The sequence below is a fragment of the Schistocerca gregaria genome, chromosome 3 (genome assembly GCF_023897955.1).
Source record: "Schistocerca gregaria isolate iqSchGreg1 chromosome 3, iqSchGreg1.2, whole genome shotgun sequence".
NCBI lineage: Eukaryota > Metazoa > Arthropoda > Insecta > Orthoptera > Acrididae > Schistocerca > Schistocerca gregaria.
This window is the reverse complement of record NC_064922.1, coordinates 918,595,970-918,668,058: the sequence shown is the minus strand read 5'-3', so window position 1 is coordinate 918,668,058 and position 72,089 is coordinate 918,595,970. Positions and strand designations below refer to the sequence as shown.

The window sequence follows — 72,089 nt, the reverse complement described above, 5'->3', positions numbered from 1 at the left end:
ACATGGGGAGAAACTATCATCGTAATGAAACAAGAGGCTCAAATAGCTCTGAACACTATGATACTCAACATCTGAGGTCATCAGTCCCCTAGAACTTAGAACTACTTGAACCTAACTAACCTAAGGACATCACACACATCCATGCCCGAGGCAGGATTCGAACCTGCGACCATAGCGGTCGCAGGGTGTTAGACTGAAGCGCCTAGATCAGCTCGGCCACTGCGGCCGGCAATGAAACAAGAGGAATCAGAGCTCGTACAGAAAGATCTAAGTGTTCATTTTTCTCGCGCGCTTCTCGAGAGTGGAACGGTAAAGAAACCTCCGTCAAGCACTCAAGCGTGAACTGCAGAGCAGTCACGTAGATGTAGATGTAAATATAGATGTGCCACTGGCCGTGCTCTCCAGCTCTTCACGACACATGTGAAGCCTCTAAGCGACGTGAACTGAGCCACCAAATGTAACGCGGAAGTTAGGCTCGTTTGAAGACGTGCGGTGTATGACGCCCTAATTTTGCGTATAGATGCACCTTATGATGTGAGCGTAGACACAATGTCTGAGCGGTCTGTTACCGGCAACAATATGGCAGCACGTCGCAAGTTAACCAGCTTCGAACGTTAGATGATAATCGGTGCAAGACGCATGGTCACGGAATATCGGAGGTTACACGAGAATTCGATTTGTCAAGGTCAACAGTATCTAGGGCGGAGATTCAATATCGCCAGTACACTGTTTCCAAACGCGTAAACCGCAGCACAGAACGACCCTCAGCGTTTGACGAACGGAGGTCACGTCACCTACGAGTAAATAGAGCCGTGCTGGGCGACGGATCGACGGTCTGCTGCAAGTCAGGTCGTTGGTGATAACATATGCCCTTCCTATTCTACTTATCCTTTCCACTATATCAAGTTTTCCAAACAGTTTTCTTATATTTAAATTTTTTAACCTTCTGTATTTGGCCAATATCTTTTTTTTCAGAAACTTGAGTGCATTTTTAATGCTCGTGAAAATTTTTATCTGCAGAAATTCTGGCAAATTTTTCTGAGAGATTAATTTATATTACGGCAGATGTGTTATTTTGAGAAACATAGCGAAGTCATCGACAAATGTGAGACAATTTTTCCTTTATTTTTGTTTGGTGTTTGCAACCGTATTACCGTATTGTTGAAATTCTATATTCATTGAGTTTTTCGTTCCAGTTTCTCGCCGGTTTTCTTAGGATATAGTTAAAAAGAATTGGGGATAAGTTATCGCTTTGCCATACACCTCCGTCACTTTGAAGGGCTGAGATACTTCTCCAATAAATTTGACTTTCATTGGAAAAGTATCTCAGCGTTTCACGAATTACATTTGCTATTTTAGACTTTACAGCAAATTTTCGTGTTATTTTATCTATATTTTCTCAGTTACCAGAATTAAAGGTCTTTTTGAAATCAAAAAACATTACCAAGACATCATTTGAATTCAGTAATCTGTGGATGGCGAATGATTGATTTCATGTTAAATATTTGTTCAGAACATGCTCTGCACTCCCTAAAATCAACCTGATATTCAGCTAAATCTCCAACGTTGTTTCTACTCTGTTTAGTAGAATCTTAGAAAATATTTCATATGCAACTGGTAACAAAGAAATTGCACTTCTTGCTCATTTCATTTCGGCCGTCTGTGAACCACGTGAAGTAACTTCCACCTGATTTTGTCTTCTCTCCTGATTTTGGAGCTTTCCATTATTTTTTCGTGCTTTCACTGTGTTCTTTTCTTCTTTTGTGTTCCATAACATGATGTAGTTCTTGGTCTTTTCCTGAACAACTCCGAACTTCCTAATCACGTTTCGAAGAGTCTAAAACTTCTGCATTTGCAACGATAATTTCTGTTAAGCGCTTTTTCGCTTCACTGACCGAAATAACTTGCTTATTGGGATTTTAATCGAAATGTTCAAAATTTTTTTAGTGGGTCTTTCCGGGTTCGTTCGAAACAAGTGGTCATAAGACGAAGTTATCCTTTTCCTGAGAGCAACATATAATTATTCAGTTTGGGTGTTGACTTTCCCATTACTTCTTCTCATCAACGTACTCCCAAACTCTCCTGGACCGAATGCTTTCGTTTCCGCTTCGTAAAGGCCCTCCTGTTTTTTACAGCGTTGAAATGATGGATTTTTGTTTTTAGTGAGTGATTTTTTATTGTAAATCTTCTTCACTAAGTGATAAGCCATTTCCATTTTCTCGGCTCTATTTTTGTTTTCATCTTTTCCTAGACCTTGTAAGTAGGCTGTTTAGGTTTTCTTATTGGTAACGCCACGTAGCGCTCTGTAAGAAAATCACTGGCTGTGCTGTGTGCAGTCTGTGGCTGGTTTGCATTGTTGTCTGCCATTGTAGTGTTGGGCAGCGGCAGCTGGATGCTAACAGCGCGTAGCGTTGCGCAGTTGGAGGTGAGCCGCCAGCAGTGGTGGACGTGGGGAGAGAGATGGCGGAGTTTTGAAATTTGTAAGAATTGGTGTCATGAACTGCTATATATATTATGACTAGTGAGGTAAATACATTGTTTGTTCTCTATTAAAATCTTTCATTTGCTAACTATGCCTATCAGTAGTTAGTGACTTCCGTAGTTTGAATCTTTTAGTTAGCTGGCAGTAGTGGCGCTCGCTGTATTGCAGTAGTTCGAGTAACGAAGATTTTTGTGAGGTAAGTGACTTGTGAAACATATAGATTAATGTTAGTCAGGGCCATTCTTTCGTAGGGATTTTTGGAAGTCAGATTGCGTTGCGCTAAAGATATTGTGTGTCAGTTTAAGCACATTCGTGTATAATTGTTCAAAGAGGACGTTTCACATAGACCAGTCGTGTACAATTTTTCTAAGGGGACGTTTCAACCTTTTTGCTGTAATATTTCCCATACAAAGGTAAATTTACTTATTCTGTTTTATTTTACTGTATCTGGCGCTAAGGAATTTTGGACGCTGCTACGACACTGCTATGGCGCTGTCGTAGCTGGGGGAGAGAGCTGATACTTCCACGGGGCGTATCCCAGGGGTCCTCTATGGCTCGTTAGCGGAGTTCAATGAAATAAAAGATCTTCTGTTGCCCGTACACACCTTGAAACTCTGAAACTTACCATTCCAGATTTAAGATTGTAACGAAGAAATTCATTTCAAGTAACGTGTGAATATGTGATGGAAACGCTTCAGGAATGAAGTTGGACTAATTATTATTATATTTAACAATTTATCTATTTTACTGTTGCTACCATTATAATCATAGGCATTTGTGTCACTTTAAAGGTTGGGGAGACGACAAGTTAAATATGCGGGGGAAGAGGGGCTGCGAGAGACTAACAAATTGCAGAGCGTGACCCTCCGGCACTCACCATACAGCAGCCTTGCGCAGTACAGATGTAGGCGGGACTTAAGACAGTCTCCAGCAACTTATTGATAGTTTGGGCAGTCCTCCATTGTCGGACAAATTTCGCAATGTGTAGATTATGTAAATGCCGACGGCCTTGCCCGCTGTCGGACTGGGCTAGCACTTGGTTGGGTGACCATCCGGTCTGCCGAGCGCTGTTGGCAAACGGGGTGCGCCCAGCCCTTGTGAGGAAAACCGAGGAGCTACTTGGTTGAGAAGCAGTAGCTCCGGTCTTGTAAACTGACATAAACTGAAGTTTAGGTATAGCGTGCTGTTTTTTAACTCCAAATGATATATAATTGTGCAGAAACAATAACGAAATTTAATCGTGCAAAGGTTGGATGGTTGTCCATACCAGCATCCAGTGACGTCTGCGGACTGAGGATGACACGGTGGCCGGTCGGTACCGTTGGGCCTTACAATGCCTATTCGGACGGAGCTTAGTTTTAGTAGGTTATTTGAAACAGTCACTAACAATTAAGGCGCAGAGACAACTGTAAGTTCTTTGCTTAGCTAATGATAATACACTGACATTGGGAGCCCGTAAAATTATGATGTTGCGACTAAGCATGTGAAAATGACACATCGCCGGCATTAGCTGCTAGCGTAAACTAATGGGGAAGGAACAGCCAAGACAGAAAACGGAATCGTCTTTTAATAAATTTGCAGCTGTGGTGCCCGATATGAAAAAAAAGCTTAGTGTAACAACTTAAATTTATGAAAAACTTATTCTTTACTACTCTTGCGAATACGTACCTCCGGCAGTGAGGAATGTTAAGCACCGGGAAGTAAATCCCTAAACCTCGTGACAACCATCCATCCTTTGCACGATTAAATTTCGTTATTGTTTATGCACAATTATATATCATTTGGAGTTAAAAAGCAGCACGCTATACGTAAATTTGTTTTCCACTATTTAATATTTTTATTATTTTTAAATTTATATTTATAGGTTCTTAGATCTTTTTATGTCTCAGTACAAACTATAGAAAAGTCCTCAATAAACAGTGTTATATACAGGGCGATTCACCTAAAACTAGCACCGGAAATTTTATAAAAGACATCATATTTACGCCAGTGACTGTAACACTTTCTCTATTTTACGATTGCAATTTCGGCCTTAGGCCACTATCAAGCGAAGATATTATGGCTGTTAGGCCAGGTCAACCTAAAATGAGAACACACACACACACACACACACACACACACACACACACATATATATATATATATATATATATATATATATATATATATATATCGTTGTCATTACTATTAAATACGTTGGTGACGCTGTTACATAGTGCGAGCACACAATATCCATATGTCATAAAACAACATAGTCTGTAGACACTCACGTTCGTTAGCGTATTTTGAAAGTTGCCGCACCGACACTTGTACAGTACCTGTGTTAGCTCACACTAAAGATGACAACAAGTGCATACACTTGTTATGTGGATTCTGGCCAGTAACGAGACAACTGGCCATCACAGGTTGTGTTCAAAATGACCACCGGCAGCGACAATACACGCTTCTAGTCTGGGATGGAGAGACTGCTGCACACATGGTAGCATCTCAGCGGAGACGTCCGAGCACGCTACAGTAATGCGTGGTTGCATATCATCAGGTATAGTTGATGTCTTTCAGGTTTCCTCACAGAAAAAAAATCTGCAGGCGCTAAATCCGGGGAATGGGCAGGCCGAGGTACAGACCCTGTTTGTCCAATCCAGCGATTTGGAAAAATTCGTCAAGACGTTCTGTAGCACGTTGCAGGACAGCGCTGGACTTTTCATATGATTTGAAAGGCTACAGGGGGCTATGAGTTTAGGCTCTGACAGTAACTATTTTAATTAGTAAACCTTCCACTTGACTACTTGGCCCATGGATCTGCTAAATTCATTTTGCTCTTTGACTGAGTTTGTTGTTGTTAGTCTATATTAGAGGCTATCGCTCTTATCAGAATTTAAGTGAACATGAATGCTGAAATAATTTTAATGAAATGGTGGCCCTGTCATTATTGTAGTCGATTCTTGTTGGGTCATTAATGTATCTACAGGGGACTTTTATGCAATTTATGGCATAAGTTTATTGATTCTAAAACAGAACAAGTAATACATGTTAAGGGTAATGACAAATAAATTATGAACTGTTGGCAACACAAATAGACGCAATAAATAGTTAACACTCCACTGGTTGGCGACTGGTTGGCGAAGACTAATATTTGTCCGATTAAGCTATTCAATCAGACTCAAAACATGGATAAGACAATCTGAAATTATATAACGGTGAACAGACTTTGATGGACCTATACTACGCAGAAGCTATACTACGTTGGTGTAGCTGAGAACAGGTGGCGAGACTGTGACTCTGTTTTCCCTAACAAGCCGGAGCAACAATACTATACCCCTGCGTCAATGTGTAGCACTGTCTCAGGGGACGGTCGTGGTTCAAGCTTCTGCAGAGCAGCACTGTGCAACGCATGTAATTCGTTATTGCGGGCCCGAAATATAGAAAGTAGCTGCTGGCGATGTGTTAAGATAGATCGCAATTACTCTCTAAGGGAGATTACAAGGTGCTCCCGTTCGCTAGTCATACCATGAACAAGTCTGACTCACTTATATGGCACTGCGCACAAGGAATCAAACGTGAAGGCGTCAGAACTGTCACAAATAAGCTTGCTCTCTGCACAGCAAGTTGTTCGAGAAGGCTGAGGTCTAAACTGTTGGTACAGCTAAGTTCTCAGGAGTGGAAAGCTGCGGCTCAGGACTAGTGTGCCAAGTGCACCCCCTCCCCCCCCCCCCCTCATAACAAAAGTCAACACGAGAATCCTCTCCAGAGTGGAGTGTGAACCAGAAGACCACTTCAGACCGGAGTCTGGACTGGAAGGCCCCTCCACACTGGAGTCTGAATCGGAAGACCAAGTTTGTCCTCTCGTCACTTCCCATCAAACCTCGGTAAACTCCCACCAAAGCATTCAATAAACCGCTCCCACAAGGGTTTCGTGCCAATCATCAGACTCCACAGGCACCATGTGTCCCCTTTAATTCATCTGCTCTACCCATCTGGCATTCCTATCAAAGTTAACAATATTCTTCTCTTTTGTGGAGTAGTAGCCAATCCTCATCCGCTAATTCCCTGACAGAGAGGAGAAAACGTGCTTCCGACTTGTTTTTTTCCCGTGGTCACTTAAGCAGTTTTGAGTTTCCATTTAGCTCTACAGCGAACAACCCATCATTATCTAAACAACCTGAACGTTATAGCATGTCTGACTAAGGGCCTTGGTTAAAATAAGAGAAGTGCTTTAGTGTCCCAACATAGACCACTGCAGAGCCGCCACAAGTTTTGTGTTGCTTCTAAAATTATTTCAGACGCCTGAGATTTTTCCAAAGAACTATGGAGGCAGAGGGACGGCATCGTCCGACGGCTCCCTTAACAGGTCCTGGCCATGGAGAACATGGAAACTCGCGAATTTTTATGACCATAGTCCCTATTCACAAAAGGCATTTACGACATTGTCGAAACGCATTGGACGGGAGACCTAGACATCTCTTGCGCCCCTGCCGTTGCCGTGGTTAGAGGTATCTAACAGGTGGTCCAGGTAGGCAGTTTTCCCATCTCGTCTGCCGAACACATTGTCTGCACGCCGTGAGAGAAATTTTTGGGAGCATCATTCCGACCCCTCTAAGTGTTTCGAGATGTTCCTTTCCCTAATAGCTGCATGTGGCTTCCTAGGCCCAAACATTCATTTCAAGGATTACTATTAAGTGACCAAACTACCTGCTTGTTCTCAACTCCAGAAAAATGTTATTTGAAGGGTAGCCACATAAAGATCCTGCATGCATTAATAACGTACAGGCACCCATCAGTGGCTGCTCATTCTGGTAGCTTCCTGTAGTCACACAAAATGACGTCTTGGGTGTAAAAACAACGTCAAAGAGCAGCTTTGAATATGGGAAACAGCGAGGGGATGACTCGTTCTCTTTCAACTTTGTGCATTATGGGCTGGACAGCCAACATATTGCTACCACAGGTTCCTCCTAGTGTGGAGAGGGACGCCTTTTAGTATCCATGGATGATGATCTAGAAGGTTGTGATACTTGTTCGCATTCATTGTTCCTTCTATGAAAAACGGACCTATGAGCTGATGGCTCACTATCCCACACCACACGTTTACACTCCTTGGACACTGACGTTCCACCTGACAAAGCCAACAGGGATTATAAAATTATAAAAAAAGAATGTAGCAAACAGACGCGGAAACATAATTTATTTATCTTGTTGCAAATAGATTCCGAGTGATATCAGGCATCTTCGGTACTTTAGTCTAACTTATACATGCCATAAGTAGAAGTACTGTCTTTGGCAGATTTCTATCATGAAATCAACAAGGATTGTCAACAGACCAACAGCGCATGTTCCTGCTGTTTACCTGGCCGTGATTGGTAAATGTGCCTTCATCACTATACAAGATACGTGATACTTCTGGAGTATACTGTCTTAATGCCCATCTACAGAAGTTAACACGAGTCTCATAATCGTTTCCATGCAGATCTCGATGAGGTGTGGTAGGAATGGAAACTACGTCGATGGAGAATGCTAATGTGCAGATCAAATGCAACAGCAGCAAGAACATAAATTTCCCCCTTTTTTTGTCGTCACTTGTTACCTTCTGTTAGGTTTTCTAGGTGTTACACCATCACTTCTACGTGACTGGTTGAAGATGTTGATAAATGACTGCCGAGATGGTTGACGTCTATTGGAGTATCTTACCACATACAACGTACAAGAACGAACAGCATTCTTCCTATATTCTCAATACACCATGACCATGTCGGCTTTCCTCCATTCGTAAATCCCATCGTTCACTCACGACCTACCGTTTGGACTGTCACACACTAACTGATTAACAAATCGCAGTACACTCAGGGAACACGTAAGAACGCGGTAAGGAAATATACACTCCTGGAAATGGAAAAAAGAACACATTGACACCAGTGTGTCAGACCCACCATACTTGCTCCGGACACTGCGAGTGGCTGTACAAGCAATGATCACACGCACGGCACAGCGGACACACCAGGAACCGCGGTGTTGGCAGTCGAATGGCGCTAGCTGCGCAGCATTTGTGCACCGCCGCCGTCAGTGTCAGCCAGTTTGCCGTGGCATACGGAGCTCCATCGCAGTCTTTAACACTGGTAGCATGCCGCGACAGCGTGGACGTGAACCGTATGTGCAGTTGACGGACTTTGAGCGAGGGCGTATAGTGGGCATGCGGGAGGCTGGGTGGACGTACCACCGAATTGCTCAACACGTGGGGCGTGAGGTCTCCACAGTACATCGATGTTGTCGCCAGTGGTCGGCGGAAGGTGCACGTGCCCGTCGACCTGGGACCGGATCGCAGCGACGCACGGATGCACGCCAAGACCGTAGGATCCTACGCAGTGCCGTAGGGGACCGCACCGCCACTTCCCAGCAAATTAGGGACACTGTTGCTCCTGGGGTATCGGCGAGGACCATTCGCAACCGTCCCCATGAAGCTGGGCTACGGTCCCACACACCGTCAGGCCGTCTTCTGCTCACGCCCCAACATCGTGCAGCCCGTCTGCAGTGGTGTCGCGACAGGCGTGAATGGAGGGACGAATGGAGACGTGTCGTCTTCAGCGATGAGAGTCGCTTCCGCCTTGGTGCCAATGATGGTCGTATGCGTGTTTGGCGCCGTGCAGGTGAGCACCACAATCAGGACTGCATGCGTCCGAGGCACACAGGGCCAACACGCGGCATCATGGTGTGGGGAGCGATCTGCTACACTGGCCGTACACCTCTGGTGATAGTCGAGGGGACACTGAATAGTGCACGGTACATCCAAGCCGTCATCGAACCCATCGTTCTACCATTCCTAGACCGGCAAGGGAACTTGCTGTTCCAACAGGACAATGCACGTCCGCATGTATCCCGTGCCACCCAACGTGCTCTAGAAGGTGTAAGTCAACTACCCTGGCCAGCAAGATCTCCGGATCTGTCCCCCATTGAGCATGTATGGGACTGGATGAAGCGTCGCCTCACGCGGTCTGCACGTCCAGCACGAACGCTGGTCCAACTGAGGCGCCAGGTGGAAATGGCATAGCAAGCCGTTCCACAGGACTACATCCAGCATCTCTACGATCGTCTCCATGGGAGAATAGCAGCCTGCGTTGCTGCGAAAGGTGGATATACACTGTACTAGTGCCGAAATTGTGCATGCTCTGTTGCCTGTGTCTATGTGCCTGTGGTTCTGTCAGTGTGATCATGTGATGTATCTGACCCCAGGAATGTGTCAATAAAGTTTCCCCTTCCTGGGACAATGAATTCACAGTGTTCTTATTTCAATTTCCAGGAGTGTAACAACATTGTACCTAGAAACCATGAAGGTTCAATGGATCAATCAAGTGTCGGTGCGGAAACTTTCAAAATGTGATATCTCGTAAATGACAAGCACTAGATTCCTGCAACAAAAGTCCACTGACATTATAATTTACTCTACTTTTAAGTTCTTAATGCCAATAGGCATTGTTTCATTTAAAACGTAAATGTTTGCACAAACAGTACGCTTTTTAAGGATTATTACAATATGTTTATTGGCTAACAGTAAGAGTCCCTGACTACCAATCCATTCTGTGAAAACCGCACATCAACAGCACTTTTAATTTCCACAACATCTGCGGTGCGATATTGACCTTGTATTTTGAAATACCTATCTTACACTACAAATTTTATCCCCTGCCTTTGCCTCCATCACAATTTTTCCTGTTTCCTAATAACTTAAGACGTGTTTCATAGAGGCAATTCTTCATCTAGTAAGTATTCTTTGCAGACTTCTATGTAATTTATTATACCTTCAGCTCTTCGCTTTCTACTTCTGTACATTTAATCACACCAATTCCGGATTTATCCATTTTTTTACTTTATGTAAGTAACATTATTGTATGGAAGTGGAACTTAATTAATGAAGTATACGGTGAAAACACTGCGTAGATCAGAAAATAGGGCGATAAAAAATGAATTCGACGAAAATTAGAAAGCGAAAAAGTGAAGGTATAATAAATTGCTACAGAAGCCTGCGAAGAATCCTTGCTACACGAATAACTGCCTCCATGAAATACTTTTTACGTCATTAGGAGCTAGTCAAAATTATGGTGGAAGCAAATGCGGTGGACGGAGTTTGTAGAAGAAGAACGATATTTGCATATTCAGCATTATTTTGATAATTGCTCTTCACACCACTACGACGGAGCTAGTTCTTAGTTATTATAGAACGTTGTAGCAACACGGAAGCTCCACATTGCTCTAATGGCTAAGTAGCCTGCCACTGACCTTTTCTGAGCTTTTTGTATGACAAGCGAAGGCTTAATCATATACTCCGGACAACGGTAATCAGTAAGCCGTATACATAATGCTATGTTACGCTTGTGTGCTGTGTTTGGAAGTGAAAGGAAGAGAGAGCAGGTGACGAAACGTACCTTACTAACCTTGAGCACAATCAAACTGAGCGCAGCTTGGTGTTTGCATTGGCGACGGATCGCCCGTGTTCCTTTCTGAAGACACCGCGGAAGAATATCCAGACAGATCATGTCTAGAGCCCTTTACACGCTCCGCCACGTTAATTGATGGGTATCCTCTGTTTCACGACCCAATACATTGTCAGTATACGTTGAAGAGCCAAAGAAACTGGAACACCTCTCTAATATCGTGTAGGGCCACCGCTAGCACGCAGAGGTGTCGTAACACGATGTGGTATGGACTCGAATAATGTCTGAAGTAGTGATGAAGGGGATTGACACCATGAATCCTGCAGGGCTGTCGATAAATCCGTAAGAGTACGGCGGGTGGAGATTTCTGAATATCACGTTGCAAAGCATCCCAGATATGCTCAATAATGTTATGTTTGGGGAGTCTGGCGGCTAGCGGAAGTGTTTAAACTCAAAAGAGTGTTCTTGAAGCCACTCTGTAACTGTTCTGCCAGTGTTCGTCGGAATGCACAATGGACATGAATGGATGCAGTTGATCATACAGGACGCTGACGTACGTGTCACCTGTGATAGTCTTATCTAGACGTATCAGAGGTCCCACGTCACTCCAACTGCACAGGCCCCACACCGTTACAGAGCCAGCTTGAACAGTCCCCCGATGACATGCAGGGTCCAAGGATTGATGAGGTTATCATCATGCCCGTACACGTCCATCCACTCGATACAATTTGAAGCGTGACTCATCTTACCAGGTAACATGTTTCCAGTCATCATTAGTGTAATATCAGTGTTGACAGGCCCATGTTAGGCGTCAAGCTTTGTGTCGTGCAGTCATCAAGGGTGCACGAGTGGGCCTTCGTCTGCGATAGTCCATGTCGATGATGTTTCGTTGAATGGATCACACGCTGACACTTGTTAATGGCCCGTCATTGAAATCTGCAGCAGTTTGCGGAAGGGTTACACTACTGTCACGTTGAACGATTCTCTTCCATTGTCGTTGGTCCCGGTCTTGCAGGACCTTTTTCCGACCGCAGTGATATCGGAGATTCCTGATATTCACGGTACACACGAGAAATAGTCGTACAGGAAAATCCTCATCATTACCTCGGAGAGGCTGTGTTCTATTACTATAACACCAGTTCAAACTATCTTGAATCTTGATAAACTGCCATTGTAGTAGCAGTAACAGATCTAACAACTGCGCCAGACACTTGTCATGTTATATAGGCGTTGCCGATAGCAGATCTATGTTTTGCCTCTTTACATATTTCTGTATTTGAATAGGCATACCTACAGTAGTTTCTTTGGTACTTGAGTGTATAAGAACTGTGCATCCGCCTTTGACTGGGTATGTATTTGTTCCGATCATGTATTGGTCCATCTCCTCTTTCCCCCTCTTTCCCCCCTGTCTATCTGCACCTCCCGTCTCCCTCCCTCCTCCCCCTTCTCGCTGTCCATCTCCTTCTCTTGCTCCTCCTCCTTCTCTCTCTGCCTTGTCTCCTAATTTTCCCTTCCACTGTCCATTTCTTCCTATCAACCTGTCCATCTCCTCCTGTCTCCTCTCTCTGTTCATCTCTTCTTCGTCTGTCTCTTCATTTTCTTCTCTTTCCCTTCTCCATCCATACCCTCCTTCTGCTCCTCCTCCTCCCGCTCTCCATATCATTTTCTCCTCTTCCCTTTCTGTCCATTTCCATCTCCCTCTATTCCTTTCCATATCAACTTCGCCCCTACATTCGTATCTGTGTCCATCTGCTCTTACCCTCTTCTCTCTCCTCATTACCAACCCTACCCCAAAAGGAGGTTGCTGATTACTTCTTTCCAGGTGTGTAGTAAGTAATATGTCTGCCAAGTTTGGCTGAAACCGATTCAGGGGTTTAAGATGATTTTTTGATCTTTGGATTTTCCCTTTTTCTCACATGTCACACATATTTCACATACATTTAATATATTTCACACGCTTGTACAGATGATTCTACAGTATCTCAAGCGAATTTCATCCTGCAGCTTCCTCTGCATGCAGCTCACTGTTTATGATGTCATACGAGGGTGAGTCAAATGAAAACCTGAAATATTTTTTTAAAATATTATTTATTGTGAAGGAGTGGTACAAAGCTGTATCACTTTTCAACATAATCTCCCCAACGCTCAATGCAAGTCCTCCAGCATTTACGAAGTGCATAAATTCCTTTATAAAAAAATTCTTTTGGTAGTCCGCGCAACCACTCACGCACCGTGTGACGTACCTCTTCATCAGAACAGAACTTCATTCCTTCTATTGCGTCTTTGAGTGCTCCAAACATATGGAAATCACCTGGGGCAAGGTCTGGTGAGTATGGTGGATGAGGAAGACACTCAAAATGCAGGTCTTTGATTGTTACAACTGTTGTCGGGCCTTGCATTGTAATGTTGCAAAAGGACACCTGCTGACAGCAATCCACGTCGTTTGATTTGACTGCAGGCCGCAGGTGATTTTTTAGGAGATCTGTGTATGATGCACTGTTGACAGTGGTCCCTCTAGGCATGTAATGCTCCAAAATGACGCCTTTTTCGTCCCAAAAGAGAGTCAGCATAACCTTCCCTGCTGATGGTTCTGTTCGAAACTTCTTTGCATTTGGTGATGAGGAATGGCGATATTCCTTACACGCTCTCTTCGTTTCCAGTTGGTGGAAGTGGACCCAAGTGTCGTCCCCAGTAACGATTATTGCAAGGAAGCTATCACGTTCTCGTTCAAAGCGCCGAAGAAGTTCCTCAGAAGCATGAACACGTCGTTCTCTCATTTCAGGAGTCAGCTGCCGTGGCACCTATCTTGCAGACACTTTGTGAAACTGGAGCACATCATGCACAATGTGGTGTGCTGACCCATGAGTAATCTGTAAACACGCTGCAATGTCATTCAGTGTCATTCGGTGGTTTTCCTTCACTATGCTTTCAACTGCTGCAATGTTCTGTGGAGTCACAACTCGTTGTGCCTGATCTGGACGAGGAGCATCTTCCACAGAAGTCACACCCTTTGCGAACTTCTTACTTCATTCGTAGACTTGAGACTTGCTGCATCACCGTACTGAACCTTCATTCGTCGATGAATTTCATTAGGTTTCACACCTTCACTATGCAAAAACCGAATAGCAAAAAAAAAAAAAAAAAAAAAAAAAAAAAAAAAAAAAAAAAAAAAAAAAATCATCAGTCCCCTAGAACTTAGAACTGCTTAAACCTAACTAACCTAAGGACAACACACAACACCCAGCCGTCACGAGACAGAGAAAATCCCTGACCCCGCCAGGAATCGAACCAGGGAACCCGGGCGCGGGAAGCGAGAACGCTACCGCACGAGCACGAGATGCGGGCACCGAACAGCAGAACGCTGTTCTTCCCTGGTGCAAGTCGCAAGTGGGGCAGCCATCTTTATAATGATACTGCGACGGTATGTGTGCGTGTGCACCAAGCTGCCACCTACAAGCCATTTTGAACGCTGTTTGTAGTACGCTTACCGACTTACAGGATAACGGCGCGAAATTTCGATTTGTTATTACAAATTTAAGGTTTTCATTTGACTCACCCTCATATCTCCTGATCTGTGTGTCGCATAATGATATAATTTGTAGGTACATTCAGCAGCGTATGGGGATACTGTCTGCGAAATGTGTTGCGAATACAATAAGTAGCAAAGAAGAAATAAATGTAAGCATCATGCATGATGCGGTAGTTTTTCAAGCATCTCACTGTTTATGACGTCATATTTCCTTAACTATATGTCATATAATAGTACAATTCTGCAGGTACATTCAGGGGTATACGTGAATAATGTCTGCAAAATGTTTCCCGAATATAGTGAGTACGAATGACTGATGCAGCGGTTTTACTGCATGAACTTGGAAAATGTAGTAATTGACAACCTTTTTCCTGTCTTCATTTTGTAGGTGTCCTCAGGAAAAAAAGTTGTCGAAACATTTGTAATTGCGTGTAAAGTTCTTTGAAAGTTAGTCTCTAATTCTCAAATACTGGATGAATGAAGTCTGGGTACTTGCACATGGTGGGCTCTACTTTTCATCCCTGCCCCTTTGATTGGTAGGTTGTTCTTTCCGCAACAGCAATTCTTTCCAGACAGCGAGTGATATGTGAAGCAAGTTCGGTCGAAATCAGTCCAGTGTTTTAGGAGGAGATGTGTAGCATACATCATACATTTGTATAATATGTGTGGGTGGTGACCACGATGCTTGGTTTCCGTCGTGCTACATGATGTAATTACGCGCAGGCGATGATTTACCTTCGAATGGTGCACGACGGGCTTTGACTAATTCCGTGTGTCAAAAATAAATCTCCTCCACGCAACCGTAAGTGCGAGCAACTTCATCTTTCATTCCTAATGACGACGTGTTACAAGAAAACAAGAACACACGCGGGGCCGAATATGGCCGTGCTGCTTATGGTACGAGACGGAACTTAATCAATTATGTTCACACAGTAAACTAATAGTTGTAGTATATCTCTCTACAACACCTCAAAGGGGCTTCTGATCAATAAAGGTTGTTGCAGCGATCCATGTTTCACGATTAGTATTCTGATGAAGGAGTTCATGAGATGTTTGCCTTCGTATCAGGTACACTACCCTCCATAAGTTTGGAAACACCTGGTAATTATAGACAATGGAAGGGAAATATAGTACAAAAATGCATTTTGTTGTTTTCCAAATGTTTATTAAGCTCAAGTAATACACAGTAAGATGCAACTATTAAATTTTCGATTCCTTACAATAGCCATCCTTTGCTTTCACCACTGCCTTGCACTCTCTCAGCATGCGCTGCGTCAGTTTTGCCAAGGTTTCAGTTGGAATTAATCTCCATTCTTGCTGCAGGACCTCCCACAAGTGTGACCCACTCGTGATTTCTCGTTTTCGGATCCTCCTGTCCAATTCATCCCATAGCAGCTCGGCTGGGTTACAATCAGGGGATTGGGGCTGACATTTCATGTTTTTCAATATTATACGAACCTCTAGAGACTTCACATAGTTCTGACACAAGCGAGACGTATGTTTCGGGTCGTTGTCTTGCTCCAAGACAAACCCTTTCCCAAACAGACGCAAACCAGATGTCTTAGCATGTGGCTGGAGAATGGCATGATAATCCTTTTTACCAAATCTCCGACTTTATTCCCTTCAAAGGATCCCCATATCATCACAGAACCCCATCCATGCTTTACAGTTGGAATTACGCACTGAGGATTCAAGCGTTCATGGGGTAAACGGCGTACAAATTGACGGCGTTTACTTCCAAATACTTCAAACTTGGATTCATCAGTGAATAAGACTCTTCCCCATACCCTGCTGTCCAATGTTGGTGTGCCTTAACCCACTAAAGCCTTTGCTAACAGGGCGTAACAGTGGTTTCCTTGTTGCTGCGTAACCTCGGAGGTTGTTGTCTGCCAGGCGTCGTCTCACTGTTGACACACCAACCGATGTATCCCTCGTTGCGTTTAGTTCAGCAGTCAATTCATTGACAGTTTTTAATCTGTTACGTTTACTGGTCACTACCAAATACTTTTCCTGGCGTTCTCATGATTTCCTGAGTGCTCCTGAGGGAGGACAATCTCCATAGGAGCCTGTTTCTCGATGCCGGTGTATGGTTTTGACAACTCCTCTGATGGAAACCATCAGTTTCTTTGTTATTTGTCGGACACTGTTGCCTTCTTGGTGCAAAGGGATTATCATTACCCGTGCTTCATGAGGAATCTGTCACTTTGGGGCAATTTTCAATTATTTTCGCGGTGTGTTATACCTTTATGCAAACGTAACTGCAAGTGAACAGAAACGTAAACAACGTATCTGTACATAGCCATGCAGTCTCCTCGCGCCACCTGGCGTGTTTAGTAGAACTGCTTGGACAGGTAACGTCGGTTTACATAAAACGGAGAAATACTAGTATGTTCCAGTACGCATGTACATGTACAATACTGTAAGTGTCATTATTAACCGTTATTTGCGCTTGCTGTTCCGTATTCTAACCAATAACTCACGTAGATCGCTTCCATCTTGCTCCGTTGTAGTACGGAGCATGGTGTTTCGAAACCTATGGAGGGCACTGTATGTTCAAATCCTAATAGTAATGACTTCCCGAAATAATTTATGGAAATATAAACAGGTTTATGTCGCATCAGTGTTGAACAGTTTTGAAAACATAAAGCTTTTTACGTGTCCTGTTCGCCTTCGCTGTTGTCGCTGGTATAGTAATTGCTCTGTGGCTTATTATTTTTAATACCATTTGTCACACTGAAAAATAATTCTTATTCGATTGACTTAGTTAATTACTGATAATAACTATATTACTATTATTCATGGTGCTTCTCCGCAGCTGAGCAGTCTGTAAGTGTGATTGCCATGTGGAGGATCCGGGTTCGGTTCCCAGTGTTGCCAGGAACTTTTCATTTGTGAGGTCTGGAGAAGCCTCCCGAGGCCAACGTAGGAGCTACTTGACTGAGGAGTAGTGACGCCAAGGTCTGTCTGGAAAGCTGAGGATGTCAGGGAGAGCTGTGTGCTGCGCCATGCTCCTCTATGACCATGTGGCACCACATGGTCATCTGGACTCATCGGAGGTTAATTCGTTACTATGTACGCCTCTTCACCGATCGCAGACGAGAAGAGAAGAAGCTGATTTTCGTTTACGATATTTTGTGATGTCTCCACAAACCTACTCCTCGCGAAGACAAGATAAGAGTGATTACGGCTCATACATCGACACAGAGATAGTCGTTTTTCTCTCGCTTCGTTTGTGAGTGGATCAGGAGAGGGAATGACTAGTTGTGGGACGATAATCCTCTGGCCATGCACCGTATTGTGGCTTTCGGACTGTGTCTCTAGGTGTAGATGTAGATGCAGTGGTAGTTGAACGATAAATGTATGCAAAGGAAGAAAGTGGCGAAAACAGATCCTAAGGTAAAAATAATAATTTTTTTTGGAGGTGTCGCCAAATAAAATATCCGAAGGATATTGATTCAAACTACCTGCCACATTAAAACTGTGTGCTGGACCGAGACTCGAGTTCGGGACCTTTGCCTTTCGCGGGCAAGTGCTCTACCAGTTTAGCTATCCAAGCACGACTCACGCCTCGTCCTCACAGCTAAGTGAGTCGTGCTTGGATAGCTCAGCTGGTAGAGCACTTGCCCGCGAAAGGCAAAGGTGCCCAACTCGAGTCTCGGTGCAGCACACAGTTTTAATCTACCACGAAGTTTCATATCAGCGGACACTTCGCTGCAGAGTGAGAAATCTCATTCTGGAAACATCCCCCAGGCTGTGGCTAAGCCATGTCTCCGCAGTATCCTTTCTTCCAGGAGTGCTAGTTCTGCAAAGTTCGCAGGAGAGCTTCTGTGAAGTTTGGAAAGTAGGAGACGAAGTACTGGTGGAAGTAAAGCTATGAGGATCAGCCGTGAGTCGTGCTTGGGTAGCTCAGTCGGTAGAGCACTTGCCCGTGAAAGGCATAGGTCCCGAGTTCGAATCTCGGTCCGGCACACAGTTTTAACCTGTCAGAAAGTTTCATATGAGCGGATACTCCGCTGCAGAGTGAAAATCTCATTCAGGCCATTGATTATTTGCAAGTCGCCATTTTACTTTTGACCCCTCTTTTGTGAATAGGCAAAGTTAAGTATTCTCAATTTAACTTACTGTAATGAACTCCATTAATATGATTTGCTTGAATTGCTGTCTAGCGATCCGAGAAAACAGCTTCCTTGCCACCCTATATTAATCCCGTGTGCAGGATACTACACAGATCGCAATATCTTTTTATTTTTTGTTGTATTGTATTCTGTAAAGCAGTTCGTTGCATGTACCACACACTACTGCACAGCAGCTCCTTGCGCCGGCTACACACATGTGGCGGCTTTGATCTGAGGATTCTCCTATCCAACAATTAATTTTTTTTAATATTCCGATCTGGGTTGATTTTTATTAAAATATTAAGTACGATCCAGGTTGTTCCACAACGAAGCCAATTTCATTTTGTACCAGTGTTTGGCCGCCCACGACTCACTCTAAGGGTTCACGCTAGGTTACCAAACTTAATGGGCCAAAGGACGTAGTGACTTCAGACTTAATTAATATCTATTTAAAGACATAAAATAAATGACTGTTTACATAATTCATGAACTTGTGCAACATTTCTTCCTTCTTCTAACTATCTGCCACGGTCCTCCATCGGGAGTATGCGGTCGCGTACGTCGCATGTTTCATATTGATTTCTCTATACACATTCTGCGAGTAAGAAGTAATAATGAGAAATAATCAGCATTCGTTTGGGGCCGAAACCGTTGGATTTTATTCGCTGATTAAAAAAAATACAGAAAATTTGCTTGCTACACCGCAACCTTCGGCTGGATGGAGATCGTGGGTTGTAGTATAAAACTTATAAGCATACCCGATAACGACAGATTATTCGCATTTTTCTACGAAAGCGAGCGAGATGATGGGGAGATTACCGCACTGGATTCTCATTCGGGAGGACGACAGTTCAAATGCAACTCCGGCCATCAAGATTTAGATTTTCCGTGATTTCCATAAATCGTTCCAGCAATTGCCGGGACGTTTCCTTTCAAAAAGCATGGCCGGTTTCCTTCCCCGTCCTTGAAACAATCCGAGGTTGATAACCTTGATGTCGACGTAACGTTAAACGCCATACTCCCTCTCTTTTTTTCCCTACCAACGTGAGGCAAAATCATTAACGTAGCTAACATAATCTGTGATATTCATTTTAGAAACGTACAGCTAGAGTCACTCTCTTGAGTTCAGTAACAGAAAGTGCGTTCGGTTTGTCATATGAATCTCGTAAGAATGTCGTTTTACTGTAAGCAGTTGTTCGAATAAACAGCGATTCACATTCTTCTAAGTGAAGGAAGATAAAAGTTCAAATGGTTCAAATGGCTCTAACTACTATGGGACTTAACATCTGAGGTCATCAGTCCCCTGGACTTAGAACTACTTATACCTAACTGACCTAAGGACACCATACACATCCATGCACGAGGCAGGATTCGAACCTGCGACCGTAGCATCAGCGTGGTTCCGAATTGAAGCGCTTAGAACCGCTCGGCCACAGCAGCCGGCCATAAAAGTTCAGTTGGAGACAACATATTCATGATACTGTGCAGAATCTGTTGCAGTTGTTTTCACGATAAGAATCGTTTCCACAGGTACTGAGTCTGTTGCAAAAGTTTGCTTCATTGTTGATTATTAATTTTATTTTCATCGGATATTTTTAATAAATTCTCTCCATTGATACAGAATGTTGTTCGCCAACGAAAGATGATGAAAATAAACTCAAAGGAATTAGAGACATTAGCTGCAAGCAGACTTTGATTGAAATTAATAGAGAAAATTGAAAATTTGTAGTGGAACAGGATTCAAACCCATGTTTCCTGCTTACAAGGCAGAGGCTCTGACCCCCCTCCCCCCCCCCGTCTTTTTTTTTTTTTTACTGTGCGCTGTATTGTAAGAAATGAAATAAAACTACCCACGATAACCTTACGACGAAAGTAAGTCTGTTTTAACAAAAATGAGTATCTGTACACAAGCGTGCCTCTATCTGCACGATTTAGTGAAACACAATTCACTTATATTTCGATTGGGTCTGTGTTTAAATGGTATGTTGTGTCATAGTGAACAGGTATGCAAATGTGGCATTTCATAAATAAAGTTACGTATTCCTAGAAACCCAAAATTTGCTTGTCAGCAGCGGAAAGAGGCGTTACCTGTTGTGCAGCATTGTAAATTTTTCACCATTGCACTATGAGCTGAAAGTATTTTCTTACGATTTGCTTATCGATGTTTGATCTGACTGCTTGCAGCTCTTACACAGAAGGGATAAAAACGTTACGGTCAGTGAGGCTGGCACCGCGAACCATAACATTCGCGTTTCCACAGGTCAGCACGTCAACGCAGAGCTTTTTTTATTTTTTTAGCGCCTAGAACCACTTTTTTCGTATATTTTTTTATTTTTATTTTATCGTATGGCTTAGGCCCCTCGTTGGCAGACCGTTCACCGGCTGGCGGTTTTTCAATCTGACGCGACTTCGGCGACCTGAAGTTTTTTTTTTCTAGAATGATGTAACAATAACAAATATAAACTGCTTCTAGCATTTTTTTAAATATATAAGACGATGACTTTATAAAATAAAATTTTTCTGGGAAACGTAAATAAGTGGACTTTTATTTTACATAATAGTGAAAATAATACCCTGCTTCTGTCAGGACAAAACAATAATGGTCTACGTTCCTCTTTCAGGCTCGTACCTCGCTAATCCCGTCATACCTCGCGTTGGTGTCGGGTACACCTTCACGTGTGTTTGTGGATCCTCTCCACTGTCCTGGTCCTTTCTTGTTCGGACATTTATAGACAATAATTACATTCTCCTACACGGTACACCCCAACTGGAGGGGATCAAGCAAGGCACTCCCTAAAAAGTTTGCGTAATATGTTGGATATCTCGGATGTCTCATAAGCTGTGAGTGATGTTCCTGTAGTAAGGCCCAGAAGTCAAGCACATCCTTACTGCCGTCTCGGAAAGGATACCGCACAGTCAAACCTCGAAACCAAGTCACTGCGTTTGTCTTTGTTCGGGGATAATATGTCCTATCTGGGAGAAGTAGTGTGCGTGGTTCTATTGTTTGCGGCCCCACCCGAAGGAGGAAGGCGATCGTTTTTTTGACCAAACACCATACGTCCGCCGAAGGACCGCATATCAGGCGATGCTCCTCTGTGTCTATAACATTGCACTGCGGACACAGTGGCTCGTCCGCCATATGACTTGTATGCAACCTGGAACGAGTCACGTATTTCCCATTTACCACCTGATACCACAGTGCGCTCGTTCCCGTATCAAGGTGTGGATGGTGCACTGTCGCCATACCACTGACCACGTAACTGTTAGTTGGCGGCGCTCTACGGCATTATTCGGCCGTCGTCAAGTCAAGATGTGATATATATCACGTGCCGTTGCCGTCCTGGTAGTCGGTAGTTCCATATGTACATAACTGTGTTCCACAAAGAAGGTTCACATATGGGCAAGCGATGGTGAGATGTGAGCCACCGCTACCGGAGCCGAACGAGAAGGTGGAGTGAGTTCGTCTATCAAGGTGCCCGTCAGACTTGTCTGGTGTCGTGCCCACATCTTTATCATTGTGGTTACATAAATAGCCACTGCTCGGTCGCGTACGTGGACTAGTCCAAGACCTCCACTACTACGAGGAAGGGTGAGGGTTTCGTATCCTACCTTAAAAAGCAGACTTGTGCTCGCGAAATATCCTAGTGCCTCCAGGATTCGGCGGGCCAACACCACCGGCATAGGAAGAACTTGTGCCAGGTGGGGGATGCGAGAGGATAGATAAGTGTTGGCAAAGGTGACCCGTTGTATCATATCCAGTGCCCTTAACCTGTGACTTCGGACACTCGCACGAATTGTTTTCAGAAGATGTCTATAACTCAGTGCCGCCGTGCGTCGAACGTCTGTAGTGAAGATAATTCCTAGGCATTTCATCTTGTTGATCGGCTGTAATGGTGCTACACTTCCTGTCGGGAGTCCTCTCCCGATGTTCATCGCTCCCGACTTTGCCGTGTTCAGGTGACTTCTCGTAGCCAATGCAAGGCCGCTCTTGCCTCGTCGCCCGACCGTGCTAAAAACACTAGGTCATCTACGTATGTTCGGCATATAAACGTGTTGCGCCTTATCGTCATTCCTTGGAGTCGATTCCGGAGCCCGCAGAGCAGCGGCTCGACAATATCGTTGACAGCGGGCACCCTTGTCTGACCGATCGTGAGATGGTGATGGGCCCCACCAAGCGTCCGTTGATGAGGACTTTGGATGTGGCTCCGTGGATTAGTCTCATGACGACGGTGACAAAACTTTGCGGAAACTTCATTTTCGTCATCACGTCCGTCAGATAAGCATGACTCAGCCTGTCAAATGCGCGATCGAAGTCTATCGATACCAATACACCCCGGAGACGACATGTTGATGCCAGTGCGATAACATCGCGGTAGTCGCTGAGTGCCGTTTGACTCCTCCACACTTGTTGACGACTCAGGGAGACCGTGCACATATATGCTATGTGATCTGAAAAGGCGACAGGCCACAATTCCGCATCGAGGATCGCAGGTTCGAGACGACGTGTTACGTAAATGCGGTCGAGCCGACTTGCAGAGTGACTCGTGACGTAGGTCTATCCACGTCTGTCGCCATGTGTCTTCTCCCATGTATCAATGGGATTCATGTCCTGTATGAGTTGCCGCAGCTCCGGGCATGAAGTATAACGTGGGTGTTGATCTTTTGGTGCGAGCACGCAGTTGAAGTCGCCTCCAAATAAGACATGTCCATACCGACCTAAGAATAGTGTGGCAATCTCCTCTGCGTAAAATCGGGATCGGTCGCGCCGTCTGTCAGACCCTGACGGTGCGTAAATGTTAACGACCCGTACTCCCAGCACTGTGAGCGCCAGTCCTCGCGCTGACGGCAGGTACACCACGTCCTCGGCTACTATGCCGCTACGTAGAAATATCGCTGTTCCGCTACCGCCGTCGGTAGTAGGTGTAATGTACGTATCGTACTCATAGAGGTCGGGGAAGCTCTCAACACATACTTCCTGCACCAGAACGATGACGACGTCTGACGCATGCAACACGTCTCGTAATAATTGCAATTTGACAGGCGTTCTGATCTTATTAATATTAATAGAGGCTGTTCGATATGCCTGCTGCTGTTCCTCAGTGCGTGAAGCGCACATGAACGTTTATGTTAATTCGTGTGCTGCTGCCCGGTGGCATGCTGTCTGTGCGTCAGTCTGCAACTTCTGCGCGGTTAACATCCGGTGGACGCAGCACTCGCCATTGCGGGTGCGTGCTCGGTGTGTGGGTCAGTATCGGATTCGTCGGCCCAGTTACTGTGCTGGAGAACCAGCTCCCGTCATGTCTCTCCGGCCGGGCTGACCGAAGGCGGTGGCGTTGCTGCGGTGGGTGGAGGGACTCTTTCCGTCGGCTTCCCGTCCGGTGTGTCTGTATTCAACCCCTGTCTAGAATGATTCGCGTCGTACTGCTGTGTGGGGGGTAGAACCTCCCGTTGCGCACCCGGATGCACTGTATCGACGTTACACCCAAGTCCGTCTGACGTGGACTGCAGTAAGCAAGTATTCGACGTGGCGCTTCGGCGACCGTTGTTTGCGCGTGTGCGCCCCCGTATCCGAGTGCGGAAGTGACTCCCGGTGCTCAGGGACGAAAGAAGCTGTCGCCACAACCGCAGGATCAATTTCCATACCTCCTACCGATCCTTTCCGCTCGGTTAAGGGCGTCGTCGGCGCCGGAGAGGCAGAGGTGTGCATCATTTCGTCACTGGAGGCGGTCTCCGCTGCAGTCGGTTGCGTAAACTGTCAGGATTCTGTAGCTGGTCATTCTTCGGGATGGGATCTGTTCGAAATGCGTCCGCATACGTTAGTGGCAGCGGTGTCAACGTGGACGGAGGCACGGCTTCGCCGTTTGGAACTTGCACTATCCTCCGCTGCATACATTCGGAAAGTACGTGGCCCTCTTTCCCGCAGCCTGAGCATGTTTTGGGTTGTCCATCGTATTTGACTATAGCTCTGCATCCGCCGATGAACAAGTACGCGGGGTACATGTTGTGTCAGTTCTATTCTGATTTGACGCACCCCTTTGAGAACGGGGTAAGTTGTGAATTGGACCATTTTTCCTCAACGTGGCTAAGCACTCTTCCATATGGGCGTAAGGCATCAACGACCAAGTCAGACGGAACCTCGAAGGGAAGTTCGAAAATGCGTATGTTTGGTAAGCCCAGTCCTGCATGATCAATAGTTACTTCTCCAACATGTCCACCAGAGTGACGAAATTTGAGTCAGCTTGGTACGTACTAAATTTTACTATTGTTAGTTGTTCAGAATCATTAAATTCAAGTTCAAAGTTAAATCTCTTATTTCTAAATTGCCTAGATTCAAGTAGCTTTTGAAATGATTGTTGAGGTAGCCCAAGACTAACCTTATTTTATTGAATTTCGTAGTGCTTCAGAAACAAAGCTCACTATTAATTTCAGTCACTAAATTAACTTTCAATTTTCCGGTTTTATTAATTCTTTTGCTAAATTATGTCAGAGTGTAGCGAAATTTATCACTTCTGACAAACTTTCAGTTTTCACACTACACGTGTCAACCTTCAGTTGCCACGCTTCTGGTGCTAATTATATGTGTAATAACCTTTCTTTTTCAGTTACTATAGTAATTGTCCATAGGACTGGCAACCGTAATTTTCCCCAAATCTCAAATATCTAATTAACGCCAGTTAACTTTTAACGTAACGGCCGCACGTTTACTTTCTTTATTAACTTCACCCCTTTTCAAAATTAATTTCCACCAATTTCTTTTTTTTTCCTTTCATTTGGATGTAACCCTTTCCTCCCTCTTTACCGACATAATAACTTCGGTGACGATTGATTCTCCCAAATTTCCATTAGGTACACGCGGTTTAATTTTTCACTGTCATTAAGGTCGATAAGTGAGGAGGAGGTTACACGTGGTGACCTGGTCACAGGATAATCTTCAGATTTGAAGTTGTTGTCGACACGAATTTTGTATTGTGCAAATCTCGTAACAAAGTACTGGTTACGAACAGGTCGTTACGTCAGCGAGATTAAGCAGTGGGAGGAATCCTAATTAGATTTGAGACTTGTCATTTATATTGAAAATTGTTAAAATGAGTGAAGGCAACAATTACCAAAATTTGGTAGACTTGAATACGGAACAATCGGTCGAAAAGTCGGAAACGCGCTCCGCGGAACCCATTATTCAGGGGCAGGCGGCTAGCATGAAAGACGCGACCGCAGAAACGCAACAAGGAGCAGGTATGGAATTCCAAACTTTAGAAAATGTTTCGGAATCGGAAGTGATAATCAAATCTGAACCCCTTGATGACGAATACGGGGGGACAATTAAAGAGGAAGCCGCTGCGGAATTAAAACCGATAGTTTCCGGGAATTTAACTGATTCATTAAATGTTTTGATTAACGAAGTCAAGAATCAAACGGCAGAAATTAAAGCTCAGGCTGCCAAGCAAGAAGCTCAGTCTGCCAAGCAAGAAGCTCAGTCTGAAAAAATTGAACGGAAGCTAGACAATCAGAACAAAGCCATTGATGTTGTTAACAACAATGTTGGAGTTGTTAACACAAAAGTTGATAAAATCAAAGAAGATATTGTTGTGATTAATACCGAAATCGGTAATCTTAAACAGGAAATGATAGGCGTTCAGGCGGAAATTGCGAGCATAAATACTCGTTTTTATTCCGAAATTAGCAGAATCGAGAAAAGTGTAGGAGAAGCAGTTGCTCCGATCATCGAGAATAAGGTGACGGAACTAATTCAATTAGTGAAAAAAGAGGATCAAAAGAAGGTGGAAACTTTAAAGGCTTTAGTATCCGAAGTAGATACCAAAGTGAGGAAGCAGGCTAATACCTGCTAAGAGACAAAGAGGGAAGTGGAAACGCTTGTGACAACCACTTGCCAAGTAATTACGAGAGTTTCGGGATTAGAAAAGAAACTTGACGAAAAACAGAGCTATGTGCCAATCTGTGCACATAGTTCTGAATTGTTGACGAAAGAGGAGCGGTTCGGCCCGTTGAAAAAAAGGCGGTATACATGCGAAGGATTTCAATAAAAATTGTGAAAGAGTTTTACCCAGATCATGGACTAATGAGAGAAAAATTAATGCGGTTATTGACGTGTTGGTTGGTGATGCCAAGCGTTGGGGCTTAAACCTCAACATTACGAACCTGACTTTTGACGAGTTTAAAAATTTGTTTCTGGCTGAATACTGGTCAGAGCAAAAACAGGAAAGTGTCTGGCGCGAATTTGTCGTATCGAGGCCTTTCGATGCGAATTCACGAGGCCCGATGGAGTTTTGTGAGGGCTGGATCCGAAAGTTGGAATATTTGCACGAATGCCGCACGGAATCCGAAATAGTCTGGGAACTCTAAGGAAGCTTCCAGACGACACAAAACGCTACGTAGGAAGCAATTACAGGACAATCAATGATTTCCTGGAAAGAGTTGAGGACGAGGACAATTGGCGCAATAATCGCGACAGTGCTAGAGGCCGTGGTAACAACAACGGGTACCTCAGCAACCACAACAATGATAACCATGGGAATAATGCACACCGTAACCATGGCAGCAATAACAATAATGGTTCTCACCGTAATAACAATCGGTACAACGCAAATAATAACAGGAAAGACGGAAACCAGTATCATACTAACGTGATACGGACTTCACAGAATAGTAATAACGCCAGAGGGTGTGATAAGCCGCTTCAGCAGCATCCAGGAAGCAGATCTGCTGGGACGAGACAAGGAAACGATTAGCCACGCCGGTGAGGGGCCGACCGGGCGTGGAGAAATTATGGTGGTCCAATAACAGGAGAAAACCGATGTGACGTCGTTATGAAAATTCCGTATAGTATAATCAACGGCGGGAGAGTGTGTCAGTGTTAGGAGAAAGGAGTGCACCCACAAGTAGTAGATCAGTTGTAGACACGGCAGCAGAAAATACGTTCACTGTCAGTGAGAACAATTTAAGTAGTGTTCCGGAAATCGATTATAAAGTGGCAGCTGTAAAACCCACAGCGGAATTGGAGATTGAGTTTAAGAATGATTCGCAATTGTTGAGAAAAGACCAGATGTCGGATAACACGTCCGTCATCGAGCGGGGGGATGCAGAGAGGGATGAGGTCTGGTTAAGGCAGTTCGGTCGCTTGTACGACGAACTAAGAGATTATAGGGGCCTGTATGGGAGACGTGTTTATGGGGAGCGCGTGCAGGATTTGCCGCGTCTCGTCCCGCAAGAAGATAGTGTTTGTGAAGTGACAGAAAGTTCTGACCCTAACCGGCAGACTTTACCAGAAATAGTTGATGTTAATGGGGAGCACGAGCAAGATTCGTCGTGTTTCGTACCGCAGGAGTTGGATGTTGAAGTAGTAACGGTAAGTTCTGGCCCTGACCGGCAGACTTTACCGAAAGTTATAGTGGTAAAAGTAGCCGACCTATCCGACGCGAAACTCCAGTTTAAACATTGCGAGACTATTAAGGAGAAAGATTACGAAACTTTTAGTGATAGCCGGACACGATTGGTAGAAAAGCACGTAGATTACAGCGCGTATGAGGTTAGAGCTGGCGCTATACGGTCAGACGGTAGCAGTGTGGGTTGCGCAGATCCAGAGGAAGTAATTGCAGATACTACTGGGCACTTTCCTCCAGGTAAATTGGCAGATGAGATCAGTCTGACCAAAGAGGAATCAACGAAGGTGACAACTAGTGAATTGATTGCAAAGCAACACTCACTAGTTGACGAGGTACAGGAAAAGGCTTCGGTATTGGAGGCGAAGCTACAGACCAAGCCTCAGGACAAACGTGTTGAAATTAAAACTGTATGCGAACAGAGGCTGAAATAGCCGCCAGATAAGCCGGATTTACGATCAAAACCGCATGGTTTTTTTCTGGAATGACCTGGATATAGACGAGGATTTACTATGGGAAAATAAAGAAACAGTCGAAGATAAGTGTAGGCAGATAGTAGTGTCTGTTAATATGCACGACCTACAACTAAACGTGTTGATTGACACCGGTGCAGAACTGTATGCTGTTTCTGGGAAAATATTTCAGTTACTGAAAGACAGACCTGGCATCGTAGTTATGCCAGTAACAGGAGTGAAAATTATTGGTGCTTCTGGGAAGGCCAGTAAACCGGTCACAAAACAGATTTTTGTCAACTTCGAGATGTGTGGGGCACGATTTGAACAAGAGTTTGTCGTTGTGCCAGACTTAACTACGGAAGTAATTATCGGATTAGATTGGCTATTAAAGTACCGTACAGTGATTAATTGTGAAAGCAAAACTTTGACATGTATGCCACAAGATAAAACAATAGTAGTTACTTTTGACAAGGCAGGAGACGGTGTGCATAGGCAATACCAGCATATACACATTGTTAACCGGCCGGATGCCATTGTCGTAGGCACGAATTTCAACTACTCTAACGTGAGGAATCTCGGCATTGACATTAGTATTGGTGTGAAAAAAAAAAGATCGTTTGCGAGAAATAATGAAGCTAAAAGCCGATGCTCGCATACGTCGTCATGACGCTAAAACGCGTTTAGCTAAGTTTGCAATCGAACATTTAGTACTTGTAAAAGCTCATGAGAAATAGAGCGAGATAAACAATGAAATCTCTAAATTTAAGTTTGTTTATAATGGGCCATATAAAGTCATTGGTATAACTCACACAAATGCTTATTGCTGAGAGTATCCAAGCTCTGGAAAACTATTAGGTATACGGAACATTGTAGACTTGAAATTGTACCAACCAAGGATTGATTAACACCACAGAATGGGTAATTTGTACAGTATGTAAATATAGAGTGTAAGATTTAAACGATTTGGTAGATTGCCGTGCTTTTGACTGACCAAGAGGACATTAAAGAAGTTGTATTTAATAAGTAATTAATTCTTACTAAATGATTTAAGAGAGAGTGATTATTCATCAATTGAAAAATCCAAGCTGCTAGTTTAAGTTTTCAGCTGAGTCACAGTAGATTAAGGAATGTAAATATGATTTTGTAACTAGCTGTAAGATTTCATAAATATTTGATTTACTAGTCATTGTCGATGCACTTACACGCTGTTTTAAGTTTCAGGCTAGTACATGCGTGTGACGATGGACAGAGTTGAGTTATCCACTGTGATAGTGTTAATGGACTCCTTCAGATTACTCGCGAGTGAGTTTTTCCGAAAGAATTCAGTGAAACGGACGTTCTGGAAATGCTGTTACACAGGCGAGTGAGATCAACCGTGCCGCACAGGCGGGCGCAACAATACTGGCGAGGCAGAGCCGCTGTCGGCTCTTGTGCCGCTGTCGGCATTCTTTGTACTTGCGGGTACGGAAGGCGGAGTTGTTTTTCATCCCAGAGAGCTGCTTGAAAGAATCCTGCTGTCAATATTTATGTTTTTGTCGATCTACTGTATATTATTTTCTTGATTAGCGTTAAGAGGACTCTCATGGCGAGAGTATTAATTATGAAAAGGTTATATAAAATGTGTATTCTATGTAATTTCCCCCCCTCCCCCCCCTCCCCTATGAACCATGGACCTTGCCGTTGGTGGGGAGGCTTGCGTGTCTCAGCGGTACAGATAGCCATACCGTAGGTACAACCACAACGGAGGGGTATCTGTTGAGAGGCCAGACAAACGTGTGGTTCCTGAAGAGGGGCCGCAGCCTTTTCAGTAGTTGCAAGGGCAACAGTCTGGATGATTGACTGATCTGGCATTGTAACAATAACCAAAACGGCCTTGCTGTGCTGGTACTGCGAACGGCTGAAAGCAAGAGGAAACTATGGCCACAATTTTTCACGAGGGCATGCAGATTTACTGTACGGTTAAATGATGATGGCATCCTCTTGGGTAAAATATTCCGGAGGTAAAATAGTCCCCCATTCGGATCTCCGGGCGGGAACTACTCAAGAGGATGTCGTTATCAGGAGAAAGAAAACTGACGTTCTACGGATCGGAGCGTGGAATGTCAGATCCCTTAATCCGGCAGGTAGGTTAGAAAATTTAAAAAGGGATAGGTTACAGTTAGATACAGTGGGAATTAGTGAAGTTCGGTGGCAGGAGGAACAAGACTTCTGGTCAGGTGACTACAGGGTTATAAATACAAAATCAAATAGGGGTAATGCAGGAGTAGCTTTAATAATGAATAGGAAAATGGGAATGCAGGTAAGCTACTACAAACAGCGTAGTGAACGCATTATTGTGGCCAATATAGATACAAAGCCCACACCTACTACAGTCGTACAAGTTTATATGTCAACTAGCTCTGCAGATGACGAAGAAATTGAAGAAATGTATGGTGAAATAAAAGAAATTATTCAGATAGTGAAGGGAGACGATAATATAATAGTAATGGGTGACTGGAATTCGAGTGTAGGAAAAGGGAGAGAAGGAAACGTAGTAGGTGAATATGGATTGGGGCTAAGAAATAAAAGAGGAAGTCGCCTGGTAGAATTTTACACAGAGCACAACTTAATCATAGCTAACACTTGGCTTAAGAATAATGAAAGACGGTTGTATACACGGAAGAACCCTGGAGATACTAAAAGGTATCAGATAGATTATATAATGGTAACACAGAGATTTAGGAACCAGGTTTTAAATTGTAAGACATTTCCAGGGGCAGATGTGGACTCTGACCACAATATATTGGTTATGACCTGTAACTTAAAACTGAAGAAACTGCAAAAAGGTGAGAATTTATGGAGATGGGATCTGGATAAACTGAAAGAACCGGAGGATGTACGGAGGGAACAATTGACAAGAATGGGGGAAAGAAATACAGTAGAAGAAGAATGGGTAGCTTTGAGGGATGAAGTAGTGAAGGCAGCAGAGGATCAAGTAGGTAAGAAGACGAGGGCTAGTAGAAATCCTTGGGTAACAGAAGAAATATTGAATTTAATTGATGAAAGGAGAAAATATAAAAATGCAGTAAATGAAGCAGGCACAAAAGGAATACAAACGTCTCAAAAATGAGATCGACAGGAAATGCAAAATGGCTAAGCAGGGATGGGTAGAGGACAAATGTAAGGATGTAGAGGCTTATCTCACTAGAGGTAAGATAGAAACTGCCAACAGGAACATTAAAGAGACCTTAGGAGATAAGGGAACCACTTGTATGAACATGAAGAGCTCATATGGAAACCCAGTTCTAGGCAAAGAAGGGAAAGCAGAAAGGTGGAAGGAGTATATAGAGGGTCTATACAAGGGCGATGTACTTCAGGACAATATTATGGAAATGGAAGAGGATGTAGATGAAGATGAAATGGGAGATACGATACTGCGTGAAGAGTTTGACAAAGCACTGAAAGACCTGAGTCGAAACAAGGCCCTGGGAGTAGACAACATTCCATTGGATCTACTGACGGCCTTGGGAGAGCCAGTCCTGACAAAACTCTACCATCTGGTGAGCAAGATGTATGAGAGAGGCGAAATTCCCTTAGACTTCAAGAAGAACATAATAATTCCAATCCCAAAGAAAGCAGGTTTGACGGATGTGAAAATTACCGAACAATCAGTTAAATAAGCCACAGATGCAAAATACTAACACGAATTCTTTACAGACGAATGGGAAAACTAGTAGAAGCCGACCTCGGGGAAGATTAGTTTGGATTCCGCAGAAATGTTGGAACATGTGAGGCAATACAGACGTTACGACTTATCTTAGAAAATAGATTAAGGAAAGGCAAACCTACATTTATAGCATTTGTAGACTTAGAGAAAGCTTTTGACAATGTTGAATGGAATACTTTCTTTCAAATTCTGAAGCTGGCAGGGGTAAAATACAGAGAGCGAAAGGCTATTTACAATTTATACAGAAACCAGATGGCAGTTATAAGAGTTGAGGGACATGAAAGGGAAGCAGTTGTTGGGAGTAAGACAGGGCTGTAGCCTTTCCCCAATGTTATTCAATCTGTATATTGAGCAAGCAGTAAAGGAAACAAAAGAAAAATTCGGAGTAGGTATTAAAATCCATGGAGAAGAAATAAAAACTTTGAGGTTCGCCGATGACATTGTAATTCTGTCAGAGACAGCAAAGGACTTGAAAGAGCAGTTGAATGGAATGGATAGTGTCTTGAAAGGAGGATATAAGATGAACATTAACAAAAGCAAAACGAGGATAATGGAATGTTGTCGAATTAAGTAGGGTGATGCTGAGGGAATTAGATTAGGAAATGAGACACTTAAAGAAGTAAAGGAGTTTTGCTATTTGGGGAGCAAAATAACTGATGATGGTCGAAGTAGAGAGGATATAAAATGTAGACTGGCAATGGCAAGGAAAGCGTTTCTGAAGAAGAGAAATTTGTTAACATCGAGTATAGATTTAAGTGTCAGGAAGTCATTTCTGAAAGTATTTGTATGGAGTGTTGTTGTAACCGCAGAAAAGCCAAGTCTAAATGCAGTTGTTCTCAGACGATACACCAGAAATCATACGGGGAGACAGAGTTAACAGGGAACGCCAGGCGTGTCAGAGGGGTCACAAAAGATAACGACGCAGCCAGATAGCCGAGGCGGCGGTCCAAGCGGCCAGGCAGCTGCGCGTGATAAGCAAGGAAGCAGACTCAGCTATTAAGATAAAAAGGGCGCTCTGGGCAGGTCCCTTAATAAGCAATAACTTACAGTATCAACACTCTTGGCTAGAGGGAGAAGTCTGGGAGCGGAGAGAGAAAGAAAGAGGGCCCTAGGTGGGGACCGCACTACGTCATGAGGAGCCAATGAAGGGCTCAGGACGCAGTGCGTGACCATATAGGGAGAGGCCCCTCTACCCCTCCACCCAGCTTCTGAAGAAAAGTACTGAAGTTAATACTAAAACAATCCCTAATAAGGAAAAGTTGCACTCGACGCTACGTCATGCCAAGCGCTGGCGGGGTCGAAGGGGAAGAGCTAACAAAACTCGGAGGCACGCCGCTCCGGGGATCTCTCTCTCTCGGGTTTAGGCAGCGACGGTAGTCAGCGTGAGTAGCAGCCGACTTGGGCTGAGGGCGGGCTGCAGGCAGACAGTTGGAGATAGTCGCCGATGAGCGTTTAGGCAGCGACCGCGGGACTCTGACGTAGGGTGCTAGTGTGGGCAGCAAAGTGCTGGAAAGTTCTATCAGGCAGCCAGAACGGTGGAAGTCAGTCACCGTCTCTGTAATGGGCTTGGCTATTCTGTAGGTACAATCACTACGCAGTTAGGGTGATCTGTATTCTTTATGAATAAATTAGAACTTTTATAACGTCCATACGAGTTTACTTCTACCAACATCCTAGCCTTGTACCTTCACACCAGGGAATTTAACATCTTAGCCAGATCAAAAGTCTCCCTCTTAATTAGGTCAACCGGCTAATTCCCGTTTACGAACCGTGTCGCTCAATCCCTCGCAAAACCCACGCTTGGGACGCGACATAAATAAAAGTTTTGGTGCCAGGTGTGGGGTAACACAAAGGCATTTAGGCAAAAAGGAGATAGGAGCCAGTAGATTTTGCTACAGCGACTGTGGCAATTAGCAGGAAGTTGTGGCGACTCGCAACTTTCAGCATTAGTAGCCCCACTACGACAGAGTCCAGAGAAGTGGTCCTCGCGGGTGCAGGGCAACGCAGGATAGCGGCAGCACGACGCGGAGCGACGAGGCACAGAGGTGCCTAAGCAGCCAGCGTTCGAGACCGGGGGTCCGGGCCGAGCAGCGGCAGCAGCCGTAGCAGCGGCAGCCGAGGCGAGCGACGGGGTCGGCACAGCCCAGCAGAGCGGCGGCCGACGCATCGCGGCAGCGCGGAACAGCACGGGCATAGAGAGCACAGAGACAGCGCGGAGCAGCGCGGCACAACGCGGGACAACGCGGATCAGCGGAACAGACGGCGCACCACAAGAGAAGCGGTACATATAAAATTATATTAAGAATTTTGTATCTTGTATTGTAAAGTGCTAACATAGTTAAGTTGGTAAGATGACCCAAACTAACGAAGTTCCGTCATCCTCCAGTAGCGGTAAGATATCAGTGAAAGAAGCCTTGTGTATAGTTCCAAAAGTGTTCGAAGGAAATAAGAGAGATCTTAGGGAGTTTATTGAAAATGTAGACGCTGCATTTGAACTTGTGAAACCGGAGGAACACGAAACGTTACTGAAGTTTGTTAAAGCCAAAATAACCGGAGAGGCCAGATCGAGGCTGCAAGTAAGTGAACGCACGGGGACATGGCAGGAAGTAAAACATGTTCTAGAGGAAAATTATGCGAGTAAGCGTACCATTGACTACTACGCGTGCAAGATATTTCAATCGAGACAGGGACAAGGAGAGCCAATTGCGACATGGGCAAGCCGAATAGATGAAATGCAAAGGGATTTCAGGGAAGCAGTAAGCAGAGTTACGTCTAGGGAGAACTTAAAGGGCGCAATAGAACTGGTTGGTTCACTAGGAAGAGCATGCTTTATACAAGGGTTAAGCAATGATAGAATACAGACGATAGTAAGAAATAGAGGCGATGAAATCACGCTAGCAGCGGCCGTGGAACTAGCATTGCAAGAAGAAAGTGCAATACTGTCAATGAAAGAGCGGGGACTAGCCCCAAGAGTAACTTTCAACCGGGGAAAGGAAACGGTGAAGAATACCAGAGATATTAGAGATTTGAAATGTTTCAATTGTGGATTGAGAGGGCACATGGCAAGCAAGTGTAGAAAGAATAGGCCAGAGGGAAGAGTACGGATAATGACGGGCAAAGAGTTTACGAATTTTTGTTACGGGTGCGACAAGCCAGGACATACAGACGCGGAATGCCGGGTAAGATTAAGAAAAATTCAGCCGATAGATACAAGAGACTTTAGAGGAAATCATAGGGAAGCTGATGGAGGGTTACGAGAGTGGAGGTGCCTACAATGTAATCTACCAGGGAACTGTGGAGTTCCGTGTACGAGGGTAAAAGACGTTGCTTGTTTCAAGTGTAAGCGGCCGGGACATTACGCGAAAGATTGTCACGCAGGGCCCTGGCACGCATGGAGAAAAGGCGGGGTGCCAGTATCGAGCAAAACCGGTAAAGTGGTGCAGGGAAACTAAGAGGCGGCAAGGCCGCACAGTCGGGCCTTGTTGCGATAGGTAAACCCTCAGTTAGGGTAATCGACTGTGCAACAGAAAATGACGTTTTGGTTTTATACTGCATAGAATTGAAAAGATATTTGAAGTTGCTAATAGACACTGGAGCACAGTTGTGTCTGCTCAAGAGAACGAGTATTCCGATAAATAGTACACTTGCAATTAATGAAGCGGAAAGACTTCGGCTAAAAGGTGTAACCAGTGAGGCCGTCAGCACAATAGGTACGGTACAGGTACACTTAAGTGTGGACGGTTCTGAGCAAGTAGGGCAAAAATTTCACGTGTACGGGAGAGGATTAGATATTCCGTACGACGGACTGATAGGCAGAAATTTCTTGACAGAGCATAGAGTTAAGTTAGACTATGCAGGTAAAACAGTGAGACTAAAAGGGCGAGATATACCCTTAGTAGTAGAGGAAGAGCCAAAGGGACATGAGAACGAACAAGATTCAGAAGTAGGCGGGGAAATAGGGCCCCGAGAGGAAAAAATAATGTTATTAAAGGTGGAAGGAAATGTAAAAAGGGGAATCGAAAAGGAAATGATTATTCCTAGGCAGGAGATTGCACAAGGGGTACATGTACCTGAAGCGTTAGTAAAAGTGCGAAATGGGAAATGCATAGTAAGTGCATTAAACTTGTCAGAAGACAGAGTGCAGTTAGGAAACGTCAGGTTAATGACGGAAGAATTAGAAAAAGTTGGGAAAATACGCGAAGTAAAATGTTGTACTAATGTCATAGGAAAGACAGAAAGTCGTACTAGTGTGTTGCGAAGGCAATTAAGAATGGATCATTTGAACGCTGAAGAGAAAAGCGCTCTAGCAGAGGTTTGCGCGGAATACGGAGATGTATTTCATCTACCAGGGGACAACCTGTCCTATACTTCCGCAGTGAAGCACAGAATACCGATTGCACCGGAACACGCGGGAAAGGTAGTAAACGCTAGACCGTACAGGATCCCGGAAGCGCAAAAGGAAGTGCTAAGGGAGCAAATAGAGCAGATGCTAAGAGATGACATAATTGTCGAGAGTAAGAGCGCTTGGAACGCACCGTTACTGTTAGTTCCAAAGAAGCTAGACGCTAGTGGCAAACAGAAATGGAGAATCGTAGTGGACTACAGACGATTAAATGATATCACTGTAGGCGATGCATTTCCACTACCGAATATCTCCGAGATACTGGATCAGTTAGGGCAAGCTAAGTACTTCTCGACGCTTGACCTCGCAAGCGGGTACCATCAAATATTGACGGACGAGAAGGACAGAGAGAAAACGGCATTTAGCTCAAACTATCAGCATTACGAATACAAACGAATGCCGATGGGACTGAAGGGAGCCCCAGGATGTTTTCAGAGACTGATGAATACAGTCTTGGCAGGTTTACAAGGAGTGAAATGCTTTGTATATCTAGACGACATAGTATGCTATGGGAAAAACCTGCAGGAGCATAACGAAAAGCTCCGGGAAATATTTGACAGGTTGCGAGAGCACAATTTGAAGCTGCAACCAGACAAGTGTGAATTCCTGAGGAAGGAAGTAATCTTCCTAGGTCATTGCATCACTGACAAGGGAATATCACCAGATATGGCGAAGGTGGAGAAGGTGAAGTTCTTCCCACAGCCAAAGACAACTAAGGAACTAAAAGGGTTTCTCGGATTGATAGGTTACTACCGCCGTTTCATTGCTAACTTCAGCAAGATTGCGAAACCTCTCCATGAGCTCTTAAAAAAGGGAGTGGAGTACCGATGGAGCGAACGTCAGAACAATGCGTTCGAAGAACTAAAAGAGAAATTAATAAACCCTCCGTTACTTCAGTACCCTGACTTTACGAAACCGTTCATCATTACAACGGATGCGAGTAACGCAGCCTTGGGTGCAGTGTTATCGCAAGGTAAGAAGATTGGCGAAGACTTGCCCATCGCATATGCATCCAGAGCATTGAACAAAGCCGAACTAAATTATAGCACAACGGAAAAAGAGTTGTTGGATATAGTTTACGCAGTAAAACAGTTCAGACCATATGTATATGGCAGAAAGTTCACTGTAGTGACAGACCATAAGCCACTAACGTGGATATTTAGTGTCAAAGATCCGAGTTCGAGACTCCTGAAGTGGAGACTGAAACTCGAGGAGTATGATTATGAAGTAATATACAAGCCAGGAAAGTTAAATAGTAATGCGGATGCGCTGAGTAGAATAAGGCATGAAGGGAAGGAAGAGATAGATGCGAAGCAGAAGGTGGAGACAGAGATCTCGGCAGCAAAAGCAAATGGGGAAGAAAGTTCCGTAAACGTGCGGCAAGCACAAGTGTCGAGTGAAATAGAACAGGAAACGGATAGTGGTGAGGAAATTAGTCCCGAAGAAAAAGAAAATATACTAAAGGAAATGCATGACAATCCCTTGGGAGGTCACCAAGGAATGCACAGGACACTCGAAAGAATTAAAGCATACAAGCAGTGGCGCGGAATGAAGCGTGACATTGAAAATTACATTAGGAAATGCCCATCGTGTCAAAAGAATAAAAACACGCAAATGAAAACTAGGATGCCCTTAGAAATTACAGACACAACAGAAACAGTATTCGGAAAGTGTGCGATGGATATAGTGGGTCCACTAGATGTATCTAATACAGGAAAAAGGTACATGTTAACATTCCAAGACGATCTGAGTAAATTTACCTTAGCAATCCCAATTGACAAACAAGATGCCGAAACAGTAGCTGAGGCATTTGTGGAAAACGTAGTATTAAGGTATGGAAACAGTATTATTAACAGATCAAGGGTCTAACTTTCTGAGTGATGTATTTAAAAGTGTATGTAAATTGTTGAAGGTAAAGCGTATAAATACTACAGCGTACCACCCTGAATCAAATGGTGCACTAGAAAGAAGTCATAGAACTATTGTAGAGTATCTCAGACACTTTGTAACAGGAGATCAAAGTTCTTGGAACAAATGGGTACCGTATGCAATTTTTGTGTTCAACACTACACCACACAGCAGCACAGGATACACACCATTTGAATTACTATACGGAAGAAAGGTTAACATACCAGGAGTACTGCAGCAAGAAACACAGCAGGTAAGTTACAATTATGAAATGTATGTAAATAAACTAAGAGCGAGAATGCAGGAAGCCCACAGAGTGGCCAGAGACTCGATTATAAGAAGTGAGAAAATCAGTAAGGAACAGTATGACATGAAACAAAATCCAAAAAACTTCAAGGTAGGAGATAAAGTATTACTGCACGATGAGTCGGTGAGACGGGGTAGATCTCGGAAATTAGATTCACAATGGAGAGGTCCATTTGAAGCAGTACAAGTGGAAGGTCCTAACGTAGTAATAAAAGTTAAAAGAAATAAGGAAACAAAAGTACATGCCAACAGGCTGAAACAATTCTTTTAAATTTCAGGTATGGCACTCAAGTGGCAGGTCGTGAAATTCGTCATAGTGATAACAGCATACTACATCACTGCATCAGAGCATGCAACAAATGAGTACCAAGTGACGCCATTTCCGAGTTCATCAGGACTATATTACGATAATAGAGGACAGGTAGAAATATACAGTACCACATGGAGAATAGTCACATACGTAAATCTAGATATAATAACAGAAAGGTTTCAGAATGCAGAGAGGTATGGTAGGGCAGCGGTACAAAGGTGCCGTGAAACACTAACACAATTAAATGTAGGATTAATAGAATGCAGGGTACTAGACCAACAAGTAACCCATCATGTGGAAAAAATCACAGGATTGCAACTTTTAGTACAGCAGCTAACGAAACACGAGACCAGAAGGAAGAGAGGAGTATTCAACTTCGTCGGGCAGGTAAGTAAAATACTGTTCGGGACGTTGGACGAAGCAGATGCAGCATACTATAAGGAAAGAATAGACGCTATGGAGAAAAACTCAGAATGGTTGTTGAGGCTAACAAAGGAACAGGTGGCAGTGGTAAGAGCCACATTGGCGGGAGTAAACAGGACGGTATATACACTAGAGTCAAATGAGCACGTTCTGAAGACAGGTATGCAAAGACTAGAACGATTCATGAAGGAATACGTGAAGGAAACCGATATAGGGTTTAAACGTGTAGCGTCCTTCGCCACAGTAACAGAGCAAGTATTACAACTATCGGCAGTGTTTGGTCAGATCGAAGAGGAATACGAACAAATGATAAATGCCATTGTAAATGCTCAGAAGGGAATACTACAGCCTCATATAATTAATCCAGTCCAAATTGTAAAATACCTAAGTTTAATACGGGAAGAACTAAAAGATGTAAAGTTTCCTGTTCCTCTTACGGAGTCCTCAGGTTATCTATTGTTAAGAATAATTGATTTAGATGTTTTCATCTCGGGTAGCATACTAGGATATGTAATTAATATTCCATTAATAAATAATAACAATTTCAATTTGTATAGAGTACTCCCACTACCAAAAGAAATTCCAAACATGAAAGGTAAATATGTGTACATACAGCCAAAGAAAGAATTCTTACTAATAGATGAATCCAAAAGGCAGTACGCGAAACTTTCTGCGGAGGAACTAAAATGCAAGGAGCTAAGTAAAAATAGGAGACTGTGCAAACAAGCATTCGCCTTGTTGTCAACATTCGACCACGAAGAGTGCGAAGCCAAATTGTTGCAACCGGTAAGAGAAATTCCGGAAGATTGTGTGCGAAAAATAGTCGCACTGAATCAGAACCTTTGGACTCATCTAAACAGTAACGAATGGCTATATGTAGCACCGAAGGAAGAAGGCTTAACAGTATTGTGTGGAAGGGAACCACCAAAGGACCTAGTAATAAAAGGGGTAGGAAAAATTAGTTTTTACAGTAAATGTGAGGGGTATGGCACTAGAGTGTTCATACAAACAGATAGAGTGATTCAGAGTAATGTGACGAAGAAAGACATAGTTCCGCAGATCAATCTAGAATTCGATTGTTGCGTGGTAAACAAGGAAAAAAGGAATGTCTCAACGTTAGCATTAGATTTGCCATTGGACCAGGTAATAACACAGTTAGACGACTTGAAAGTCGCAGGAAAAAGACTGGATGATGTCCAGAAGATGGTAGAGAGACAAGAGGAGGAAATGAAGTACTCCAGGTACTTCACACATTACTCCATAACTACGTATGTAGTCATATCAATAGTTATTCTAATCATAATAACATGCTGTTGTAAAAACTGTAAATGTTGTAAAGACTGTTTTAAAAGTATATGGAAATATTTTGAAGACAGTGATTGTTGTGGAAAAGTATGTATAAGACATACCATAGTGAACCAATACCCAGAGACTAGTTCAGCTAGAAGACACAGTAATAAAGAAACTGAAGAGATAGTAATTTATGAAAGATGTGGAAAAGACCAAGGTGATACGGTCGCTTTCAGAAACAGACGTTAAATAACTGTATTTGAAATGTGTAATTGAAATTTAACTGTATTTGAAATATGTAATTGAAATGTAACTGTATTTGAAATGTGTAATTGAAATGTAACTGTATTTGAAATGTAATTCTAATTGAAATGTGAATGTATGTATCAATGAAAGTGTCTTTTGATTTTAATGCAAATGCTTTTGACATAACTGAATGTTAGGCATGTATAATGTAATTGTATTATTGTGTGTTTAATGAATTTGACTTTACTAAATGAAAATGAAAAATATAACATATCAGATGCTAATGTAATAAACAAATCTGTAAAGCATGTATTGGAAAAAAAAAAAGAGTCACAATTGACGCTACTCTGAGGAGTAACGCCAATTTCCCTGGCGGGGGAGGTGTTGTAACCGCAGAAAAGCCAAGTCTAAATGCAGTTGTTCTCAGACGATACACCAGAAATCATACGGGGAGATAGAGTTAACAGGGGACGCCAGGCGTGTCAGAGGGGTCACAAAAGATAACGATGCAGCCAGATAGCCGAGGCGGCGGTCCAAGCGGCCAGGCAGCTGCGCGTGATAAGCAAGGAAGCAGACTCAGCTGTTAAGATAAAAAGGGCGCTCTGGGCAGGTCCCTTAATAAGCAATAACTTACAGTATCAACACTCTTGGCTAGAGGGAGAAGTCTGGGAGCGGAGAGAGAAAGAAAGAGGGCCCTAGGTGGGGACCGCACTACGTCATGAGGAGCCAATGAAGGGCTCAGGACGCAGTGCGTGACCATATAGGGAGAGGCCCCTCTACCCCTCCACCCAGCTTCTGAAGAAAAGTACTGAAGTTAATACTAAAACAATCCCTAATAAGGAAAAGTTGCACTCGACGCTACGTCATGCCAAGCGCTGGCGGGGTCGAAGGGGAAGAGCTAACAAAACTCGGAGGCACGCCGCTCCGGGGATCTCTCTCTCTCTCGGGTTTAGGCAGCAACGGTAGTCAGCGTGAGTAGCAGCCGACTTGGGCTGAGGGCGGGCTGCAGGCAGACAGTTGGAGATAGTCGCCGATGAGCGTTTAGGCAGCGACCGCGGGACTCTGACGTAGGGTGCTAGTGTGGGCAGCAAAGTGCTGGAAAGTTCTATCAGGCAGCCAGAACGGTGGAAGTCAGTCACCGTCTCTGTAATGGGCTTGGCTATTCTGTAGGTACAATCACTACGCAGTTAGGGTGATCTGTATTCTTTATGAATAAATTAGAACTTTTATAACGTCCATACGAGTTTACTCCTACCAACATCCTAGCCTTGTACCTTCACACCAGGGAATTTAACATCTTAGCCAGATCAAAAGTCTCCCTCTCAATTAGGTCAACCGGCTAATTCCCGTTTACGAACCGTGTCGCTCAATCCCTCGCAAAACCCACGCTTGGGACGCGACAGTGTAGCCATGTATGGAAGTGAAACATGGACGATAAATAGTTTGGACAAGAAGAAAATAGAGGCTTTCGAAATGTGGTGTTACAAAAGAATGTTGAAGATTAGATGGGTAGATCACATAACTAATGGGAAAGTATTGAATAGGATTGGGGAGAAGAGAAGTTTGTGGCACAAATTGACCAGAAGAAGTGATCGGTTGGTAGGACATGTTCTGAGGCATCAAGGGATCACCAATTTAGTATTGGAGGGCAGCGTGGAGGGTAAAAATCGTAGAGGGAATCTAAGAGATGAATACACTAAGCAGATTCAGAAGGATGTAAGTTGCAGTAGGTACTTGGAGATGAAGAAGCTTGCACAGGATAGAGCAGCATGGAGAGCTGCATCAAACCAGTCTCAAGACTGAAGACCACAACAACAACAACAACATGTAATTAATTATTAATTTGCGTATTTTGCTATACCTGTTTTTATGACCCTGTAATCTGCTTAATTTTGACGATTTTAGAGTAGCTTAACCATTTTCAATGTTTTTTATGAATTTTAATATGTTGTCAACCTGTTTTCGTTGGTGTAAGATGACAGAGTGGAATAAGATTTGGAGTGTCTCCACTCAATTATTATGGTCTAAAAATTGGTTTATGGTTAATCAGCGTAATGCTAAAATTTCTTGATGTTTTGAACATATGCATTTCCGCTGCTTTTTTTTCTTTTTGGGACATTTTCTGAGTCTGTTTAGGTTACACGAACATCCTCAGACAATGTGGGGCACGTGTAACGCTAGAAATGCATATCCTCCTATTTCCATGTGTTGTACTATGAATTTTTCCCTTATTTTGTTACCTGAAGATATGACGTCTCTGTGTCTTTGTGTATTGTAATTGTTTTACTATTTGTATATACATGCATTTATGTCGATCTATAATTGGTTTGTTTTGTAAATACTATTTGTGTTTTTACGCTGGGTCTTGCCTAGGGAAATCTGTGCTATCGAACGAATATATCGATAGGTCGTGAGGAGAACCAAAGTGTTTAGGATCTTTGGTAGTGTTAACTCTGCCCCGTGGAGCGCAAGCAGAGGGGAGTCTGGCTGGAGTATGGCGGTGGAGCAGGTGTGTTGTTTGAGGCTCCCGCGAGTTGCCGCGCTTTCGGGGTTGGGCAGCATGTAATTACGCTCAACTTGCTATGATAGTTACTGACACGGTGTCGCGGACGGGAAGCATTAGCTGGCGCACATCGAGAGCCCGTTTCGCCTGGTGACCGTGTCGAGAAGAAGGCGCGCCGACATCCAGCTTCTGCAACAGCGACGGCCGACAGTGAATGACTGTCGCCACCTCCTCGATCGACGGCTTCAAACCTTCAATCAACCAACAAGGAAGACTGGAAGCACGTAAAGTCTTAGAACTGTATGGCAGACCTCAGCTTTTCAAACTGTTCCATTTTCTTAAATATAATTACAGCAACTTAGAATGAACATTTATTGCTCATTGTCCCAGTTGCATTACCAAGCAGGATCCCTTCCTTTTCCGGAATTAACCCGAGTGTCGTTGAAATCCAAACGCCAGCATTAAAGTAAAATTATTCCATTTCACTGCTTTAATTTGAAAGTTCAGTTAAAGTATTCATAGCTGGCTACAATATTTAGATTACACAAGCACAAATTATGAGTGCGAGTTTTGTTACCATATTTTAGCTTAACTGTGACTACAGCTCAGCTTGGTACATACTAAATGGTACTATTGTTAGTTGTTCAGAATCATTAAATTCAAGTGCAAAGTTAAATCTCTTATTTTTAAATTATCTAGATTCAAGTAGCTTTTGAAATGATTGTTGTGGTTGCCCAAGACTAACCTTATTTTATTGAATTTCGTAGTGCTTCAGAAACAAAGCTCACTATTAATTTCAGTCACTAAATTAACTTTCAATTTTCCGGTTTTATTGATTCTTTTGCTAAATTAAGTCAGAGTGTAGCGAAATTTATTACTTCTGACAAACGTTCAGTTTTCACACTACACGTGTCAACCTTCAGTTGCCACGCTTCTAGTGCTAATTATATGTGTAATAACCTTTCTTTTTTAGTTACTATAGTAATTGTTCATAGGACTGGCAACCGTAATTCCCCCCAAATCTCAAATATCTAACTACCGCTAGTTGATTGTTAACGTAACGGCCGCACATTTACTTTCTTTATTAACTTTACACCTTTTCAAAATTAATTTCCACCAATTTCATTTTCATTTTTCCTTTCATTTAAATGTAACCCTTTCCTCCCTCTTTACCGACAGATTAATTTCGGTGACGATTGCTTTTCCCAAATTTCCATTAGGTACACACGGATTAATTTTTCACTGTCATTAAGGTCGATAAGTGAGGAGGAGGTTACAAGGTCAGTTCTGGATAATATCCTACTCCGGCAATACTTTCGCAGTTATGAACGGCAATAGAGGCAGCATGGCTCAGTATTTCTGCTGGTGACTTCGGGCGACATATTGAGTCCATGACACGTCGCGTTGCTGCATTATGCCCCGAAACCGGTCCAGCACTATATTACGAGTTATCTCATGACTTTTCTCACGTCAGTATGCATTAATAATGGTCACTTAAGAGAATGTTTAAGAAAGGCGTGTACTATTCTGCAAGTGGAATAACTAAAAATGTGAGTGATTAACTTTGTATGTGGCACTCTCTCTTCATGCTACACATGAGTTACACACAAAATATCTTGTATTGTTTTAGTTGTATTTTTATACACTACTGGAAATTAAAATTGCTACACCAAGAAGAAATGCAGATGATAAACAGGTATTCATTGCACAAATATACTATCCTAGAACTGACATGTGATTACATTTTAACGCAATTTGAGGGCATAGATCCTCAGAAATCAGTACTCAGAACAACCACCTCTGGCCATAATAACGGCCTTGGTAAGCCTGGGCATTGAGTCAAACAGAGCTTGGATGGCGTGTACAGGTACAGCTGTCCATGCAGCTTCAACACGATACCATAGTTCATTAAGAGTAGTGACTGGCGTATTGTGAGGAGCCAGTTGCTCGGCCACCATTGACCAAACGTTTTCAATTGGTGAGACATCTGGAGAATGTGCTGGCCAGGGCAGCAGTCGAACATCTTCTGTATCCAGAATGCCGTACAGGACCTGCAACATGCAATCGTGCATTATCCTGCTGAAATATAGGGTTTGGCAGGGATCGAATGAAGGGTAGAGCGCCGGCAGAAGTGGCCGAGCCTTTCTAGGTGCTTCAGTCTGGAACCGCGCGACCGCTACGGTCGCAGGTTCGAATCCTGCCTCGAGCATGACGTGTGTGTTGTCATTACGTTAGTTAGGTTTAAGTACTTCTAAGTTCTAGGGGACTGATGACCTCAGATCTTACGTCCCATAGTGCTCAGAACCATTTGAACCATATTTGAAGGGTGGAGCCACGGGTCGTAACACATCTGAAATGTAACGTCCATTGTTCAAAGTGCCGCCAATGTGAACAAGAGGTGACCGAGACGTGTAACCAATGGTATCCCATACCATCACGCCAGGTTATACGCCATTATGGCGATGACGAATACACGCCTCCAATGTGGGTTCACCGCGACGTCGCCAAACACGGATGCGACAATCATGATACTGTAAACAGAACCTGGACTCACCCGAAAAAATGACGTTTCGCCATTCGTGCACCCAGGTTCGTCGTTGAATACACCATCGCAGGCGCTCCTGTCTGTGATGAAGCGTCAATGGTAACCGCAACCATGGTCTCTGAGCTGATAGTCCATTCTGTTGCAAACGTCGTCGAACTGTTCTTGCAGATGGTTGTCTTGCAAACGTCCCCATCTGTTGAGTCAGGGATCGAGACGTGGCTACACGATCCGTTACAGCCATGAAGATAAGACGTCTGTCATCTCGATTTCTAGTGATTCGAGGCCGTTGGGATCCATCATGGCGTTCCGTATTACCCTCCTGAACCCACCGATTCCATATTCTGCTAACAATCATTGGATCTCGACCAACGCGAGCAGCAATGTCGCGATACGATAAACCGCAATCGCCATAGGCTACAATCCGACCTTTATCAAAGTCGGAATCGTGATGGTAAGCATTTCTCCTCCTTACACGAGGCATCACAACAACGTTTCACCAGACAACGGCGGTCAACTGCTGTTTGTGTATGAGAAGTCGGTTGGAAACTTTCCTCATGTCAGCATGTTGTAGGTGTCGCCACCGGGTCCAACCTTGTGTGAATGCTCTGAAAATCTAATCGTTTGCATATCACAGCTTCTTCTTCCTGTCGGTTAAATTTCGCGTCTATAGCACGTCATCTTCATGGTGTAGCAATTTTAATGGCTAGTAGTATACATTACTAACGGTCACTTAAAAGAATGTTTAAGAAACGCGTGCACTATTCTGCAAGTTATGTATTTAATGCGATTGTGGAATAACTAAATATGTGAGTGATTTTGTTTATATGTGGCACTCCCTCTTCATGCTACACAGGAGTTACACACAAAAGATTACAGCCTTTATCTGTATTGTCTTAGTTGTGCTTTTATAGCATAGCAAAGCTTTGTTTTAGTTTTTTGTCAATCTGGATTATGTGAATTATATAGAAAGTCACTTAGAGATTGGAAGGTAGCAGACGAGGCACTGGCAGCATCGAAGCTCTGAGGACGGGGCATATGTCGTACTTCGCGAAAGGCAAAGGTAGCGAGTTAGAGTCACGGTCCGGCACACAGTTTTAATATGCCAGGAAGCTACAGAAAGTCACTTAGTTAGCTGTATGATACATAGAAAATTTAATGATTCCTACGGGTGTTAGTTTACACAGAACGTATTTCTCTGTGTGACGGTTACGTGGTGGACATTTGCAGATAATTAAAAGCACAGTTGCCTAATAAAAGCGAACTTATTAGTCTATTAGTATTTATGTTAGAAGTGAAAACTTTATTAAACAATAAAACAAACATGTTTTTCTTCGTTAACTATATACGTTACAAGCGTTTATGTTCGCTGTAGAATGCATAATACGTGTATAATGACACGATCAGATGGTATAAGAAAACCAAATAGGGAAATATTTTTAAAAAATCGTTCAAATGGCTCTGAGCGCTATGGGACTTAACATCTGAGGTCATCAGTCTCCTAGAACTTAGAACTCCTTAAACCTAACTAACCTAAGGACATCACACACATCCATGCCCGAGGCAGGATTCGAACTTGCGACCGTAGCGCGTGAACACACACACACACACACACACACACACACAAACACATACACACACACATTTCCCTACGTTATCAAATTGACGATTGCTTGATTGCCTCAGGACGTCTCCTACCGACCGAAATCTTCTCTTATTCAACTTAAGCCTGAATTCCTTTGCTATCCAGCTCGATTCAGGATCGACAGTTTCGTTGCGAGTGTGGCCTACTGAATAACCATGACAACGGTAGGACACTCGTTCCCTATTTCCGTTGCACGGAGCCAGCGGGCGCGTACGGACTGGTCAGCGCCGACGTCCGCCGGTAACGCCAGGAACTGCGTCCTTGGCAGAGACCTTGAACTGTAACCGCGGCCCACGGCTGCTGCCTCTGGTGGGCGTGGCCCACGGGCGGGGCCGGACCAAGTCGACTGTCGGCCGCTCTCAGGCCGGCAGAGGTCAGGTGTGTCACATGCATAGGAAAAGTAATCGTACGCCAGTTTTATTTGGAGCAAGTGCTCTTTAGTTACACCAGTAACTCAGTACGCACGTGTAAAATATCATTCCCTGGCCGCCCGTCTATCCAAGCTCTGTTCGCTGCTGCAGTCGTTTCGACTTGTTTACGATTGCACGGCGAAAAAGTTTTTGTTCGGCCTGAAAATGGTAAACTGCTTTTTTCCTAATTATCATAAACCAGAGAACGCCTGCGAAACTTTCGCACTTTGATTGTTTTAAATAATGACAGTATTTGGACTAAGTCATCGGGATTAGGGTATTGTGGGAATGAAGAGAAAACATCTTTCAAAATTCACCGAATGACGTGAAACATTACTCATGAATTTGTGATACACTGTTGTACATACATTACCACGCACATCATTTTGAACTACATTCTTTACAGGGCATTACAGTACCTTGGTATAAACGATATTCGATGTAAGAACGCTGTCTTCCTGTACCTTTAGTTTTTCTTTTTTCTTAAGGCCACGCGGTGTGACCGTGCGGTTTGAGGCGTCATGTCACGGACTTCGCGGCCCATCCCGTCGGAGGTTCGAGTCCTCCCTCGGGCATGGGTGTGTGTGTTGTTCTTAGCATAAGTTATTTAAGTAGTGTGTAAGTCTAGAGACCGATGACCTAAGCAGTTTGGTCCCTTAGAAATTCACACACATTTGAACAACATTTTTTTTTAAGAGATTCAAAAGTATTAGTTGATTTAGTTACCTATGAAAAGGGTACATATAATTCTCCTGAGCAACGACGGGATTTGATAAATACAATCCTGCTGTTTGAAGCGTTTGTCCCTCCGACTTGTTTACAGTGATCGCAAATGTAGTTTTAATAGACAACTGAATTCTTGTCAACTGAAAAGGTGTGCATGGATCAGATGATGTTAACATTATTTGTGGTATTACAACAGTCCGCCCGGTGTCGATCAGCTGACCATGAATTGTAAATGAGGAACCCGTGCGGAAATTTCGCACCTTTATAGCTGTGAATAACGACAATATTTGGAATAAGTGTAGTCTTTGCAATAAAGGTAGATAAGGGAATGAAGAGTAAACATCTTTAAAAATGAACCGAATGGCGTAAAATAATAATACATTTCCATGCACATGATTTTGAACGAAATCCAATCACAGTAGAACGTTAAGCCATAGTAGCAAACAGGTAAATCACATTTCATTGCGTCAATACGTTAGTCGTTTCGAAAAGTGTGTTCGTTTAGAAAATTCAAATTGTACGGCTGGCTGAGATAATGGACTACCCCAGCGGGGTCCGCCCCGATAGCTGAATGGTCATCGTGACGGATTGCCGTCCTACGGGCCCGGGTTCGATCATAGGATGGGTCGGGGGTTCTGCTGTCTTCATCATTATTTCATCGCCATCCGGCTCGAATGTCGCCCAATGTGGCGTTGCATGTAATAAGACCTTCACCAAGGCGGCCAGACCTGCCCCACAAGGGGCCTCCCGGCCAATGACGCCAAACGCTCATTTCCATTTTTGCCCCAGTGGTCACGATTATTATCTGTGACAAGGTTGCACACAAATTATTCAGTTAATAATTACTTAAAAGGGAATAAAATGATATTTGTAATAAGACAACATGAAAAGGGAGTCCCTTATTCGCCATTAATAAGTTAGTTTCGTAAAATGTAGGTATGAAGATAGGCATCCATGACGCCCTTTTGCCTAAAAGTCTCTTTTATCCTAAAATTTCCCATAAGTAGTTTCAGCGCAAAATCGGTATGCAGTGTTAGCAGGCAGTTCAAAAACCTTTCTATCGAAACCTCATTCATCCCTCTGTGATTGTTATGTGTTGAGAAAAAGGAATATTAGTTTGAGAAATAATGTACTGACCGGAAGAAATCGCAACACCAAAAAATAGTTAATGCAGAGTAATGAAATTTCGGGAATACACTTGTGTGCATAAAATATTCAAGTGAATGCGTCCTATCTCAATCAACGCCATATCATATCAGTGTTTGGCATGTGTGGAATTTCGCCAAACTGGTGATGTGTATTCTGCTGCGGGGAAACACCATGCCAGGGCAAATATATGGAGCACAATGGCTATGATCTCCACGCGATGCCATTAACTTTATGGATGATGTTCCCGACAGATACTTTTCAGCTTTTTTTCTTGTTCAAAAAATGGTTCAAATGGCTCTGAGCACTATGGGACTTAACATCTATGGTCATCAGTCCCCTAGAACTTAGAACTACTTAAACCTAACTAACCTAAGGACATCACACACATCCATACCCGAGGCAGGATTCGAACCTGCGACCGTAGCAGTCGCATGGCTCCGGACTGAGCGCCTAGAACCGCTAGGCCACCGCGGCCGGCTTTTTCTTGTTAATGATCTTAAAATGTGACAGTACAATCCAACTTTATTCGCAGGTATTTTGATGTGTTGTAGTTGTTGCCCTCTCCAGTAACATTTATCTTCCACTTGGCTTCCCTGTTTCTCGGATGAAAGGCATAGACCAGCGTATTTCCGGGATTCGGCTTTATGTGGTTATCGTAATACTTACGAGATTTTCTAGGGCTGCTGTCATCTTCATCTCCGCTTCCTCAAAGACTTTGTTTTGAGCTGCGGTTAACGCGTCATCAACATATAAATGTTCTCTTTACAGGGTTGATTGTTTGGTCGTTTGTGTAGATGTTGTAAAGCTTGGCTGACAATATATTACTCTCAGCGTAGTTGAATAAAAGTGATGTGCTTGGTGAAATGTCCGAACCTAGGATGGACAAAGGATAGGAAACGCGGAAGGGCGAATCCATACTGAGCGCATAATTTTTCTTTAATAAGTTAAAAATTTATTGCGAAATATGCCAACAATCAGAATGAGAATTAAAACCACATTCTTCTCTTGCACCTGATTATAATCACGAACAGAAAGTTTCTCTGATGCAAGCAGTTTTTAAGACAAGATAAATATCAATTTAAACAACAAGCTTCACTTAAACAAGCAAATTTAAAACGGCGAAACAATAATTGAAGTAACTAATGTTTATCAGAATAAGTAGGCTGAAACCACCGTTACTCCCGCCGTGGCCACTCTTAAAACTCCTCGTATTAAGCCCGCGTCCGGCCATCCTGATTTAGGTTTTCCGTGATTTCCCTAAAACGCTTGATGCAAATGCTGGGATGGTTCCTTTGAAAGGGCACGGCCGACTACCTCCCTAATCCGCCGGCCGGAGTGGCCGTGCGGTTCTAGGTGCTACAGTCTGGAACCGAGCGACCGCTACGGTTGCAGGTTCGAATGCTGCCTCGGGCATGGATGTGTGTGATGTCCTTAGGTTAGTTAGGTTTAATTAGTTCTAAGTTCTAGGCGACTGATGACCTCCGAAGTTAAGTCGCGTAGTGCTCAGAGCCATTTGAACCTTCCCTAATCCGCTGGGACCGATGACCTCGCTGTTTGGAACCCAAAAATTTTCACGGCTGTAATACTACTAAATAAAACACACACAAGTATAACAGTGCAATTAAGTAAAGCTTCCTAAATTAAATTACGCAACAACCAAGTACGAGAATCACTCCTCCGAGAAAAAGGGTACATTTACAACTTTAAGTCTGTTAATCTTCCAGTGAGTTACAATAAGTGTGAAATCAAGTTAGCCGATTCTGATTATGAAGAACAGTGAACTACATATAGAATTGAAATGTTCAAAAACTTAAGTACAGTAAGTGTTCGAAAACTCAAGTACAGAAAATAGATTTTAAAAAAAACTGGAAATGTGTGGTAAGCTTCTATGGGACCAAACTGCTGAGGCCATCGGATCCTAGACTTAAGCACTACTTATTCTGACTTAAACTAATTTACGCTAAGGACAACACGCACACCTATGCCCGAGGGAGGACTCGAAGCTCTGACGGGAAGAGCCGGTGCTAACCGTGACAAGGCGCCCTTAGGCCGCGAGGCTACCCCACTCGCCGAAAATACACTCCTGGAAATGGAAAAAAGAACACATTGACACCGGTGTGTCAGACCCACCATACTTGCTCCGGACACTGCGAGAGGGCTGTACAAGCAATGATCACACGCACGGCACAGCGGACACACCAGGAACCGCGGTGTTGGCCGTCGAATGGCGCTAGCTGCGCAGCATTTGTGCACCGCCGCCGTCAGTGTCAGCCAGTTTTCCGTGGCATACGGAGCTCCATCGCAGTCTTTAACACTGGTAGCATGCCGAGACAGCGTGAACGTGAACCGTAGGTGCAGTTGACGGACTTTGAGCGAGGGCGTATAGTGGGCATGCGGGAGGCCGGGTGGACGTACCGCCGAATTGCTTAACACGTGGGGCGTGAGGTCTCCACAGTACATCGATGTTGCCGCCAGTGGTCGGCGGAAGGTGCACGTGCCCGTCGACCTGGGACCGGACCGCAGCGACGCACGGATGCACGCCAAGACCGTAGGATCCTACGCAGTGCCGTAGGGGACCGCACCGCCACTTCCCAGCAAATTAGGGACACTGTTGCTCCTGGGGTATCGGCGAGGACCATTCGCAACCGTCTCCATGAAGCTAGGCTACGGTCCCGCACACCGTTAGGCCGTCTTCCGCTCACGACCCAACATCGTGCAGCCCACCTCCAGTGGTGTCGCGACAGGCGTGAATGGAGGGACGAATGGAGACGTGTCGTCTTCAGCGATGAGTGTCGCTTCTGCCTTGGTGCCAATGATGGTCGTATGCGTGTTTGGCGCCGTGCAGGTGAGCGCCACAATCAGGACTGCATACGACCGAGGCACACAGGGCCAACACCCGGCATCATGGTGTGGGGAGCGATCTCCTACACTGGCCGTACACCTCTGGTGATCGTCGAGGGGACACTGAATAGTGCACGATACATCCAAACCGTCATCGAACCCATCGTCCTACCATTCCTAGACCGGCAAGGGAACTTGCTGTTCCAACAGGACAATGCACGTCCGCATGTATCCCGTGCCACCCAACGTGCTCTAGAAGGTGTAAGTCAACTACCCTGGCCAGCAAGATCTCCGGATCTGTCCCCCATTGAGCATGTTTGGGACTGGATGAAGCGTCGTCTCACGCGGTCTGCACGTCCAGCACGAACGCTGGTCCAACTGAGGCGCCAGGTGGAAATGGCATGGCAAGCCGTTCCACAGGACTTCATCCAGCATCTCTACGATCGTCTCCATGGGAGAATAGCAGCCTGCATTGCTGCGAAAGGTGGATATACACTGTGGTAGTGCCGACATTGTGCATGCTCTGTTGCCTGTGTCTATGTGCCTGTGGTTCTGTCAGTGTGATCATGTGATGTATCTGACCCCAGGAATGTGTCAATTAAGTTTCCCCTTCCTGGGACAATGAATTCAAGGTGTTCTTATTTCAATTTCCAGGAGTGTAGATTCTTACGTTTGTTACGTCAGATCAAAAGACAGGGCAAGCTCGAAAAGGCAGTTGCTTAAAATCACCCATCAAATAGAATAAAGGGAAACTTAACTTTTGTAGCAACTGAAGCTGAAATCGAAACTCCAGTGAGAGTTAACGGCCACCGGAGATGCCGTACGGGTACGTGCATAGGCCGAAATACAGGAGTACACGAGGGCAAGAGCCGAGTCAATTAAAATGTCAAGGCTCAGAAGCCAAGGGTATCAAAAAATACCATGACATTAAAGTCAAGAATTCCGACTATAAGGTCATCTGGTCTTTCAAGACTTAATAAAGCCCTTAAAATAATGAACTTTTAATTATAAGCAGAAATTTTAATTACTGTACGAAAACTGCAAATATAAAAGTATAAGACACTTGTGATAACCAACGGTACTAAAACTGCAAATATAAAAGGATAAGACACTTGTGATAAGCAACAGCAGATTTACCCACAGAATTCGAATGCTGTTTTGAAAGTACGAATAACAGATACAAGCTTACCCGCCTGGCACAAACTTTAGGCTTAACATGTACTGATGAGATTGACGTTGCAGACCCTGAAGCCTTAAATCCCTCTGAAACAAATATAAAACAACATTAGTTTGAAACATCAAAAACTAATTCAACACTACTCAAAACTTACAACAAATAAAGAATGACTTAAAGTTAAGGAGCAACAAACGTAAACACCAGCGCACATTAAGTACCGCCGGCACAGTTTGCGCAGAACAATTCAGAGGCAAATTTACTTCTTCAGTCACTGGCCCATTTAAGTAAATATTTATGTAACGTGAGACTCGCTCCGAGTTTCTAACAGACCACCTGGCCGTACGACACTTGTTATAAACACATAAATAGAAATCACTAAGCAAATCAGCAAGGTTACATTCGCGGCTTCAGACTGCAGGAAAATCTCATCTTTCAAACTCCACAGGCGAGGTTCACTGAGGGAATAAACACAATACGTACCATAATTTCTTTAGTATTCCATATTCCATCATTCAGAACGGTATTCTGGCGCCGACAACATCCAAACTGCAACGACGAGAACATTCCAGAAGGCAAATTGCTAGTGCACTCTCTCCAAAACCCAGAAATCAGTCACAATGGATGCCATTGTGCATACGGCTCTGAATACACCAAGAGACCCCAACGGTCACCATGCCAACAGACTGATCCCTCAGTTCGTAACTGATGCCGCGTCGTACCAACACCAACCAGCCAAACGTCGCATTGGTCCCACCTTTTCCTGACTCGCAAACTGCGATAAACTGAACGAATCAATGTTGCCCTAGTGTCTCCTATCGGGACGCCAGTCAATCAGAGGATCCAAAGACGCCACAACCCCGCCAAGGCTCAACCAAAAAATGGCTCTGAGCACTATGGGACTTAACTTCTGAGGTCATCAGTCCCCTAGAACTTAGAACTACTTAAACCTAACTAACCTAAGGACAGCACACACATCCATGACCGAGGCAGGATTCGAACCTGCGACTGTAGCGGTCGCGCGGTTCCAGACTGTAGCGCCTAGAACCGCTCGGCCACTCTGGCCGGCAAGGCTCAACCCTCCCCACTCAAGCCGAAGTAAAACCGGGGACACCCCCACCGCTGTTACACTGATTTAAAACAGAGACATAAAGAACTAACTAGCCTGTTTAACTTGGCTTACATGAACCTTAAAGGTTTTGCGAGTGACGAGGTCACGCACACGTAGGTTGACCAACTCAAAGTCCTGACTATTGAGCAAGGTGAAAGGTCTCTGTTGGATTCCTTTCATGTTAATTTCTGAAATCTGTTGTCATTTACGGCATAAATTCCTCTTCTAAATTTACTGTGGTGTTTCTGACTATCTGGGAGGAGACTGAGCAGTGAGACGTGTTACTTTTACACATAAACAGGAACGATCTGTTACACTACTACACTTTAAAACACAGTTTATATGTAATTCATGTCACACAGTCTCATACGGAACCTACATCCGCTTTCTTTTATATACTGTATATGATAAGATACTGTCATCCCCCTTCCCTTCTGTGTGAGAGGATGAAAGAGCAAATGTATTTCTAGTTGCATGCTTGAGGGTAGCAGGCAAGCCTGTCTGCCAGAGAACAGTAGGACCAACGTCGGAACAGGTAGCTACGCTTTCTAGAAGCAAAGAGGTTTCTATTCTTAGTATGGTCCTGTCCGTCCCTTGTCATGTTGGTATAGGGAGCTGCCTCTCTGGTCACTTCCGTTTGTATCTGGAAGCACCCTTGGCAGGGGCCCACGCCAGTCTGTCCGCGGCGAGCGTCTGAAGTGTGGTAAGATCTCCGGCTCAGCGCGTCTCTGCGAAGTCCGTAGGACAATGGATTTCTTAAGTTCAGCCTAACTGAAAATTTAATAACCTTTATATCAGGTTTTAGCTCTAAAATATCTAATGTTATCTTAAATAGCAACGCAGTGTATTTCGAGTGTCAACTTCAGAATATCTTCCAGTAGTTGCTTTGTCACTACTTTGTGACTAAAGTGGAATCACGTGTTGATCAGAAACTCTAACTAAGATCATCAATCTTAAATGCGAATGTGCGTGAGATTATAACGTCTCGTCTTAACAATATTTTTCAAAATAGCAACTTTTCTTTATGTTCAACCCACGTGGGGTGTACTTTGTGAGACCAGTACCACGTGCTTATACAATTGTTTGACCCATCAGGTTAACAGTACGACGATAGTAAATTGCTTTTCGATCTAATTTATTTTAATTATCAAAATTATTGTGGAGTTACACTCTTTGTGTAAACCAAGTTGACCACGTGAAGCATGTGGTGCAATCATCAAAGTAGCACTCAGCTATTCTTTTCGGGAAGATTTCACAGAGAGTTAGTATGAATTTAGTATACCAGTGTGTAGTAATTACATGACGGACAGGATTGCGCTACGAACGTAACTTCTTTGGGTGAAAATTGACTCGGTTGGTTGTGGTTAATTTCCTCTTGCATATGTTTCAACGTTCTTCGTGCGTTATTTTATGAATGTAGTGTTGTATGCAGTCTCGCAATCTTGGCTCCATATTTGATGTGTTCCGTAAGATTACAAACCCACATTTTCACAATCCTAAATAAGGCAACAGCTTAGTTATGACTCAAGTTTAACATGCTGAAATTTCAATGATGAATGTTAAAATAAATTTCCAAATATAAACTGATTTATTTCTTTTTATTTAAATTCTCTTTTTTATAGATTTATCACCGGGTTTCGTATGACTATTAAAAGATTATAATTAATGTTAGTCTGGTTGGAAATTTGGTAAGCTGGACTGGATACCTGGTGAAACAGTTGCTCAGTAATGCAAGGGTAACTTCCTCAGATAGCTCACAGCTTTTAACCCGCTTTTATTGTCTATCAGCACCGCTTTCACATCAAATTAATACAACAACATTACAAAGGCCCAATAAATCTTGGAGCTAACTTACCAGTGATTCCCCTTTACTGACCACCACCTATATTCAAGATGCTAACAAAACCCTTATCGCCTACCGAACCCCAAAAGGGTTGGCTAGTCTGATTGTGGCGTTTCTCCTCTCTTTGATGGGCCAGCTTGATATTATACCTGGCCCCACACCAATTCTGTTTAATGACAGCACGAGTGGCACGCTCAGGTAGAAGCTCACCTATTTTCCATAGATTGGTAAGCGTCGAATTAGAAGGGTAAGCAAACATCAATGCCACTGGGACTGCCTAGGACAGGCTCACCCAGGGATTGCGCCCGGAGGGTGCGCCCCCTCCCCCCGGGCGCAAGGCAGTGTAGTTCAGCGCCCCGTCCGCGACCGTGTGTCGCTAGTGTCAACATAGGAGCGATAGAGAGCTGTGGAGCGAGTGAGACCGCACAGCAGTGCTCTGCGCTGGACTGTCCCGCGGTCAGATACAACGCAAACAAAATAGCAGACGAAGCGCACCTCTGTAAAAGAGGTCCATGAGTGGTAAAACAAGCAAACCATTTACTGTTCAGGTAACAACTAGTGTTCGTGTGGCAGAATTACTACGCAAAGCTATAGAAAACAATACCTAAAACATGAATCGAAGAATAACTTAGTAGTTTTCTGACCCACAGATTGATTCTATTAGTACTGCACATGCACACTCGCAATATGAGGCGTCTTCCGAAAAATATATCAGTCTCTTAAATGAACTAGTCATAAATATTCCATTTTAGAAATAATTTTATGTAAGGGATGTAGTGTCTCATTCTTACTGTTAATAGTTACAAGTAAATATTTTCTGTTGTACTTCGTGCTACACTTGTTTGTATCCGTTTTCAGAGTTTAGAAATCGGATGCTTAGTTTGCTGTTTTGTACGTAATAATTTCAACTAGCCAAATTTGAAAACGTATTAAAAAATAAAATTAAGGTTATAAAGCTCTTTAACTCTTACAGTCAACATTGTTAAAGAAGACAATTAACGTTTTACACGTTTTTCTTTTTGGAGGAAACGATTTTGTCTAGGTTTGGCACAACATTCCGTGATACTGCCCACCTCAAAGAATTAGTCAAATTTTTATCGCCAAGTAATGAACGGTTCTTAGTTTTAGCAAGCTTTAAAAGACAAATAGTGCTCGCAAATGTACGTGGAACCAAACTCTGAGAGAACTTGGGCTGCGTGCTTGTGCAAAAGACGATACTTCTCTCGTGGAAGACAGCTGTAAAAGTCATCTAGAGTTTTACACATAAGAAAGCGGTCCTTCAGGCGGATATCGCACTGCAGGTCAATCAGCTCTGGTTGAAGCACTTGGGAGACGTCCTCTGTATGACGGGAAAACGGGCGAACAAATATATCTGAGGCCGGTTGAAGCTCACTTGTCTCCAAAAATTTGTTTTCAAACTGTTATTCTAATTCGCAAATGATTTGAACATAATATGAAAAATCCACATCTTCTTTAGCGCTGTCTAGTGCAGGAAAGTGTCCACAATTTTTCTCGCGCAACTGTTTTTCCCACAAAATAAGTTTTTTTTAAATGCTTGAATCGTCTGCACTAAATCAACAGCAGAGTGATTTTCGCCCTGGAGTGAAATGTTCAAAGTATTTAAACGACAAGTAAGGTCACTCAAAGCCAAATTGCCCCCCCCCCCCCACTTAGGATCACAAAGTAAATCTTTTGGACGCCCTTTCATTTCCAAAAAAGTATTTATTTGGTCCCTCAAGGAGAAAAACCGATGAACCACCTTTCCTCTGCTCAGCCATCTTACTTCGGCGTGGTAGGGGCTGTCCGGATATTCCGCCTCGATATCAACCAGAAATTATTCAAACTGGCGAAATGTGGGTCCATGCGATCGAAGATAATTAACCGTTCTAAGAACTGTGTCCACAACATTTTTTATGTTGACAACCTTCCTCACAATGCCTCCTGGAATATCAGACAATGGGCTGCCGCGAATAAGGAACAGCCAACTTTAGCCATTCCCGACCTGACGTAACTCAGAAATCCAGTGCGTATCCCTCGAAGCTCAGGGGCTCCATCCTTTGTTACACTGGCAGGCGTTCTCATTTAAACCGACTGAGTCAAACACGTTTTCCACGGCTAGAAAAATATCCAAACCGTGATTGTGTCTTTTAATGGTATAAGGTCGAGAAATTCTTCTGTGACACGCAGATTGTCGTCGACACCTCGAATGAATATGACGAGCTGAGATATGTCCGCAACGTCCGCGGACTCATCAAGAGCGATAGAAAATGAAATGAAGTTTGCAGCTCTCTCCATCAATTGCTGTTCCATATCTGAGGGCATATCTTCGACTCGGCGAGCAACAATTTGAGGCGAGAGAGCTAGTTTTTCAAATTTTTTCTTGAGGTCTGCTGGACAAATACAAGCCGCCGAGTCGAGCAGGCAATCCTTGACGAGATTCCCAGCCGAAATGGTTTACCTGCTTTCGCAGTTCTCACCGAGCATTTGAAACTTGTGCGCAAATTTTGCTCACCTCTTTCCTGCTCCTACCACGGCAAGAAAAGAACATACAATTAATTTTGTACAATCCTGTTTTTTAAAACACTTTTATCATTTTTAACAATTAATTGTTTCGCTCATTTAAATTCAAATAAAAAGCTACCATAAAATATTGGTTCTAGGTGCGTTCTCCCCCAGTGCCTCTGAAAAGCGGCCTTAGACGCTAGCAAGGACAGCGAAATGTGTCGTAAAATAATTTTATATCTGTTGGAATATTTGCGTTTAGTTAATTGAAAGCATAGATCAAACTACAACATATGTTTTCCCACCCATAAAAACACAAATATACAAAAACAAAGAATGACTCTTAATGACACTTTGCTGCCCGAGAGAGTATTTGTGGCGGCTTTTCAGAAAGTGGCAAAAAATAACGCACCTGAAACTTTTTCTTATGTCTGCGCGACGCGATTTAATGCAACCCAAATATGAAAATTAACGGAAAAGTAATGTCCCTTATTGCTGACAATCTGATATTCGACAACTGGCACATTGCTAAGTGACACATCACATTATAAATTATAGTTTTATTTATCATCTTTATAAATAATAAAGAGTCATACCACAGGAAACACTTACTTCACTGTAATGCTGCTTGAAATATTCTTTCAGTTCTTCAAACTCTGACTGGCGTTCCTCTTGCGACCAATTTCCTAACTGATATTTGTGACAGGTATTAAAGTGCCGTTTTATCGAGTTCTTTTTTCAAATACATGAGGTTCCGATGACATACTAAACATTTGGCATGATTTTCAATAGCAGTACAAAGGAAATTAATTTCCCACTCGGGTCTAAATAGTGCGGTTGCACCACTCCTCTTTCTTTTTGCCTGCTGATGTTGACCATCCATCCGGATCCAATGTAGGCTTACTCCTGTAGCCTAACGGCTTTGTGTCGCTTTTCAGCGCTGCTGGTGCGGCGGTCTGCCTTCCGTACGGAGCGCGCGTCTAGCGGCATGCCAGCTAAGCGACACGGCTCTGCCTCTGTGACAACACACGAATTCGCCAGAGGCGCTGGCCGCGGGCGATCGCGGACGCTGGCGACCCAGGGGCACAGTTTGGACGAGCCTGGATTACGAGGTAACACGCTGTGCCGGGTTAAAGGGAGAGTTATTCCACGGTAAGAGTATATCCCACTTGATTTGTTAATACAATAAAATAACGGAATAAATGATAATAAAATGTAGTAGAAATGAGAACAGCGAGAAACTTAACATCAGGATTGATGGTCACGAAGTCAATGAAGTTAAGGAATTCTGCTACCTATGCAGTAAAATAACCAATGACGGACGGAGCAAGGAGGACATCAAAAGCAGACTCGCTATGGCAAAAAAGGCATTTCTGGCCAAGAGAAGTCTACTAATATCAAATACCGGCCTTAATTTGAGGAAGAAATTTCTGAGGATGTACGTCTGGAGTACAGCATTGTATCGTAGTGAAACATGGACTGTGGGAAAGCCGGAACAGAAGAGAATCGAAGCATTTGAGATGTGGTGCTATAGACGAATGTTGAAAATTAGGTGGATTGATAAGGTAAGGAATAAGGAGGTTCTACGCAGAATCGGAGAGGAAAGGAATATGTGGAAAATACTGATAAGGAGAAGGGACAGGATGATAGGACATCTGCTAAGACATGAGGGAATGACTTCCATGGTACTAGAGGGAGCTGTAGAGGGCAAAAACTGTAGAGGAAGACAGAGATTGGAATACGTCAACGTAGATTGCAAGTGCTACTCTGAGATGAAGAGGTTAGCACAGGAAAGGAATTCGTGGCGGGCCGCATCAAACCAGTCAGTAGACTGACGAAAAAAAAAAAATTAAATGTATTCAGTTAGTGAGATTAATTTTTCGGCATGAATGACAAGCGCAATAAGCTTAGCTATGCCTGGAAATAAGTTTGTATTAGTTCATATTATTTTGCAGAGGGGAAGTAGTTTCTTCCTCCGCTGTAGATTTGTGCTTACCCTTCTTCATAATGCTAAGTTGGAAGTAGGCTGTACACGTTTTTATGTTGGTAACGCCACGTAGCGTTCTGTATGAAAATTACTGAATGTGCTGTGTGCAGTCTGTGATTTACCAGCACAGTAATACATAATTTTTCTAAGCAGACGTTTTAAAGTCTGGTCGCCGTGTTCACCTTCGAAGTCTTGACGGTGTTCCTACTGAGCTTATCGGATCTTCGTAATTTTACAAAGTACACAGGTGGGCTTCAGTTCTTGTAATTATCGTACTGTTTGAAATAACAATTCACACGATCTTTCTGTTAACAAACAATACCCTTTTTTTTTCTAAAGGGTGCACATATGAAATACATACTCTACTCTTATTCATAGCGACCTCAAAATGGCGGTCTACAATTACTCGCTAAAAAAAATGGCTTGCTTCTCACTCGTTCACTAGCTGAGCGTGAACCCTTCCTTCCTACTACTAGTAGAAGAAAAACTCCTCTGTTTTTCAACAACTGAAAATCAAAAATACATGACAGGCTCTAGGCTGGGCTACCGCTTCGTATTTTCTCTTTGCGTTTAAAGAAGAAAACAGAAAAGTAAGAAATGCAAAACGTTTATCACAACATAAATGCCACTGGGACTGTCTCGGAGGCAACATGTGGCGCCGAGTTAAAGGGAGAGTTAATCCACGTTAAGAGTATATCCCACTTGCTTTGAGCCTGGGCATCATAAATGATTAGAGCGGACTTTAGGTTCCTATTAACACGTTCACAAAAGGAAGGCTGAGGGGTAATACGGGATAGTGGTAACGTGCTGGATAGCATTATTAAAACAGAAACTAGAAAGGAATGCTGGAGCGTTATCCTCATAACGACCTTAGGGGGTCCAGAGCAAGAAAATATGCCAGATAAATGGTGAATAGTAAGTGAGGCAGTCACTGCTCTATTAGGAATCAACCAAACAAAACGAGAGAAACCATAGACAACAAACAGAACATGGCAGTTCCCAGCCTTAGTAGGAGGAATAGGACCAGCATAATAAATAATTCACCCGTGGGAGAATGCTCAATTTCGGGCTGCGACTGTCCGTTTCGTGCATTAGAAACTGGTTTACCCATCTTGCAAAGCTCACGCTCATATACCAAACGGCGAACATCCTTACACAATGTTGGCCACGTGAGATGTTCTCGAATTTTAGTCAAGGTCTTGTACACACCCAAAAGTCCACTCACCTAGGAATTGTGAAAATAGCGAAAGATGGAGGGAACGAGTTGAACGAGTAAACAAATTTTAGACTCAGCAGTACTACCGACTTAGAACACAATAGACCCTCTCGTAAGACTTAATTGGCAATGAGTTCGCCAGTTAACAATCACTTTCTAAATGCTCCAAAATGGTGATCTTGTTCCTGCTTAAGCCAGAGGTCAGAACATTACAGACAGGCAAACTGCCCGACAAGTCATCGACCACTAATTCCTGATCCGCGTCATCGAAAGCGCGACCAGCTGTATCGGCCACCTGCCTGTCGGTACCTCTACTACGACGAACTTTAAACCGGAATGCGGGTATGCGAACAGCCCACATGGCTATCCCGTTTTCCTAGGGCGTGCTAAGACCCATCTCAGTGCCTGATTATCGGTTTCCAACTCAGACCCTCTGTGCTCTAGGTAAAACTTGAATTTATCGAGAGCAAACAAAACAGCCAAAGCTTCATACTTGTGAACGAATACTTAAACTCAGGACCAGCCACACTCCTGGGGGCAAAAGCTAAAGGGTGACTCTCACCAAAATGTTCCTGGAGAAGAACAGCGGCACTGACAGCATTTGACGCATCAGTTTGAACAGTAAATTTATTTTGAAAATCCGGAATGGCAAATACAGGAAGATTAACGGGAGCACTCTTTATGGCTTCAAAGTCGGATTGCTGACTCTGGCCCCAGACAAAAGTTTCCCCTCTCTTACCAACGTTGTTGAAGGGTCAGCAAAGCGGGGAACAAATTTTCTAAAATAATTGGCACCCTCCTTTTTATTCCTAGAACGTGAAAATTTTGTCAAGTCAGAGGTGCGTTCTTGATCGGTCTGAATACCGTCCCTGAAAACAAGATGACCTAATAACGAAATCTGCTCCCTAGCAAGAGGGTGACCTTGAAAAGTTTAACGGTCAATCCGGCTGAACGAAACATTATTAACACTCTTAAACATTCATGGTGGTGTCTGATTGTACTATATCGTGTCTCCCAACCACTTTCGCGCAACGACGCTCTGAGCGTGTTTTTTAGGGAACTAGTTTGAACCTGGGACCTGTTGCTGGTAAGGAGACGCCAGACCACACATGACATGTAGAATTCAGAAGAGTTCAGTGGGACTAGCGATGATATAACCAAATACTAAATGATCTCAGCGTCAGCTCCACTGCACTCCCTGTAAAAGAATCTTAATTCTAACTAAATATAGTGGAAAGGGTTCAAGGCTTTCCTATTTTTAGTTAGCTGGTAAAATAACGTCGAAAAAGCAGTTAAGTTTACCACTGGAAATTTATTCTAATCAAAAAACATCGTTTATAAATTGCACTATTGATAAAAGGAAATGTTTTAATACAGGATGGTAAAAACCAACAGCGTTCAACAAAAATGTGAACGAATATTCCCTAAATGGGTTTCCAAGTTCTACAATCGATCGAAGGATGACCTATGCCATTTCACATCTATAATCTAGGTTTAATTTAAGTTTCACAAAAGAGAAAACTATCAAAATGGTCTACAGTGACCCTCAATTATCTTTAATAACTTATGTAACTTGTCGTAAATTACAGTGGCTGATGTGGCTTCTCAATAACTATAAAATAGAAAAATCATCGCGTTTCAGATCTTTACTTCAAGTGGCAAATGTGAACACCATGAGTTTTAATTAACGATCGACACTAGTATTACGCAAAAAGGGGGTGTAACAGATGAGACTTCTGCAGTTCTGAGTGAAGCCTTATGCGCTCAAAAATGCAGAATGGCGTGCGTTCATTACCTTGTCGGTGTTTAGGCAGCGTCAGGGCGACAGCGGCCGGCGCACCAGCCGTCCAGCTCGCCGTCTCGGAACCAACTCTCGAACTTCTCCTTACTACAATTTACCGAAGTTAGTTTAAAAAAGCTATCTGGCTGTGTTTTCATCTGACCAATCAGGGTCTCAATGTTAACCTTACGCTCCGCCTACAAAAATTCTGTCTATCCAATGGGAAACGTTATACTTTTCGTGGTGGGGCAATGTTTTTAAAGTTTGCAACGTAACAGAGACGCTAAAAAGTCTCACGCTAAAACCTGCAGCTAGTGTGGTCCTTTTAGCGTTATCGTGAGATCTATACTGCTCTTCTGGAGGGCTCTATCTTTTAACATGGGCTGGGGAGTGATCCTAATGTAACAGACACGCGAAAAAGTCTCACGCTAAAACTTGCGGGTGGTAGTGGCCCTTTTTGTGTTATCGTAAGATCTATACTGCTTTTCTGGAGGGCTCTAGCTTTTAACATGGGCTGGGGGTTGTCCTTGACATACCTGAGACGCGAAAAAGCCTGACGCTAAAACGTGCGGGTTGTATAGTTGTACAGGTAGGCTCGTGGCGTGGGTGCCCAGCCCCTCCCCACGGTTCTGCTCTCGGCTTCTGTCCTCGTTTCTCCCCTCGGAACTGCGTCTGCCTCACGGTGGGAAGGTACGACATGCATTTAGGCATTCTTGTGTTAGTCTGTGGTATTCCATTTGCTCACTCGTTACTCGTATTACTTTGGTTAATTTAATGTCACGATTTATTCCGAGCTATGTGACATACTACTGGATTTGCTTATCATGTCAGGGTTTTCATGTAAAGTGTTGGATTTGCCTGACACCTTACAACACTTGCTCAAGATGAAAAAGGTGATCCTCAAAGGAGCGGCTATAAATGACGACATCATAATTGTAAACACACACGAACTTAAGATCGCCCAAGATATGACCCAGAAGTCGTGAAAGAACAGCAGCGCCAGTGATCAAGCCAAAAGGAACCTGGTTGAATTCGTACAGGTTCCAGTCTGTAAAAATGGCAGTCACCTGTTTAGATTCCTCAGTCAGTCATATTTGGCAGTGAGCTTGATTCAAGTCAACGACTGAAAAACCACGAGCACCATCAAACCAAATAAAACAGTTGTGGAGATCAGGCAAGAGCACCTACTCCGAAACTACCTTTTCATTGAGAGCTCTACAATCAACAACAGATCGTAGTCACCACCCTGCCGTTTGGGTACTGAAAATATAGGCGAAGCATGCGAGGAAGTGGATGGTCTAACAACCTCACTGCGCTACATACATCGATCTTCCGCTTCAGTATCTTCATTTTTGGAGGCGAAAGACAGTAAGGAGCATGACGCACCGCAGTGGTGTCGGTGAGACGAGTCTTATACTGGATTTTATCAGTCACCCCCAAACACTGCGTAAGAACATCAGGAAATTTAACTAAGACAGCCCTCAATTGGGTAGCTCGTTTATGATCAAGGTGACTTATCTGAAAATCTGACCGTTCCGTGCTTGAGGAATTGATGTTACTCTGAAATTTGCAAGAACAGAGTGCTATGTGACAAGACGGACGGAATTTAAAATAAAGGGTCTTGTTGGAAAAATCTAAAACTAAACTAGTCTGTTGAATAAAGTCATATCACAAGAGATAGGTGACGGACATACTCCTTACCACAAATAAGCGAACCAGCCAAGGAAAATCGCAAATTGACAATCTCCCATGCACCAGCTCTCCAACCAGAGGCAACTCTTGGCAATCCGTCACATCACATTTCTGGCAGGGGTTGGGGGCGAATTTACACAAATTGTGGAGGACAAGATACCACTCGTAATCAGGCAGAGAGAGAGAACTGTCCGAATCGAACTGTCTACAAACTGGTTCGCAATTAAGACTCGCGCAGAGGTAAGGGAGGCGGGAACCACGGACACCAAAATACTAGCACAGTGAGCAGGAGGTTTACCCAGAGAAACTCCTGTCCGCACCCAATGGTGTCAACTATTTGCCCAGGGTCCCCGCCCAGCAGAAAACTCGCGCACCACGCAATTTCGGGTACCACAAAGAAAACCGCTCCTTTCAGTCGGAACCCACAAGATGAACGACAACCATCACTTCTAGAACCCTTCAGAGACACACTAAGAACCCTTATTCTGCTCGCGCTGCTCGCCAGCAAACCTGAAGTCCTCACTAGAAGTAAGTATCTGATTTGTCTCGGCAAAGGCTGCCGGTTTATGAGCGCCCAGAAAACGCAATGTATCCTCCGGCCTCATGCCCTCCAAGATATTAGAGACGTTATCCTGTTCTTTAATATTAATACCTAAGGCAGCAACAGCATGCTCAAAATATTGAATCCCCATATCATTAGAACCCTGAACTTGCCAATAATAGAAGCGCTCAATTCCTTGGCGAATACTTGTCGGTAACTTGCTCTCTATTGAAACTTCCTGGAAAATTAAAACTGTGTGCCCGACCGAGACTCGAACTCGGGACCTTTGCCTTTCGAGGGCAAGTGCTCTACCAACTGAGCTACCGAAGCACGTCTCACGCCCGCTACTCATAGCTCTACTTCTGCTAGTATCCGTCTCCTACCTTCCAAACTTTACAGAAGCTCTTCTGCGAAAGGTCCCGAGTTCGAGTCTCGGTCGGGCACACAGTTTTAATCTGTCAGGAAGTTTCATATCAGCGCACACTCCGCTGCAGAATGAAAATCTCATTCTGGTTTGCTCTTTATTATTCTAGCCCTGAGTTGACCCAATGAGCCGGGATTTAGAAGGACACTATCCAATATGTCACTCAATAAACCTCTAAACAAAGGAACATGTTCAACGTATTGAATCTCCATATCACTAGAACACTGAACTTACCAATAATAAAAGCGGTCAATTTCTTTGCTAATACCTGTCGGAAACTTCCTCTCTATTATTCGAGCCCGGAGTTGACCCAAGGAGCCGTGATTTACAAGACAACTTGTAACACCAGTATCGATTGTAAGTAGTTCATACAATGTAATTATGTGTATGTAACTATGAAGTAGTTGTTCTTTACTGATTACGTTCATTGAGTTGTGAAAGGAAAGTTGATATGAGTAATATACACTCCTGGAAATGGAAGAAAGAACACTTTGACACCGGTGTGTCAGACCCACCATACTTGCTCCGGACACTGCGAGAGGGCTGTACAAGCAATGACCACACGCACGGCACAGCGGACACAACAGGAACCGCGGTGTTGGCCGTCGAATGGCGCTAGCTGCGCAGCATTTGTGCACCGCCGCCGTCAGTGTCAGCCAGTTTTCCGTGGCATACGGAGCTCCATCGCAGTCTTTAACACTGGTAGCATGCCGCGACAGCGTGGACGTGAACCGTATGTGCAGTTGACGGACTTTGAGCGAGGGCGTATAGTGGGCATGCGGGAGGCCGGGTGGACGTACCGCCGAATTGCTCAACACGTGGGGCGTGAGGTCTCCACAGTACATCGATGTTGTCGTCAGTGGTCGGCGGAAGGTGCACGTGCCCGTCGACCTGGGACCGGACCGCAGCGACGTACGGATGCACGCCAAGACTGTAGGATCCTACGCAGTGCCGTAGGGGACCGCACCGCCACTTCCCAGCAAATTAGGGACACTGTTGCTCCTGGGGTATCGGCGAGGACCATTCGCAACCGTCTCCATGAAGCTGGTCTACGGTCCCGCACACCGTTGGGCCGTCTGCCACTCACGCCCCAACATCGTGCAGCCCGCCTCCAGTGGTGTCGCGACAGGCGTGAATGGAGGGACGAATGGAGACGTGTCGTCTTCAGCGATGAGAGTCGCTTCTGCTTTGGTGCCAATGATGGTCGTATGCGTGTTTGGCGCCGTGCAGGTGAGCGCCACAATCAGGACTGCATACGACCGAGGCACACAGGGCCAACACCCGGCATCACGGTGTGGGGAGCGATCTCCTACACTGGCCGTACACCTCTGGTGATCGTCGAGGGGACACTGAATAGTGCACGGTACATCCAAACCGTCATCGAACCCATCGTTCTACCATTCCTAGACCGGCAAGGGAACTTGCTGTTCCAACAGGACAATGCACGTCCGCATGTATCCCGTGCCACCCAACGTGCTCTAGAAGGTGTAAGTCAACTACCCTGGCCAGCAAGATCTCCGGATCTGTCCCCCATTGAGCATGTTTGGGACTGGATGAAGCGTCGTCTCACGCGGTCTGCACGTCCAGCACGAACGCTGGTCCAACTGAGGCGCCAGGTGGAAATGGCATGGCAAGCCGTTCCACAGGACTACATCCAGCATCTCTACGATCGTCTCCATGGGAGAATAGCAGCCTGCATTGCTGCGAAAGGTGGATATACACTGTGGTAGTGCCGACATTGTGCATGCTCTGTTGCCTGTGTCTATGTGCCTGTGGTTCTGTCAGTGTGATCATGTGATGTATCTGACCCCAGGAATGTGTCAATAAATTTTCCCCTTCCTGGGACAATGAATTCACGGTGTTCTTATTTCAATTTCCAGGAGTGTATGTAATATAAGAACTTAAAAATATTGAAATTTTGTAAATTATGCCTGTTTATAAAAGGGAATTTGTAATTTGAATACTGGTTCTTACTTAAGGAAATTGTATGATGTAACTTAAAAGACGTAGGGAACCCCCTCTGCTACGGAAGTGGCTTGGAGCGTGGGAAAAGGTGAATCTGGCGGTCAATCTGGGCGGCAAGAGAGAGAGCACATTACGCAGTCAATGGCTAAACGTTGTACTGTTATCAACGCGGGTGCCAAGTGAGGCATTTGGAAGCCAATTTATGTTCAAAATGGCTCGGATGTGGATTTAGCTGTTGTATGGTGCCCTTGTTATCATGGAAAGGTTCCGAAAAGAAGGAAATACGTCGCCAAGAAGAATTTATGAAGAGCACTCAGATCCAAGAGCTTGGGACCATTTAGCTGCCACGTGCTTGATACCACTATTGCGCCACTGCTCCACCAACTGCAGGGATTCAGATGTGTATCGGTATGGACCAGTATCCTTGTGTGTGAGTGTTTTTCAATAATAATTTCTATAACAGAAATTCGAGTTTGAACTTTGAAACTACCCTGGTAATGAAACCAAGCAGCGTCCTATCCTAAACGTGCTAAAGACCGAGTATCCTGTTTATGAAGAACCACTAACTTGTTTCTCTTTGAATGTGCCAATGTTTTAGTGCTAAACGGCATTAATGTTGTTAGTTAAAATCACTTGCTTCAAAAGTAATGAAAGAGGCACACAATTTTGAACCTAATTGAAAATTAACTTCACCTTGAACTTATTTCTGAAGTTAATTAAGAGTATTGTTAGTGTATATTGCTATAAAGCACTGAAAGATAAATAATCTCACGTGGGGTTGGAAATCAGTAGTAGTGTGATGCAAATTGTTTATGAAATGTGTTCATAGTTTGCTTATAAAGGAAATGACTGTTTATGGGTCCGCTCTTCACTCTTTTCTAGTATGAGAAAGTCAATCTAAATAGTAGTTTTGCTAATGAAATATGAAACATTTCCACAGTAGAGTGAATACAAAAAGTGTATGTACAGTGTCATGTAGTTGTATTTGTAATGTTTAGGTGTTAGTTAAATCAGGACTCTGTTCATGCTCAATTTTGGTCTTGTGATGCCTTTGATATCATGTGATACTGAAACGGTTAATAATTGAGGTGATAACTATTATTAATAGATGTGTAGGGTCATTTGTTTTTCTGTGACAGCCAGTTAGGTGAATGATAGTTACTGCTACCTATTGTTCAGTTCGTATGGTAGTTGTGTGTGTTCATTGCACTTTACAAAGGAAGAAGTAAGGAAAGCTTCCTTTCATAAAATTATAGTTCAATTCTTTGAACTTAATATTCTAAATTATTATGCCTAATTAGGCTGGCGACCGTATATTCAGTCTTTTACGTGAATTTAATTACTTTCTTAACTTCCAAAAACAAAATCTTTCAGTTTTTCTGCTAATTGCAATCTGTACGAAGTAATAGTTCGATACCCTCTGTCCACTAGGTCAACACGGCCAAACTATGCAAAATCCCTCCCAGAGGGTAACGCTAGTTGCAGTGAAGTGTTATACTTAACGCGGAATCCTAGCGCATGATATATACTTGTTTTCCCCGTGACACTACTGGAAGTTCGGTAAACAGGGAGCTTGCATTTGCGTTATACACTATCCAATAAGTCACTAAACAAACCTCTAGACAAAGGATACAGCAAGGAAAGAATAACACATGCGATACTTGTAATGCGTCAGTTTGACATTCAAAATGCACAAGTAACCACAGTATCTCGAGAAGCTGACTGACTTCATCAATCATCAACCATCAACTGAGAAATACCATGAAATAAAGACATAATGGGATTCAGCAACTTAACAAAGGAATCAAACACCGAACTACCCTTCCTCCAGATTAACATATTCACTATCTTAAATTAAAGAACTGGCGCTAATCTTCAGTTCTCTCATCCTAGCTACTAAGTGATCAACAGTTTCCCTTTGTTGATCAGCTTGCGAAAGGAAATTGAAATTAGACGAACTGTGTTAGTGAAATGCAGGTGCCCCAGTTCGAAAAAACTGAAATTTACCACATGTTCGTTGTTTCATCCCTACATCATCACACACTTGCATGTATCCAACCATACTACAAAAATGAATGTACATGTGTATCTTCTTATGTATACCGGGTGTTACAGAAAGGTCCGGCCAAACTTTCAGGAAACATTCCTCACACACAAAGAAAGAAAATATGTTATGTGGACATGTGTCCGGAAACGCTTACTTTCCATGTTAGAACTCATTTTATTACTTCTCTTCAAATCACATTAATCATGGAATGGAAACACACAGCAGCAGAACGTACCAGCGTGACTTCAAATACTTTGTTACAGGAAATGTTCAAAATGTTCTCCGTTAGCGAGGATACATGCATCCACTCTCCGTCGCATGGAATCCCTGATGCGCCGATGCAGCCCTGGAGAATGGCGTATTGTATCACAGCCGTCCACAATACGAGCACGAAGAGTCTCTACATTTGGTACCGGGGTTGCGTAGACAAGAGCTTTCAAATGCCCCCATAAATGAAAGTCAAGAGGGTTGAGGTCAGGACTGCGTGGAGACCATGGAATTGGTCCGCCTCTACCAATCCATCGCTCACCGAATCGGTTGTTGAGAAGCGTACAAACACTTCGACTGAAATGTGCAGGAGCTCCATCGTGCATGAGCCACATGTTGTGCCGTACTTGTAAAGGCACATGTTCTAGCAGCACAGGTAGAGTATCCCGTATGAAATCATGATAACGTGCTCCATTGAGCGTAGGTGGAAGAACATGGGGCCCAATCAAGACATCACCAACAATGCCTGCCCAAACGTTCACAGAAAATCTGTGTTGATGACCTGATTGCACAACTGCGTGCGGATTCTCGTTAGCCCACACATGTTGATTGTGAAAATTTGTAATTTGATCACGTTGGAATGAAGCCTCATCCGTAAAGAGAACATTTGCACTGAAATGAGGATTGACACATTGTCGGATGAACCATTCGCAGAAGTGTACCCGTGGAGGCCAATCAGCTGCTGATAGTGCCTGCATATGCTGTACATGGTACGGAAACAACTGGTTCTCCCGTAG

The 72,089-nt window shown here is 43.8% G+C and overlaps 1 non-coding gene across 1 annotated transcript; it reads right to left on the bottom strand.

Moving 5' to 3' along the window:
- Positions 1-66,905: 66,905 nt before the first annotated feature.
- Trnas-cga (transfer RNA serine (anticodon CGA)) lies at positions 66,906-66,980 on the bottom strand. The gene has a single exon. It is a non-coding gene; the product is annotated as a tRNA-Ser (tRNA).
- Between the last annotated feature and the right edge of the window lie 5,109 nt (positions 66,981-72,089).